The sequence below is a fragment of the Triticum aestivum genome, chromosome 7A (genome assembly GCF_018294505.1).
Source record: "Triticum aestivum cultivar Chinese Spring chromosome 7A, IWGSC CS RefSeq v2.1, whole genome shotgun sequence".
Classification (NCBI taxonomy): Eukaryota; Viridiplantae; Streptophyta; class Magnoliopsida; order Poales; family Poaceae; genus Triticum; species Triticum aestivum.
In genome coordinates, this window is record NC_057812.1 from 464,724,544 (window position 1) to 464,796,632 (window position 72,089).

The window sequence follows — 72,089 nt, forward strand, 5'->3', positions numbered from 1 at the left end:
ATGGAGCTCCTCCTTATCCTTGAGTGACATCTCATGAGCAACAATTCTTCCAATGACTTCCGTTGGCTTGAGATCTTTGTAATTGGGCATCATTTGGATCAATGTGCATACGGTATCATATTTTCCGACCAAAGCTCTCAGGATCTTCTTGGTGATGAATTTTTCGGTCATCTCTTCACTTCCTAAGCCGGCGATATCATTTGTGATAAGAGCAAGCCTAGATTACATTTCAGTGACACCTTCACCATCCTTCATTTTGAACTTGTCAAGCTGACTTTGAAGCACATCCAACTTGGATTCCTTGACGGAGTCAGTACCTTCGTGCATATCAATCAAAGTATCACAAATTTCCTTTGCATTCTCAAGATGGCTGATTTTGTTCAATTCTTCGGGGCACAGTCTGTTGAAGAGGATATCACAAGCTTGAGCGTTGTATTGTAGCATCTTCAACTCTTCCGCGGTAGCTTCACGGTTCGGTTCTCTCCCATCAAAGAATTCACCTTGCAAGCCAATACACACAATAGCCCATACGGCGGGGTTATGTCCAAGAATATGCATTTTCATCTTATGCTTCCAACTAGCAAAATTAGTACCATCAAAGTAAGGACCTCTACGGTGGTAGTTTCCCTTGCTAGACGCCATACTCTCCTAGGTTGTGAAACCAAGGCTATGACTTCCAAAAGATATGGAAATCAAAGCAAATGGAGATCAAAGCTCTGATACCACTTATAGGATCGAAAGTATGTCCAGAGGGGGGTGATTAGACTACTTGACCAAATAAAAACTTATGCTTTCCCCAATTTTAGTTCTTGGCAAATTTTAGCAACTTTGGACAAGTCAAGCAATCTTAACACAATTCAAGCAAGCATGCAAAGAGTATATGAGCAGCGGAAAGTAAAGCATGCAACTTGCAAGAATGTAAAGGGAAGGGTTTGGAGGATTCAAACGCAATAGGAGACACAGATGTTTTTGTCATGGTTCCGATAGGTGGTGCTATCGTACATCCACGTTGATGGAGACTTCAACCCACGAAGGGTAATGACTGCGCGAGTCCATGGAGGGCTCCACCCATGAAGGGTCCACGAAGAAGCAACCTTGTCTATCCCACCATGGTCGTCGCCCATGAAGGACTTGCCTCACTAGCGGTAGATCTTCATGAAGTAGGCGATCTCCTTGCCCTTACAAACTCCTTGGTTCAACTCCACAATCTTGTCGAAGGCTCCCAAGTGACACCTAGCCAATCTAGGAGACACCACTCTCCAAGAAGTAACAAATGGTGTGTTGATGATGATTTCCTTGCTCTTGTGCTTCAAATGATAGTCTCCCCAACACTCAACTCTCTCTCATAGGATATGGATTTGGTGGAAAGAATATTTGAGTGGAAAGCAACTTAGGGAAGGCTAGAGATCAAGATTCATATGGTAAGAATGGAATATCTTGGCCTCAACACAAGTGTAGGTGGTTCTTTCTTAGAAAAAGTAAGTTGGAAGTGTAGGTTTGTTCTGATGGCTCTCTCTCCAAGAATGAAGAGGTGGTGGAGGGGTATATATAGCCTCCACACAAAATCTAACCGTTACACACAACTTGCCAATCTCGGTGGGACCAAATTGATAAACTCGCTCAGACCGATTCAGCAAAGCTAGTGACCGTTAGGAGTTTCGGTGGGACTGACATGCAACTCGGTAGGACCAATATGGTTAGGGTTAGGGCATAACGTAATCTCGGTGAGACCAATTACACAAACTCGGTGAGACTGATTTTGGTAATAAGCTAACCAAAGAGTTGGTCAGGTAAACTCGGTGGGACCGATTCGCTCATTTCGGTGAGACCGAAATGCTACAAAAGGGAAACAGAGAGTTTACATTGCAATCTCTACAAAAGGGAAACAGAGAGTTTACATTGCAATCTCGATGGGACCGATCACTCATCTCGGTGGGACCAAAATGTTACGAAGGGAAACAGAGAGATTACAATCCCATATCAGTGAGACCGAGATCCCTATCGGTGAGACCGATTTGCCTAGGGTTTGTGGCAGTGGCTATGCCATTTGAACTCGGTGGTGCCGGATAGAAAGAATCGGTGGGGCCGAGTTTGACTTTTGGTTTAGGTCATATGTGGATGTGAGAAAGTAGTTGAGGGCTTTGGAGCATATCACTAAGCATTTTGAGCAAGAACCTCATTAAGCAACACCTCATCCCTCCTTAATAGAATTGGCTTTTCCTATAGACTCAATGTGATCTTGGATCACTAAAATAGAAAATGTAGAGTCTTGAGCTTTGAGCTGGAGCCAATCCTTTTGTCCTTTGCATTTTGAGGGGTCCACTTTTCTCATCCATTCCATGCCAACCGTTGAGCTTTCCTGAGATATTGATCTTGAAATAGCATTAGCTCAATGAGCTATATGTTGTTAGGAATTACCAAAACCATCTAGGGATAGTTGTACTTTTAGCCGTGGACCCAGCTACGGCCGTGGACCCAACTGTCAGCCTCTCCACGTATAGTACTCTTCCGATGGAAGTCGATCATTGACCACATTGACCACGCCGCACCGAGAGCACCAAGGCGGTGGACGACGGCGAGGCCTAGGAAGGGGACGACACGAAGCCGGGGAAGACGCGGCAGTGGATGCCCATGCAGAGAGGAGTACGAGGGTTCACTACTTTGGCTGCGGTGTGAGGCTGTCATTGCCGTAGAATAACAGGGGGTGTGGGTGAGTAGAGGGATGCCCTAGCCAGCGGTGGGAGTAGTAGGGGCGGTGAGGCCTCCACGGCATCACAACCGGCCACGGGAGGCAGGAGCACACGGCACGACCGGTGCTGGTTTGGGCGGCTGGAGCAAGAAGACTAGAGGTTGAAGAAGCACTACTGCCGTTGGATGAACATTGTTTGGTAACTGGAGCTAGAATCGTTCATATTGACTAAGTTGACAAAGTCCTCCGTCCCCGTCAACTTGGTAGGCCCACAAGTCAGCCACCCACGATGCTGGGTTCCAGCTAGCAGGGGGAGTATTCATTTTTTGTGCATAATAAGGAGGCACTTCCTTGCGTGCGAAGATAGCTGGTGGGTCCGACCTGTCAGCGGGGGGCATGTTTTTTTCGTGAATACAGAGGCCCTTCTGGTGGGTCCCAAATATTAGGTGGAGGAATCAAGGACTTGAGAAGGCGTACAGAACAAGCTAGTGTACCAGTAAAGAGACGTTGCTGAGTGTTAGAAACAAGAGAGACGTGCTCCTGCAGCTGGTTCGAATCCAAACCTATACTATGACTATATATGGTGCTATGCTACTCTGCAAGTAATGAAACTAACATATCCAACGTTTGCTTCCCCTTTTCTCTACTTACTCTGCCTAGCATCAGAAGCTCTGGCCATAGCAACCATGTCCGCTGGCTACTCGTCCACCTGCTCTTCAGCAGGCAACAACCAAATATGCGCCACCGTACCATCGCCTGTGTGTCTCATCACACCCCCGCCGGCACACGCACCACAGCCGGTTGCTCATCGCAACCCGCTGCCGTTGGTGTGGTGCCATTGCTGCAAATCACGCAGAGTCATCCGTCGCATCTCAACCACAATTCTCAACCCTGGCCGAGTCTTCTACAAATGCCCGAATCATGGGGTAATAATATGTTTAAGTGTTGTTCTCCTGCTTTCAGTTGCTAATTTTTTAATAGTTTGGGTGATGATCTTCCAATTTGATTCGTGCAGAAAAGGGAAGATTCATGTGATTTGTATTTCTAGGAAGTTGCTGATGTGGGGGAGTGCAACTATGCTGATTATTTGGTTAGCTGAGGAATCCCAATACCAGCAGGTTGGGGTGTTGGACAAGTAACTGAAGGAATGACAGAAGAGGAAGATGCAGAGCAGAAGGTTAAAGATGCAGTTCCTCTGATCATGGCCAAGCAACAGCTGCTGAACGGCCTTGACAGCAATGAGGAGATGAAAGAGCTTGTGAAGATAATGGGAAAAATCGATGTGCTCTGTAGGTTGATTGTCTCTTTATTTGCAGTGTATGTAGCACTCGTGATGTATTCAGTGGCTATGACATGAGCACTTTGCTGAAACTAGTAATGAATGAAACCCGTGTAGCAGGCTGGGCGTAGTGTTGTGAACATCTAATGATTTCTATTAACGAAAATCAAGGGGTATCCCATTTTTCTCATAAATAAATAAATAGCAGAGGCCCTTTTGGTAATAAATAAATAAATTAGCAGTGGCTCTGTCGGGTCAGCTTGTTCTCATTCAAAGACGTCGAGCAAATTGCAGTCCAACAACAAACTATGTCATGAAATTCAAGTTTCACAGCCAAATATGAGTGCAACTAAACAACAATGTCATCATGTTTTAGTCGTCATACAATCACCAAACACAAATCAGCATACATAATAAGTGATGTTCTCACAGGAAAATACTAAACAACATGTTCATCAGGTTTCAGTTGTCATAGCAAACACAAGTTCACATAGTAGATAAAAAACGTCTTCTGACAGGCAAATACGACAAAAGTAATGTAATCATCATCCGCAGCAGCAGCGTCAACATCTTCGCCATGTGTATCAGTCTGAATCGTAATTCCCCACAGTGTCATCTTCTTCTTCGTCCTCAACGTCCTCGAACGTTGGCTTCTTCTTGATCAACTCTTGTATGTCCACAGCATGACAGGCAATCTTTTCGCCGGCGTCATTGACGTGATGGTTCTCAAAGATATTAGGAACATCTGTGCTATCTTGTACATCAGGAGCAGTGTAAGCATCATCTTGTTGTGCAACTTCATTAAACGAATTCCTCTACTCAAACCTTTGCAATACTCTCCAGTCATCGCTACGGGAAAATGTGTCTTCCAAGAAAAATATCTGTGTTGTTTGATTTGCCAAAATAAAAGGCTCGTTGGTCTGGTACGCCACCTTGACATTGATGGATTTGAAATAATCATCAGCTTTGGGTTTTGCGATCCTGGAAAACAGGTTATACCAACGACAGCACAACAGAACCACACACCGATGATCCTCGAAACTAGAGATATACTGCAACTGAACAATGTCTGTTATGTTAACATACATTTCAGTTGTCTCTTTGTCATACATATCCATGCTCATGATGTCACTATTTTTTATCTTCCTGCCTTCGTCTCGTGCAAGGGTGTTGTAGCGCACATCTCCAACAACGCAAGATTCATAATGTCTTACCCGAGTATCAGGACCCATTGCTAGTGAGTAAAGGGCATCATCAACTGCCTGCCCATCCTCCCGCATCTTCTTAACCTATGGTTAGAAAATAGACAAGCTGATCATCTTATGTACTAAATATATTTAAAAACTGACAGTGCAATTCAAAAACTTACATGGCTCTTGAACCATTTCGCAAATCCTGCCATAACTAGTTTGTCAATGTTTCTTGGATTTTGCAACAGTAACTCCTTTTTGTAGATGCTGCACAACATAGTTATCGCGTCAAACATCTAAATATATAAGAATGTGCTGCAAGTTTAGTAGATTATGATGTATAAGCTGCAGTACTTAGCACTTACTTGATATAAGGTAGTATCTCAGGACAGTTATTCAACACATACCAAACCATTTTGTCCAAATCTTTAGGTTTGTCCTCTTGTCGACTCTTCCCTGTAACTCGAACAGAATAATCGAAAACATTGAGCCCGGGGTTGTCTGAAGGAAATATGCCGTAGAGGCAATAATAAAGTTATTATTTATTTCCTTATATCATGATAAATGTTTATTATTCATGCTAGAATTGTATTAACCGGAAACATAATACATGTGTGAATACATAGACAAACAGAGTGTCACTAGTATGCCTCTACTTGACTAGCTCGTTGATCAAAGATGGTTATGTTTCCTAACCATAGACATGAGTTGTCATTTGATTAACGGGATCACATCATTAGGAGAATGATGTGATTGACTTGACCCATTCCGTTAGCATATCACTTGATCGTTTAGTTTGTTGCTATTGCTTTCTTCATGACTTATACATGTTCCTATGACTATGAGATTATGCAACTCCCATTTACCAGAGTAACACTTTGTGTGCTACCAAACATCACAACGTAACTGGGTGATTATAAAGGTGATCTATCGGTGTCTCCGAAGGTACTTTTTGGGTTGGCGTATTTCGAGATTAGGATTTGTCACTTCGATTGTCGGAGAGGTATCTCTGGGCCCACTCGGTAATGCACATCACTATAAGCCTTGCAAGCATTGCAACTAATGAGTTAGTTGCGGGATGATGTATTATGGAACGAGTAAAGAGACTTGCCGGTAACGAGATTGAACTAGGTATTGAGATACCGACGATCGAATCTCGGGCAAGTAACATACCGATGACAAAGGGAACAACGTATGTTGTTCTGCGGTTTGACCGATAAAGATCTTCGTAGAATATGTGGGAGCCAATATGAGCATCCAGGATCCGCTATTGGTTATTGACCGGAGACGTGTCTCGGTCATGTCTACATTGTTCTCAAACCCGTAGGGTCCGCACGCTTAAGGTTTCGATGACAGTTATATTATGAGTTTATGAGTTTTGATGTACCGAAGGAGTTCAGAGTCCCGGATGAGATCGGGGACATGACAAGGAGTCTCGAAATTTTCGAGATGTAAAGATCGATATATTGGACGGCTATATTCGAACTTCGGAAAGGTTCCGAGTGATTCAGGTATTTTTCGGAGTACTGGAGAGTTACGGGAATTCGCCGGGGAGTACATGGGCCTTATTGGGCCATACGGGAATAGAGGAGAGAGGCCAAAAGGAAGGAGGCGCCCCCCCTCTGGTCCGAATTGGACAAGGGGTGCAGCCCCTTTTTCCTTGTTCCTCTCCCCCTCTTTCCTTCTCTCCTACTACAACAAGGAAGGAGGAGTCCTACTCCCGGTGGGAGTAGGACTCCCCCCTTGGCACGCCCTCCTCCTAGGCCGGCCGCCTCCCCCCTTGCTCCTTTATATACGGGGGTAGGGGGCACCCCATAGACACAACAATTGATCATTGATCTCTTAGCCGTGTGCGATGCCCCCCTCCACCATAGTCCTCGATAATATTGTAGTGGTGCTTAGGCGAAGCCCTACGACAGTAGAACATCAAGATCGTCACCACGCCATCATGCTAACGGAACTCTTCCCCGACATTCTGCTGGATCGGAGTCCGGGGATCGTCATCGAGCTGAACGTGTGCTAGAACTCGGAGGTGCCGTAGTTTCGGTGCTTGATCGGTCGGGCCGTGAAGACGTACGACTACATCCACCATGTTGTGCTAACGCTTCCGCTTTCGGTCTACGAGGGTACATGGACAACACTCTCCTCTCTCGTTGTTATGCATCACCATGATGTTGTGTGTGCGTAGGAATTTTTTTGAAATTACTACGCTCCCCAACAGTGGCATCCGAGCCTAGGTTTTATGCGTTGATGTTGTGCACGAGTAGAACACAAGTGAGTTGTGGGCAATATAAGTCATACTGCTTACCAGCATGTCATACTTTGGTTCGGCGGTATTGTTGGATGAAGCGGCCCGGACCGACATTACGCGTACGCTTACGCGAGACTGGTTCTACCGACGTGCTTTGCACACAGGTGGCTGGCGGGTGTCAGTTTCTCCAACTTTAGTTGAACCAAGTGTGGCTACGCCCGGTCCTTGCGAAGGTTAAAACAGCTCCAACTTGACAAACTATCGTTGTGGTTTTGATGCGTAGGTAAGAACGGTTCTTGCTAAGCCCGTAGCAGCCACGTAAAACTTGCAACAACAAAATAGAGGACATCTAACTTGTTTTTGCAGGGCATGTTGTGATGTGATATGGTCAAGACATGATGCTAAATTTTATTGTATGAGATGATCATGTTTTCTAACCGAGTTATCGGCAACTGGCAGGAGCCATATGGTTGTCGCTTTATTGTATGCAATGCAATTGCGTTGTAATGCTTTACTTTATCACTAAGCGGTAGCGATAGTCATGGAAGCATAAGATTGGCGAGACGACAACGATGCTACGATGGTGATCAAGGTGTCGTGCCGGTGACGATGGTGATCATGACGGTGCTTCGGAGATGGAGATCACAAGCACAAGATGATGATGGCCATATCATATCACTTATATTGATTGCATGTGATGTTTATCTTTTATGCATCTTATCTTGCTTTGATTGACGGTAGCATTATAAGATGATCTCTCACTAAATTTCAAGATAAAAGTGTTCTCCCGGAGTATGCACCGTTGCCAAAGTTCGTTGTGCCCAGACACCATGTGATGATCGGGTGTGATAAGCTCTACGTCCATCTACAACGAGTGCAAGCCAGTTTTGCACATGCAGAATACTCAGGTTAAACTTGACGAGCCTAGCATATGCAGATATGGCCTTGGAACACTGAGACCGAAAGGTCGAGCATGAATCATATAGTAGATATGATCAACATAATGATGTTCACCATTGAAAGCTACTCTATTTCACGTGATGATCGGTTATGGTTTAGTTGATTTGGATCACGTGATCACTTAGATGATTAGAGGGATGTCTATCTAAGTGGGAGTTCTTAAGTAATATGATTAATTGAACTTTAATTTATCATGAACTTAGTCCTGGTAGTATTAGCATATCTATGTTGTAGATCAATAGCTCGCATTTAGCTCCCCTGATTTATTTTTTGATATGTTCCTAGAGAAAACTAAGTCGAAAGATGTTAGTAGCAATGATGCGGATTGGATCCATGATCTGAGGTTTATCCTCATTGCTGCATAGAAGAATTATGTCCTTAATGCACCGCTAGGTGATAGACCTATTGCAGGAGCAAATGCAGACGTCATGAACGTTTGGCTAGCTCAATATGATGACTACTTAATAGTTTAGTGCACCATGCTTAACAGCTTAGAATCGGGACTTCAAAGACGTTTTGAACGTTATGGATCATATGGATGTTCCAGGAGTTGAAGTTAATATTTCAAGCAAATACCCGAGTTGAGAGATATGAAGTCTCCAACAAGTTCTATAGCTTAAAGATGGAGGAGAATAGCTCAAGCAGTGAGCATGTGTTTAGATTGTCTGGGTACTACAATCGCTTGAATCAAGTGGGAGTTAGTCTTCCAGATAAAATAGTGATTGATAGAATTCTCTAGTCACCATCACCAAGTTAGTAGAACTTCGTGATGAACTATAGTATGCAAGGGATGATGAAAATGATTCCCGAGCTTTTCATGATGATGAAAATCGATGAAGGTAGAAATCAAGAAAGAGCATCAAGTGTTGATGATTAACAAGACCACTAGTTTCAAGAAAAGGGCAAAGGGAAAGAAAGGGAACTTCAAGAAGAACATCAAGCAAGTTGCTGCTCAAGTGAAGAAGCCCAAGTCTGGTCCTAAGCCCGAGACTAAGTGCTTCTTCTGCAAAGGGACTGGTCACTGGAAGCGGAACTGCCCCAAGTATATGGAGGATAAGAAGGATGGCAAAGTGATCAAAGGTATATTTGATATATAGATTATTGATGTGTATTTTACTAGTGTTCATAGCAACCCCTCGGTATTTGATACTGGTTCAGTTGCTAAGAGTAGTAACTCGAAACGGGAGTTGCAGAATGAACAGAGACTAGTTAAGGGTGAAGTGATGATGTGTGTTGGAAGTGGTTCCAAGATTGATATGATCATCATCGCACACTCCCTATACTTTCGGGATTAGTGTTGAACCTAAGATAAATGTTATTTAGTATTTGTGTTGAGCATGAATATGATTGGATCATGTTTATTGCAATACGGTTATTCATGTAAACTAGAGAATAATTGTTGTTATGTTTACATGAATAAAACCTTCTATGGTCATACACCCAATGAAAATGGTTTGTTGGATCTCGATCGTAGTGATACACATATTCATAATATTGAAGCCAAAAGATGCAAAGTTAATAATGATAGTGCAACTTATTTGTGGCAATGTCGTTTAGGTCATATTGGTGTAAAGCGCATGAAGAAAATCCATGTTGATGGGTTTTTGGAATCACTTGATTATGAATCAGTTGATGCTTGCAAACCATGCCTCATGGGCAAGATGACTAAGACTCCGTTCTCCGGAACAATGGAGCGAGCAATTGACTTATTGGAAATAATACATACTGATGTATGCGGTCCGATGAGTGCTAAGGCTCACGGCAAGTATCGTTATTTTCTGACCTTCGCAGATGATTTGAGCAGATATGGGTATATCTACTTAATGAAACACAAGTCTGAAACATTTGAAAAGTTCAAAGAATTTCATAGTGAAGTAGAGAATCATCATAACAAGAAAATAAAAGTTTCTACGATATGATCGCAGAGGTAAAATATTTGAGTTAAGAGTTTGGCCTTCAGTTAAAACAATGTGAAATAGTTTCACTACTCACGCCACCTGGAACACCACAGTGTAATGGTGTGTCCGAACGTCGTAACCGTGCTTTATTAGATATGGTGCGATCTATGATGTCTCTTACCGATCTACCACTATCGTTTTGGGGTTATGCATTAGAGACAACTACATTCACGTTAAATAGGGCACCATCTAAATCCGTGGATATGACACCGTATGAACTGTGGTTTGGCGAGAAACCTAAGTTGTCGTTTCTTAAAGTTTGGGACTGCGATGCTTATGTGAAAAAATTTCAATGATAAGCTCGAACCCAAATAGGAGAAGTAAATCTTCATAGGATACCCAAAAGAAACTGTTGGGTACACCTTCTATCACAGATCAAAAGGCAAGTTATTCGTTGCTAAGAATGGATCCTTTCTAGAGAAGGAGTTTCTCTTGAAAGAAGTGAGTGGGAGGAAAGTAGAACTTGATGAGGTAACTGCACCTGCTCGCTTATTGGAAATTAGTTCATCACAGAAATATGTTCCTGTGACTACTACACCAATTAGTGAGGAAGCTAATGATGATGATCATGTAACTTCAGATCAAGTTGCTACCGAACCCCGTAGGTAAACCAGAGTGAGATCCGCACCAGAGTGGTACGGTAATCCTGTTCTGGAGGTCATGTTACTTGACCATGACGAGCCTACGAACTATGAGGAAGCGATGATGAGCCCAGATTCCGCGAAATGGCTTGAGGCCATGAAATCTGAGATGAGATCCATGTATGAGAACAAAGTATGGACTTTGATTGACTTGCCCATTGATCGGCGAGCCATTGAGATTACATGGATTTTCAAGAGGAAGGCGGACGCTGATAGTAATGTTACTATCTACAAAGCTAGAATTGTCGCAAAAAGGTTTTCGACAAGTTCAAGGTGTTGACTACGATGAGAGTTTCTCACTCGTATCTATGCTTAAGTCTGTCCGAATCATGTTAGCAATTGCCAAATTTTATGAAATCTGGCAAATGGATAAACAAAACTGCATTCTTCAATGGATTTATTAAAGAAGAGTTGTATATGATGCAACCAGAAGGTTTTTTCAAAATCCTAAAGGTACTAACAAAATATGCAAGCTCCAGCGATCCATCTATGGACTGGTGTAAGCATCTCGGAGTTGGAATATACGCTTTGATAAGTTGATCAAAGCATATAGTTTTATACAGACTTGCGGTGAAGCCTGTATTTACAAGAAAGTGAGTGGGAGCACTACAGTATTTCTGATAAGTATATGTATGACATATTGTTGATCGGAGATGATGTAGAATCATTCTGCAAAGCATAAAGGAATGTTTGAAAGGAGTTTTTCAAAGAAAGACCTTGGTGAAGATGCTTACATATTGAGCATCAAGATCTATAAAGATAGATCAAGACGCTTGATAAGTTTTTCAATGAGTACATACCTTGACAAGATTTTGAAGTAGATCAAAATGGAATAGTCAAAGAAGGGGTTCTTGCCTGTGTTACAAGGTGTGAAGTTGAGTAAGACTCAAAACCCGACCACGACAGAAGATAGGGATAGAATGAAAGTCATTCCCTATGCCTCAGCCATAGGTTCTATAAAGTATGCCATGCTGTGTACCAGACCTATTGTATACCCTGCCCTGTGTTTGGCAAAGGAGTACAATAGTGATCTAGGAGTAGATCACTGGACATTGGTCAAAATTATCCTTAGTGGGATAAGGATATGTTTCTCGATTATGGAAGTGACAAAAGGTTTGTCGTAAAGGGTTACGTCGATGCAAATTTTGACACTGATCTAGATGACTCTAAATCTCAATCTGGATACATATTGAAAGTGGGAGCAATTAGCTAGAGTAGCTCTGTGCAGAGCATTGTTGACATAGAAATTTGCAAAATACTTACGGATCTGAATGTGGCAGACCCATTGACTAAACTTCTCTCACAAGCAAAACATGATCACACCTCAGTACTCTTTGGGTGTTAATCACATAGCGATGTGAACTAGATTATTGACTCTAGTAAACCCTTTGGGTGTTGGTCACATGTCGATGTGAACTATGGGTGTTAATCACATGGTGATGTGAATTATTGGTACTAAATCACATGGCGATGTGAACTAGATTATTGACTCTAGTGCAAGTGGGAGACTGAAGGAAATATGCCCTAGAGGCAATAATAAAGTTATTATTTATTTCCTTATATCATGATAATTTTTTATTATTCATGCTAGAATTGTATTAACCGGAAACATAATACATGTGTGAATACATAGACAAACAGAGTGTCACTAGTATGCCTCTACTTGACTAGCTCGTTGATCAAAGATGGTTATGTTTCCTAACTATAGACATGAGTTGTCATTTGATTAACGGGATCACATCATTAGGAGAATGATGTGATTGACTTGACCCATTCCGTTAGCATAGCACTTGATCGTTTAGTTTGTTGCTGTTGCTTTCTTCATGACTTATACATGTTCCTATGACTATGAGATTATGCAACTCCCGTTTACCAGAGGAACACTCTGTGTGCTACCAAACGTCACAACTTAACTGGGTGACTATAAAGGTGCTCTACAGGTGTCTCCGAAGGTACTTGTTGGGTTGGCATATTTCGAGATTAGGATTTGTCACTTCGATTGTCGGAGAGGTATCTCTGGGCCCACTCGGTAATGCACATCACTATAAGCCTTGCAAGCATTGCAACTAATGAGTTAGTTGCGGGATGATGTATTACGAAACGAGTAAAGAGACTTGACGGTAACGAGATTGAACTAGGTATTGAGATACCGACGATCGAATCTCGGGCAAGTAACATACCGATGACAAAGGGAACAACATATGTTGTTATGCGGTTTGACCGATAAAGATCTCCGTAGAATATGTGGGAGCCAATATGAGCATCCAGGTTCCGCTATTGGTTATTGACCGGAGACATGTCTCGGTCATGTCTACATTGTTCTCGAACCCGTAGGGTCCGCACGCTTAAGGTTTAGATGACAGTTATATTATGAGTTTATGATTTTTGATGTACCGAAGGAGTTCGGAGTCCCGGATGAGATTGGGGACATGACGAGGAGTCTCGAAATGGTCGAGATGTAAAGATCGATATATTGGACGACTATATTCGGACTTTGGAATGGTTCCGAGTGATTCGGGTATTTTTCGGAGTACCGGAGAGTTACGGGAATTCGCCGGGGAGTACATGGGCCTTATTGGGCCATACGGGAATAGAGGAGAGAGGCCAAAAGGAAGGAGGCGCGCGCCCCCCTCTGGTCCGAATTGGACAAGAGGTGCAACCCCTTTTTCCTTGTTCCTCTCCCCCTCTTTCCTTCTCTCCTACTCCAACAAGGGAAGGAGGAGTCCTACTCCCGGTGGGAGTAGGACTCCCCCCTTGGCGCGTCCTCCTCCTAGGCCAGCCGCCTCCCCCCTTGCTCCTTTATATACGGGGGCAGGGGGGCACCCCATAGACACAACAATTGATCATTGATCTCTTAGCCGTGTGTGGTGCCCCCCTCCACCGTAGTCCTCGATAATATTGTAATGGTGCTTAGGCGAAGCCCTGCGACAGTAGAACATCAAGATCGTCACCACGCCGTCGTGCTGACGGAACTCTTCCCCGACATTCTGCTGGGTCGGAGTCCGGGGATCATCATCGAGCTGAACGTGTGCTAGAACTCGGAGGTGCCGTAGTTTCGGTGCTTGATCTGTCGGGTCGTGAAGACGTACAACTACATCAACCGCGTTGTGCTAACGCTTCCGCTTTCGGTCTACGAGGGTAAGTGGACAACACTCTCCTCTCTCGTTGCTATGCATCACCATGATCTTGCGTGTGCGTAGGAATTTTTTTGAAATTACTACGTTCCCCAACATTGTCTTTATCCACCTCTTTGCTAAGCTGATCAGCTATTTCAATGTATTTTGAGCAGAATGTCAACGCTTCTGTAGCAATGTAGGCCTCTGCAATGGAACCCTCGGGTCTAGCTCTGTTCCTAACATAGCCCTTGAAAGTGCCTAGCCGCCTTTGAATATGGTACATCCAGCCATACTGTACTAGACCTCTAAGTAGTGCCTCATTAGGTAGATGAACAGCCAAATGCACCGTCACATCAAAGAAGGATGGAGGATATATCTTCTCAAGGTCGCATAGGATAGTTGGTATCTTGTCTCTAAGACACTCCAAAGCATCTATCCTGATATTTCTACTGCCGAGTTCCCTGTAGAATTGTCCCAACTCTGCAACTGCTCTGTATAAGTCAGGGCGGCCCAATCCTCTAAGGATAACAAGTAAAACCCTTTGAAGTAGGATGTGGCAGTCATGAGTTTTCAACCCTTGTACCTTGTTTCCATCTGCACTGAATCTCCTTTCAGGGCTGGAAGCAAATCCATGTGGGAATATCACACGTGACAGGACCTCGCAGAATTCTTTCTTTTTACCTTGTCCAAGACGTACACAACTGGTGCCATATCCCGTGGTTTCCTTCATCTTGCACCTGCAAATCCTGTCTGATACCCAGGTGTGTCAAATCAATCCTAGATTTTAAGGTATCTTTCATCTTGCCTTCAATATTAAGAAGTGTGCCGATAATGTTGTCACTTATATTTTTCTCGATGTGCATCACATAAAGATTATGCAGTAGATCCAAATCTTTCCAATACTCCAAGTCCCACAAAGTGGACCTGCGGGTAAACAGTAATCTCTCTTCTGCCCTGCCATGCTTCCTTTTCCCGCTACCATTATCAGGAGGTTTCCTGGTGTAATATGCCTGACCTTCTCTAATTCCACTTGCAACTCATCGGCGGTGAGCTTTTTTGGCGCATCACGGTTTTCATTCTTTGCATTGAACACATCTCTTCGGTATTTTCTAGGATGCGGCTTGTCCTTGGCTAGGAAACGGCGGCGTCCAATGTAACAGATCTTGCTAAGTATTGCGTATGACAACGGATTCCTATCACAGCGTACACATGCATTGTAACCATGTGTCGTTCGCCTTGACATAGTGCCCAAAGTCGGATAATCATGGATGCACCAAATTATAACAGCACGCAGAAAAAATCAGCTGGTGGGCTGCTATATAGATCTCGAGTGAGAACACCCCTCCATAGCTATTGAAGTTCCTCCACAAGAGGCTCCATGAACAAATCAAAATCCTTTTCAGGACTTTTTGGACCTGGGATGAGCAAGGCCATCATGTAGTTTGATTCTTTGGTGCAGACATTTGGAGGCATGTTGTAAGGTATAACAAGCAGTGGCCACATGCTATATGTGGCGCTCTAGTGGCGTAATGGGTTAAATCCATCTGAAGCTAAGCCAAGTCTAATGTTTCTCGGGTCAGCAGCAAACTTTTCATGCTTCTGATTGAAGCTTTTCCACTCACTACCATGTGATGGATGGCTCATTAAATTCTGATCTCTGTACTCCTGGTTCCTAGAATGCCACATTACATCCTCTCTTGTTTCAGCATCATGAAACAACCTCTGCAATCTTGGTGTAATTGGAATATGTCTCAGAACATTATGATGAATCCTTTTCACAGCATCGCCATCTTCCCATCTTGATGGTTTGCATTTCAGGCATTCACTTAAGTTGGGATAATCCTTCCGGAACAGAACACAATTATTCTTACAAACATGGATCATATCATATCCAATTCCAACTGCACGAAGGAAATTCTTCATTTTACTTTAGGTGTGTGGCAGCTCAGACACATCTGGGAAAGCTTTGCGGAAAGCAGACAACATCAGATCGAATGATTTGTTGGTCATCCGCTCAGATGTCTTCACCTGAAGAAAGGTGACCATAGCTGAGAATACTAATAGCTTATTTCCTCGGGTGACAGCCACGTTGCATTGTTCCAACATGCGGGCCCACCATTTTTCTTCTGCAGGTGAAAGTTCATGGAATGCATGAGAATTTCGTAGCATTGTTTGAATGTTGGTCAAACTCACTGGCTCCGCCACCACCTCCTCCTCATCCCCTTCCACCTGAGCATCAGGCAGATCAAGATGGTGATGTGCTGCTTCCACGTAGTCAATAACATTGATGTTCACAGCTTCACCATGATGAACCCACCTAGTATATGTGACCGACATCCCATACAAGTGTAGATGATTTTGCACAATTGACTGGGGTCTTGTAACTAAATTCATACAACTTCTACACGGGTAGAGCACATCTGATTTTGGACCACCGTACTCAGCTCTGATAAAGTTCATGAAGTTTTCAACCCCCTCGACATATGAAGTGGAGAATCTTCGAGCAGAAGTTATCTAAGTCATGTCCATCTGTTAGACATACAAATTAGTTCTTCTACAAGATATTACAGGAAAAACATATATGCTTTTTATGAAGTACAGAAGAAAATGCCTAGGTCAATGTCTAAAGCTATGGAAAGATATTTGGACGAGCAGATCTAAGTAACGAAATATATGTAAAGCTAATTCAGCAAACAGATTTGAGTCCTAAATTATGGCAGGCTGTTTCAGTAGTCAATGAGGACAAGCACACAGCCATCAAACTATCGAAGGCCATCGCAGCAACAAAGATCGAGTATAAAACGGTGTAGAGCTATTTCATCTAACGGATTGGCTACTAGACCACGGCAATCTATGTCATAATAAATATATGGCAGGATATTTTAGCAACTAATCGGCCTTGGCATGCCATCTCAGCTAAGCAGATTGAGTGCAGAACAGGGCAAGGAAGCTTCTTAAGCAGAGCATATTGACTATAAACTACTTCGGCAAACAGTGAGACTAACAACGTCTATCAGCTAACATTCAGTGCTACACCGACATGCATGGGGCCTCAGTCTAGAATGCGCGTACCGTGGGAGAAGCTGACCGCCGTGCGTCTCCACACGAACGTCGCCAGCGGTGGCGGCACTGACCGCCGTGCGCCTCCACAAGAACGTCGCCAGTGGTGGCGGCGCGGCTAGAGGACGACAGTCTACAAGAGCGCACTATGGGAGCGAGAGGATCGCCGTGCGTCCCCTCGACGAACCACGACGCCGACGTATCGGCGTGGCGGGGAGGGCAGCTTTGGCGGAGCGAATGGAGTGGAGGGTGATACCACTCCGTCGTATCTACTTTTCCAAACACTTTTGCCCTTGTTTTGGACTCTAACTTGCATGATTTGAATGGAACTAACCCGAACTGACGTTTTTTCAGCAGAATTGCCATGGTGTTATTTTTGTGCAGAAATAAAAGTTCTCAGAATGACCTGAAAATCAATGGAGAATTATTTTGGAATATATAAAAAATACTGGAAGGAAGATCCACGTCAGGGGGGCCTCCACCTATCCATGAGGGTGGGGGGCGCGCCCTACCCCCTGGGCGCGCCCCCCTGCCTCGTGGGCCCCCTGATGCTCCACTGACCTCAACCTTGACTCCATATATTCACTTTTGGGGAGAAAAAAAACCAGGGAGAAGGATTCATCACGTTTTGCGATACGAAGCCACCGCCAAGCCCTAAACTCTCTCGAGAGGGCTGATCTGGAGTCCGTTCAGGGCTCCGGAGAGGGGAATCCATCACCATCGTCATCATCAACCTTCCTCCATCACCAATTTCATGATTCTCACCGCCGTGCGTGAGTAATTCCATCGTAGGCTTGCTGGACGGTGATGGGTTGGATGAGATTTATCATGTAATCAAGTTAGTTTTGTTAGGGTTTGATCCCTAGTATCCACTATGTTCTGAGATTGATGTTGCTATGACTTTGCTATGCTTAATGCTTGTCACTAGGGCCCGAGTGCCATGATTTCAGATCTGAACCTATTATGTTTTCATCAATATATGAGAGTTCTCGATCCTAGCTTGCAAGTCTATAGTCACCTATTATGTGTTATGATCCATTAACCCCGAAGTGACAATAATCGGGATACTTACCGGTGATGAACGTAGTTTGAGGAGTTCATGTATTCACTATGTGTTAATGCTTTGTTCCGGTACTCTATTAAAAGGAGGCCTTAATATCCCTTAGTTTCTGCTAGGACCCCGCTGCCACCGGAGGGTAGGACAAAAGATGTCATGCAAGTTCTTTTCCATAAGCACGTATGACTATATTCGGAATACATGCCTACATTACATTGATGAATTGGGCCTAGTTCTGTGTCACCCTAGGTTATGATCGTTACATGATGAACCGCATCCGGCATAATTCTCCATCACTGATCCATTGTCTACGAGCTTTCCATATATTGTTCTTCGCTTATTTACTTTTCCGTTGCTATTGTTACAATCACTACAAAACACCAAAAATATTACTTTTGCTACCGTTACCTTTTACCACCGTTACCACTACTATCATATTACTTTGCTACTAAACACTTTGCTGCAGAAATTAAGTTTCCAGGTGTGGTTGAATTGACAACTCAGCTGCTAATACTTGAGAATATTCTTTGGCTCCCCTTGTGTCGAATCAATAAATTTTGGTTGAATACTCTACCCTCGAAAATTGTTGCGACCCCCTATACTTGTGGGTTATCATAGGGGGACGGGGGAAGGGGGTTTGGGGAATATTATTGGCTAGTTGACCGAAGGGTGGTTGAATCTAGGATTTGGGGGGAATTTTTGGGTGGGGGGCGGAGGATTTTCGCGCGGTGGGTGGGGGGAGTTTGGCGCATGGTCGGTTTCTCCAAGTGCAGTCCCACGTGTCAGTGAAGAGGCAAGCCGAAGTGCGTTCCGTTTGCGTGAGCCGTGTGCAGGACCGAACGTGTGTGGGGTGCAATGCGACCGCGACAAGGGTGCTGTGAGTGTACCGCCTTTTTTCCTTTTAAACTAGGTGCTTTGCCCCCTCAAAAAAACTTGTTCCTTCATGCGATCCATCGATACTACTACTAGTAATCCGGTAATCTCGACTAAAACGGCCGGCCAGGTCTTTTCCAGCGCGATATGCTGGGAGGTTGGCTTAGTTGGGTTTTTTAGGACAAGTAATGTTACACCTATGTAGTCCTAGTTACGTAATTAACATAATGTGAAACGTGTGAGCTGTTGATTGTAGATTGGGGGGAGGGAGGGGCCCACCACCATGAAAATCAGGAGAGGAGAGAGAGAGGCAATTTACGTTAACCCTTTCGTAGGTTTCCATAGATGTAGAAATATGTGAAATTCGTGAGTGTGCATTTGCAGATAAGGCCTTCCCTCGTTCATCCTTTTCTCCCACAAGATCTTGATCTTCCGTGCAATGCACGGGCATCTTGTTAGTACTCCTACAATATACTATATTATCGTGAAAGTTCATATACACCGGCCGAGATTAATGCAAACACGGCAAATTTTCATTACATTTCGAACTTTTCTAGGACAGAAAAATAAAATAAACCCGACCCTAAACCTATTCTACGGCGGCGACCGACGTCCCCCATCTGCGATCTCCATGTACAGGGGCGGGGTTCAAGACCCGTGAAGTGAAGGTGCAGTCTCCGGCGAGGAAAAGTAGAACACGGGAGACGGACCGGCCAGTTGGCACACCATGCCCTGCCGCCTCCCATGCCCTACTCATCCTCGGAGGAGTCCCCGACCTCGGCGGTGCCGGACGTTGGACGGCGGCAAGTAGGACGCATGGCTGACGGTGCTCCCGTCATCGTCCGCCAATGTGGCCACTGCTTGTGCGGCGACTTGAGCGAGGGCGGCGACCTCGAGCTCCATCCCCGAAGACAAGCTCTCCCATAGAGCGTTCGCGCTTGCGGTCATGGCGGATGTGGTGCCAGGTAGGAGGACGATGCGCTATGGTGTGGAGGTTAGCTGGGCATTGCCACTTTAAGTAGCGCATTCCAGTGAGGCCAAGCGTCTTAGTGCGTCGTTAAGTCGCCAGAGTTGGTTCCTCGGGCACCGAGCCTCTTAACGACAGCATACGGACGGAGGACATGAATGCGGGCAGCTGGTGCCCGCTGGGAACGCACCGCGCGACGGCGCGAGGGACGAGGGTTTTTGGTGTGCCAGGGTAGCCAGCTGCGGTCGTGGCAACATTGGAGATGCCCTTTGCTCACATGCGATCGACGCATGTCATTGAAAAAGCAAGACGACCGTGTCTAGCCACGATGAGCGTGTCACTCACCGCGGTCGCCGTGTCCAGAGGCGGTGCTGGAGCTGCGCCACATTGTTGGCCCCCACGACCCACATGAACGGTTGCCGGTGGCGAGGAGGTTGTGGGCCAGCTCCTCCATTGGACTAGTTTGCGCTACGTCGTCCTAACAGGTTTGCCCCACATGTCGGTTTCCCTATTTTCCTGGCCATATTCGAGCGTCAGTGCTCCGCGTTGCGCATTAGGCCTTTCACTATGTAGGCCAAGCGAGACAACTTATTGTTTATTTGAGACGTTCAAGTACAATCATGTGGCGTTTGCTTATTTCTCATTCCTCTCCAACCCTCTTCTTCATCGATCATGTCGCCCTCCGGTCAAGTCCATCCTCCCGCATGCCTCGTTTGAACATTCCGCTGAGTATCATTCGCATGCGGTCCTAGACCATGCTTGTATTTCCAATGTTTATTTGTAATCTGTCCAATATGAATACAAACAAACGGTTCGTTTGAAGTTTCACTTTGCCTCCACTACGTGTCGCTTCGCGCCTTAGTTTTGACATCCCATTCGGTTCATGCCCCGACACATGTTGACGAGATCGATTGATGTTTAGAGATCAATTGTGTGTCGTGCAAGGAGATAAAGGTTTGGTCCATTTCTATGATAGAAGTGATCTGCAGGGGGGTCTGTGGGGATCAAAGGGGGTATATTGTACGTTCATAAGCGAAACGAACGTATTGTACCCACCCTAGTCCTCTTTCAATCGATCTCCGGACCCCGAGATGAAATCGAGAGAGAACGAGTGGGGGCATGTGTGATACCTAAGGCGGATTCAAAATTTTGAACCGGGGATCATAGCATCCGCAAATCATATATAAAGGGTATTCAATGTTTGTTTCATTTTTGAACGTACAATATACTCCCTCCTATCCTTTCTAGTTTACATACAAGTTTTATGTGTAGTCAAAGTATCTCTACTTTGATAAAAAAAAGTATCAACATTCAACACCGCCCAATCAATATTGTTAGATTCGTGCGTATTCCTAGATTTGTACTCGAGATGGTTTCCAATTTGTTTTCAACCACCTGAATGTGCTTATTCTCGCGCATGCTCTTCCTACTAGGATTTCGCCACATATAGCCAGTCCAATAGTAACTTTTTTAAGCTGCCTGTCCAATAGTACTAGTTGAGTACTGACATCTGTACTAGAGTATGAAGTGCTCATAGTTGTACTCCCTCCTTCCATTTATATAGGGCCTATGTGGAGGAGAGAGATATGAAAAAGTAAGGGGAGTGAGCTCTCATGCAAGAGCCTAGCTATATACGCATTCCTAGTTAAATACGTACAATAAATATGAAGAAAGAGATGGAGAGGAGATGGAAAAAAGTACTAATACAATAGCCAACCTTATAATTTTTTTGCGGGAAATAGCCAACCTTATAGCCCACACTACTGTATGAGTACATATAATAGATGATGGCTATAGATGACATGGCAGTTCCTTATAGCCATCGACTGGCTATATTATTAACCATGCTCTAATACGTTTTTCAAAACCGCATTTGACTATTGACAAGATTAATAGTACCTGAGATGTATAATGTGAAAATTATATCATTGGAAGCTCCTTTCACATATGTATCCCTACCTTACCCTTCCTTTCGGTCACTTACTGGCGGACCCCATGCTTGCTAGGCCCCGCATGTCAGTTATTCAATGGGTTCGGCCACGTCAGGGGATCCTCATCCGTAGTATACTCCCTCTGTACTTGTTTACTCTGCATAAAATGACGCGGGCGGGGGAGGCGAAGGGACATCGGTTTGCTCTCAACTGCGGTCCCACAAGCGAGCGAAAATGCAAGACGAAGCGTGTTCCATTCGGTGAGCGACGTGGAGGGTCCAGCGTGTCAGGCTGCAACGCGAACGCGACAAGAGCGATGTACAGTCAAAACCGATTGACCAGACGTCACTGGAATCACTATTCACACCAGAACCTTCGCTGCTCGGCCTACGCCAGCCACTGCCCTAAAACCACACCTAATCTCCAGCCCCTTCCCCCACCTTTCGATCCCCTAGCCCGCATCAAGCGTCCCCTAGTTCGCCGGAAAGCCATGGTGCAGCGCAAGATTACGTACTACAAGATGCTGACGCCGGAGCGCCGCGCAGAAATCGCGGCGGCGGTCGGTGCTAGAGACCTTCGTTTCCAAGCTCTCTTTGTGGTGGGCTAATCCCTGAGTTCTCTGGAGCCAAGCTACGAGGGGAAGGAAGCCGATCCAATGTTCATGGCGGAGGTCGCGACGCATAAGGCCCTGATGGGTATGAGACAATGGACGTCGACTTTGTGCTGGCGTCCGAGTCCCCCATGGTGCAGGCGGACCAGTGGTTCAACCTGGCGATACTAAAGGAGGACCGGGAGGCAGAGGCTTAGCTCAACGCGGAGCGCGCGCATGACGCTGCCATCGAGGCTCTCCTGCAGGCGGAACCGGATGTCGTGGATGTGAACCGGGCGGCGGAGGCTCAACTTGAGGCGGAGCGCGCGGATGCCACTGCCATCGAGGCCCTCCTGCAGGCGGAAACGGACGTCCTGGACTTGAACCGGGCGGCAGAGGCTCAACTCGACGCGGAGCGCGCGGATGCCGCTCTCATCGAGGCCCTCCTGCAGGCGGAACCGGACATCCTGGACTTGAACCGGGCGGCGGAGGCTCGACTCGACGCGGAGCGCGCGGATGCCGCTGCCATCGAGGCCCTCCTGCAGGCGGAACCGGACGTCCTCGACTTGAACCGAGCGGTGCTCTCGTGCGTGCAGAGCGCCCGCACGCTCCATGTGAACGAGTAGCTGGAGGCCGAGGACAACCATGGTGCGGAGACACACGTCGGTAGCTACGGCTGGTTCGCGCCGGCAGCCAAAGACAACGAGGCCGTCTCGTTCCGCAAGCAGTGATATTTTTCTTTATGTTGTTGTTTTTATGGATCTTTTGCTGTGTAAAAACATATATTTTTTATGCAAGTCGCCTAACTTGGGTCAGTCTACCATTTCAGGCGGTTGGATGCATATCCTACGTCTCCTAACCCTTCTTCCTCACCTCTTCTTCTTCCCTAACAGACCACCGCACGGGCCGTACGGATACTCCCCAACATGCGGTTGGATAAACATACTCTATGAACGAAAATTATGTGTCGGCGGTATGATGGCTGAGTTTGGTTTGTTCACATGCGATAGCACGTGTCAGTGAGGGTGCGTTCCCTTGGTTGGGTTTGCGACATGCAGGAGCGACTGTGCATGTGAGGGTGCAGTGCAACCGCGGCATGCAGGAGTGACCGTGTGAGGGTGCGGTGCGACCGCGACAGCCGTGCGCAAGTGTACCTCCTTTTCATTTTGAAAACTTTAGGCAAGCTTGACAAAAATGTGTGGTGAAGTATGGCAATGCAAGGCCTAGACCCAAACAGGATAAGTACGTAGTACTACGTACTAGGAGTACTAGTATTAAAAAAGAAAGGCGGGGTTTTCCTTCGCGGGGTTAATCAATACAAATCCTCATTTCACGTGTCAATTAATGCGTATTTTTTTCCAAAGCCCAAAGAGATAACCATCTCACTCCTCATCGCTTGATTAATGTAGCGCCATGCAAACCAACCTTCTCACTTCCACATGCATGCAGGGGATATTAATGTCCTTGGTTGCTAGTACGAGGCAAACCCCATCAATTTTGCCTCGATTAGTGTTAGTGGCCTTTGCAAATTGTAAATTTGATATAATGGCCTTGTGTACAAAAAAATGGAGGTAGTAACTATATTTGACTTCCTTCCCCATTGAGGTGACGTCGACAATATCTCGAACGTTGTGGTTTGGCGAAGTGCGTTCGACGGAGAACATCATTGAGGGAGACCACGGTAAGTCGTTCGCAAGTGCCGCCTGCAAGCCGAGACAACCGCCTTATTTGCATCCAGGAAGTCCATTGAACCAAAGGACACGTAAATGTACTATTACTACTCGTACACAATAGCGTTGTCCGTCCAGCTTAGTGCGGTGAGATGGTTTCTGGAAGAAGACGATGGAGAAGCGGAGTCAGGGAAGAGTGAAATGATGGTTGCTTCGTCCGTGCTTTGTGATTTGACGCCTCACTGCTTTGTGATTTGTGATAGAAGGGACAGGGGAGTAGACTTTGTCCTCTATACTGTACATGCGTCCAAGCACGGGAGAAAGAGGAGAGACGTTGCATTTTTCTATTCCTTCAATCAATCAATCAATCAATCAATCAGGGAGCTTCGGTTCCATCTTTTTGGCTTTGGCAACACTGTCCACAATGGTTCCCACGATGCCAAAAGCTATTTTCACATTTGGCTACACATTGTGGACGCCCTTAACCGTACCACTTGGTTTTGCTCCTGGGTGCTATCTATACAAATCTCAATTATATTGATCTAAAAAATTATAGAATCAAGATTAGTAAAAAGGAGGTGATTTTGCCACGCGGATGGCGGGGGAGGTTTCTTATTTTTAGAGGATGTTGTCCTGGCAGTTTGCTAACATGCGGTCGCACGTTTCAGAGCTTTACCAAGCCGATCCGCTTCCCACATGAGGCAGAACAACGGCAGAAGCAACACGTGGTTAACTTAAAGAAGATGAGGGTGAAGCGGATTCAACAACGAGTGAAATGATGGTTGCTTCGTCCCTCCAACTTCTTTTTGTAGCATTATTACTTCGTCCCTCCAACTTAACTGTGGGAAAGGGGTAGCTTTGTGATTTGACGCCTCATTTCTCATTACTACGCCGGCGCCATGACTGGGTGCTTCACCCCGGCTGCTCTGCACTGCATTCCGGTATGGTACGTGGACCTGGTAGCTTGATGCCCCACATGTCGGTGAAAGGGGCTAGAAGATTTATGAAAGCGAGCGCTCCACTCTTACGACGGAGCAGTACATGACATGATGGCCCAGTGAACTATCACTTGTACTGTATATAGTATTATAGTTTTGCTGTTTCGCATGATCCATCGATACAAACCCGATTAAACAGGAAAGGAAGGGATTTTTCCCGCGCGGTATATGATACTGGCCATACATTTCAAAGGCAATTTTAATGTATGCAAACTGAATAATTAAGTAACAATATGATATCTAGTAAAACTAAAAACACATACTATGATTTATTGTGTTAGAGTGTAGTAGTAGTGCTGTATTGCATAGTTGTTAGATGTAACATGCGTGAACGTGTAGAGATGTAGTTTTGGAGGGCCTAGAGAGAGAAAAGCGTAATATGTTCACCGAACTTCAGAATAAGCTGATTACGGTCACTATATACGTTTTGCGGTGATTATACGGTCACTTGCTCATGGTTCAGCATCGGATTGCACTCTGTTGACCGGCCAAATAGTCTGTGTGGCACCATGCTGACTAGTTAAATTGACCACGTTCCTTGTGGGTCCCACCTATCAGTTCGCATAGGGAAAAGGTCAGATAAACACAAATTTATGAAAGCGCGATAAGACTCCACCCCGTGCGCGGGAATCACCTAGTTGTGTATGTGTCTATCAGGGCCTGATGTGTGCGCATGCACGTGTAGGTTGAGCACTTGAGCATGAGAGTGTGTGTTGGTCGTGTGGTGTACTGGTGTATGCATGCGTGCGTGTGTGTGTGTGTGAGAGAGTGTTGCGTGCGTGTGTGGCTGCATGTGAACGTGTGAGTGTTGCGTGCGTGCGTGGGTGCATGTGTTCGTGTGAGTGTTGCGTGCATGCAGTTCGTGTGCATGCGTGCGTGTGTGTATAATCACCACACCAGGTCTTGTGTGTTAAAACAGATGGCTCAACATACTAATACAAGGCCACCTTGTTCGCTGTGCCCGCGGTCATGACTGCGAACCACCATCCAATATTTTTTTGTCGTTTGTTTTCATTCTTACTAGCAAGATGCTCGTGCGTTGCATGTAACATCAAGATACATTCGTATGACTAGTTTATCTTGTGAGAGAAAAGGATGAACGAGGGAAGGCCTTATTTGCAAATGTGGAGAGGTGTGTGGGTACTTTTTTGCAAAATTGTCATAGTTTCTTTCCTATCCGTCAGATATAAATCGGACGGCCTATATTGCAGGACGGCAGGCACACCATCATCACCAACTCTGTTTTTTATAAGAGTGTATTTTATCCCTACTCTTATAAAAAGCATACTCGGTGATGATCGTGTGCCTGCCATCCTGCAATATAGGCCGTCCGATCTATATCTGACGGATAGGAAGGAAACTATGGCAATTTTGCAAAAAGATACCCACACCCCTCTCCACACTTTCAAATAAGGCCTTCCCTTGTTCATCCTTTTCTCCCACAAGATAAACTACTCATACAAATGCAGCTTGATGTTTCGTGCAACGCATGGGGATCTTGCTAGTATTTTTATAAGAGTGTAGATGTAGAGTAGATACAAGTCGACAGGTGGGCCCGATGGTAGTGAGATAATGTGATGCAACACTAGAGGTGCCACATGGAGCGTTTAACTGGTCAACTAGTCGTGTCTTAAGCAAATGCATAGTTGTACGGTGAGCCCGTGACTGTATAATAACCACAAAACATAAATGGTGACCGTAATGAGTGGATTCTGAAGTCCAATGTATATATTGTGCTTTCGCTTCAAATACAATGATCGTCACTGTATATATCGCGAGAGAAAGATGAAACATGCGTGAATGTGCTGGGGGCTTACTTTTAGAGGACCTGGAGATAGTTTGTGTGCGTACATGAAAGGGGCGTAGAGGGGGGGGGGTATGCGATGGAGAGAGAGATGCTCTTCGTTTCTCTTTATTATGACTAACTTTATATATAGTATAAAAATAAACAAATTCACAGTGGGGAATAAATATCATTGTGGGCACCATGCAATGCAAGCGTTCATACTCCTCCATATAACTTTGTAATGTTGTATATATGTAGAAATTCTAAAATATTTTTTTGGCCACACTTTATTCAAAAGGAATGTTGTATGTGAAATAAATGTGAAGAGAGGGCTTTTTAGATCAATGGGGTATGTGATGTAACATGTGTGAATGTGTAGTTGATGCATTTGGCAGGGCCTAGAGAGGTATGTGTGTGTATTACGTATTCGAGAGAGGCATGGATAGAGGGGCCGACAGGGGGGCGTGGGAGAGATAGCACGAGAAATGAGAGTGGTCTAGAGAGAGAGAGACGAATATGACGTCACGGCGAGAGATTCCCTTGAGTGTGTATATGCAAGGGGGGAGTGGATAGAGGAACCAGGAGAATATTTTTTTGTGTGTGGTGTCTGTGTTGGTATGTGTGGGTGTGAGAAGAAAACGAGACGTGGGGCAGAGGGTGTGTCACCGCATGAGGTCCGGTGGGTCGAGGTGAGGCCCTTCGTTCAGTTCCGTCCTGCGCCACATTGGTCGGCCCGTGACGCATTTAGGGAGACCCATGGATGACTAGTCATACAAGACAAAGATAGCATAATTGTGAAGGACTCTATGTCCATTGACAAAGTTGGCTAGGATTTGTAACCCAAGGTTCTCGGACTAAGGTAACCCCTTTATCTCTGATATTACTATTCATCTAACCAAACTTTAAGGGGCATCCTATAGAATGCTCTGCTAGAATCATACTCGTCGATTAGGAAGAGAGGTATGAGACAATGCGTGAGATACAGGCCTAAAGAATGGGTCGATGGGGATTGTGCATGTGTTTGCTTGCGAGAGGAAGAGTGCTTGTGATAAAGGTTAGTGAAAACAGACGTAAATGGTTACAAGAGGGAGGGGGTTATATCGAGAGCATGTGTGTGAGAAAGACACCTCGGGGGAGAGTGTGTGAGCATGTATGAGAGACCACCGATGGAGAGTGAAACTACACATACAAGACTATTGTACACATTGATTAAAGATATAAATTGTATCCAAATATTAGGATGGGATCATGATATTTGCAATTCACGTAAGGAACGGACATTGATCCATCAGACATCTAGATTCCATCGAATTTGAGCATGTCTATGTTATTATTCGACACAATTGATCCACATAGTTAGTATTTTGAACTCCAGACAATGCATCACTTTAGCAATCGAATATAAACGTGAGTATAGTTCATGTTGTGTGTGTAAAGCACATTATACATACGAAAGTTACACAATGAACATTATAAATAGCTACCTATGAACTAGCATACATTTGAATTCAACTTAAGGTGGTTTAAAAAAATTGAATTCAACACGTAGTCCATTCAATTATTTGAATTTGATATCATGGCATTTGTAAATCCTACCTAAATTATGGGGGCACCAATCTTTGCTCTGATTTTGTACATAATAGCATATGTAGTCGTGTACAAAATAGATTCTAATTTAGCTCCTCCATTCCAAAATAATTGTAGTTATAGGATTTTCAAGTGTCAAAATTTCAAAAAGAAACGGATAATTTAATGAGGTTTTCAAACATACAAGGTCAAATTTAATGTTGTCTATTTAGGTCAATCCTCAAAGTTCAAGAGTACTCTAAACGTGAATGCTTGTGTTTCAAAATTTCGAACGAAGCGCCAAAAGAGCCTATACTCGCCCGAAACCGCGTGAGACCAATGTTTGGTAGTACAAGGAAATTACTTCTCTAATAACTCCGACCCGTGAAACCTACCGGCACGACGTCCAAAGGTCTAAACCGGGGTATGTTTGTAGCTTCATCTAGACGCCACGCAACCGCCTTCGAAAAACATTCATACACAATGGCCGCCTAAGCACACATGCGTGCGGCCGAAATTGCTCCCGCCCACTATTTGGGACACCTGGGATTACCATCCTACCCCTGACCCGCAGTAGGTCCGAAATTTAAGAGGGGGGCAAAGTTTGTACTTTCCCCAAATTACAAACAAGCGCGTCCCATCTTCTGTTCAAAAAAAGCCAACAACAAGCGCGTCCCAGACCGAAACATGGTTCTCCCCCCCCCCCCCCCCCCCCCCCCGCCCACCCGTCCGATTCTCCATTTGTACTCCGTGGGCGCAAAAAACTACCTCTCCACCAGCGGCGAAACCCCGGCGTCCTCCGTCCGCCACCCCATTCCACCCATCAACCGTCGCCCTCCTCCATCATGCCGGAGCGGATACCCCAACGTCTTCGTCCACCGCAACCTCAACCGCAACGCCCTCCACGACTAGTAGTTGAAGTCGAGACCGAGCCGTCCTTACCCGAGCCAGTTCAACCACGCCGTCCTGCGCCTCACCGCTGCTGCTCCAACTTTGCCACCCTCCACCGCACCGGAGCTGTTCCTGCTACGCCGTCCTTCGTCGCCTTGGATCTGCTTCCCCTCTGCCGGCATACGGCCACGGCAACATAGTCCACAATTTGGCCATGGGTTTGTCCAAGCCTGCACCCTCCTCCAGAACATCGGTTTCCCCGACAAAAAGAAGAAGATCGGCGCGGCATGTGGAGGCGACCACACCGGCAACCGAAAATGGTACTCCTCTTCCCTTATTTGTGCAAATCTTACGTGTCTGCTGCATGGTATTCATCCCACAGAAGACACTAGTTGACCGCTTCTTCTTGATACTAGATGTTCCTAGTAACTCGCGATGCATAAGGTTTCTCCTCATATACTATTTCACCTTAGCTAGAGGTCCGTCGCCCCCCTGAATTTCAATTCCTGGTCAGTTGATTCCCAATTAACGGAAGCATTCCCTGGCGTAATAGGCGCTAGTCCGCCTATTACGCCGGGGAAGCAGCACCTCGGTGTTTATCTTAGGGGCGTGTGGGGTCTAGAGCTACTGGCACCCGATCTGGAGGTCGGCCAGGATTAAAGGGATGGCCTGGGGGCGCTGCCAAGCACGGCGGTGGTGTGAGGTCGAGGGGAGGGCGGGGCGGCAGAGGCAGGGGTCTGGGCCGGTGGTCGCTGACGGTTCGAGAAAGATCGTCAACAGTGACCGGCGGGAGGTAGACGAAGGCCATCTGCCCGTTCCTTATAGGTCGGGCGGTTCATTAAAAAAAATCGACTGACCTATTTATTTTCAGTCGACTGTTATCTTGATATGACCACATGTGATGGTGTGTTGGAGGAGTACCTGCATTTCCTGTGCTCATATATTACAAAATCATATGGAGTAGAATCTGCTACTTTTACAATGCACTAGTTCTGCACACACTTCACCCATACTCTCACCATTATGTTTTTATGCAAGGGTATTTCAGACTTTGCTGCTATGAGAGAAGCAAAAAAGAAAAGAGAGAAGTTGCACCAGCATCGTACGCGGATAGGCCAGACACGTTTCAGCCTTATAATAGGTGCAGTGTCAGCAGATGGAGACGGTAAACGTAGCTCTGTAGTTGATGATCTCGCTCGCAATGAACCACCATCCCAGGTGCTTGCTTTAACTTCGCGGTGTCATATGTGGTGTCTAGCTTGTATTCGAAAGGCCAAAGTCGGTCTTTATTAAGATCAGGAATGATATTTTTTTACATGAACCACCATCCCGTGAGCACCAAAAGACAAATAGCTAGTCAGGGCACTGGCCGAGCCAGTGACAAGCCCAGCAAAGAGAGGCATCACCTGGAAGCCAACTAAAAAGCCGCGATGATGGCGAAGCAGCCCGCCTCCCACTAGGCTCTCAGGTCCTAGATGATCATGCTCACCACTCCAGCCGGATGTCTAGCTTGTATTGCTTCCAATTTGGTTAAATTGCATTTTCTTAGCTTACACATTATACCTTTGAATATGACATGCCTTTCTGTTTTTGGTACATACTAGTACATCTGTGTATTAACCATGTTACATCAAACTAATGTTCTTGTGTATCCCTCATCAATCACTTATGATGAGGCAGTCAGGCAAGTGGATTACTCCTCATTTAAAGAATGCAGCATTAGCCTCCCGACATGATTCTCAAGAAATAGCAAGGCTAGATGAAGATAGTGAACATAGCTCTGTAGTTGATTACCGCATTTCCCCTACACTAGCATCGCAGGTGCTTACTCTAACTTGGCAGCGTGATATGTAGTTGCATGTTGCATATGGTGTCTAGATTGTAATGCTTCCAATCTGGTTAAACTGCATGTGCAATTCTGCTTAGCTTATACATTATACCTGTTAATGTGACATCCCTTCTTGTATTTAGTACATAGTACATCTGTCTATTAAGCATTTCCTCACATAAAACTATTGTTTTTTTGTATCCAGCATAAATCAATATGACGAGACACCTTCAGTATATGCAGTGTGATATTAGTTGCATCTTTGATATGATTTATAGCATGCGCTGCTTCTAATTTGTTGAAATGCCATTTATGATGGGACACTTTTAACTTGGCAGAGTCATATTGGTTGCATCTTTCATGTGGTGTCTAGCTTGCATTGCTTCTTATTTGGTGAAATGGTTTCTGCTTAGTTTACACAAACAGTTGTGAATATGCCATGCCGTCCTGTTTTTCGTATTATTCCATCCTGGAATCATGTGTTTGCCTTACATCAAAGTAGTGATTGTCAGTATCATGCACGAATGAGTTCTGAAGAGTGAATTTTATTGCTTTTTCTTGTCGGTTTTACTTGACAATTCAAAATCAATAAAGCGGAAGGAAGTTAGCAAGGCAGCGGATGAAGGTGCTCCTTCCAAATGGAGGGCCTCTACAGATTCTACTCCTCCATCCCCCCAAGATGATTTCCAAGACAACACATGCATAGACACTCAACGTAGCTGTGTTGGTGATGAGCACGTCTCCCCTAGTGCACCATCACAGGTGCTCCCTCTAACTTGGCACTGTTATATGTGGTTGCATGTTATGTATGATGTCTAGCTTGTATTGCTTCTAATTTTGTTGAATTTCATCTGCTTACTTTACACATTATACTTGTGACTAAGACACGTGTTCCTGTTTCTAGAACATACAATATCTGTCTATCACACCATGTTCTTACATCAAAGTACATTTGTTCTGAAGAACTAAATTGTTATTCATTTTTCTTGTCGGCTTGACTTAACATGGCACAGAGAAAGAGGAAGCAAGACAGAACGACAGGGAAAGGGAAGCGGAACAATCCTGCAGATTCTGCTGGTACTGATGGTGCAATAGAAGGTCAAAGTCCAGCGGAAAATTGTACCGACAGGGTATCCCGTGCTACACGAGCTGCAGAACAAGCCAAACAGAAACAAATAGCTGCCACCAAACAAGCAGAGACAACCCTAGTTGTTGCAACACCTTCCACAGTACCACCAGCTGCACGATTTACTCGTTGGTCAACTCAGCTAGCAGCACGTTCCCAAGCTCCCTTGCCACCTGACACTACTTCCGAAGCACTCTTGACACAAGATGAGTTGGCAAGATCAGATGAACTTTGTGAGCTTCAACAGCAAGAAGGTAGTTGCTGGAGTCAAGTTACAGTTGCATGCTTCTTTATATGTAGTCTCACAGTTTGATGTACACTAACACTTCCTATGTTTGTTGTTGGACTAGCACCTAGGCGCAAGAGGAAACAAACATCAGGGATAATGCTCGATAGGTTAACTAAATCTAGAGGAGGAAGAATGGAGATCCATTTTGAGGCAGGTTTAAAAAGGCCACGTGATGCTACAGAGTCAGCCAAGTTAGTATCAGAGGCAGCGGTTGCTGTTAGGTGTCATGTACGTATCCTCCCAACATGGATTCAGTACAGGAATGACAAAGACGAAACCCAGTTCAACACCTTCCTCGACCATTTATCTGTAAGTATGGTTATGTATGGAAACTAGTAATATCGTCTTGCTCTGTCCAATACTTTCTAGGTTGCTGATAATGAGACTCCCATAATTTTCAACAGATGAGGTTCAAGTTGGATAGCCAAGATGATGCAACCAGACAAGCTTGCACCCATGTTTTCAAGTCTGCTCTGCGACAGTATCGGTATAACTTGAGGAAAACTCACTTTGAAGGCAAGGCTAACAGTGAACTTGCCCAAGCATCTCCAGTGGAAAATATATCTGATGAAGACTGGAGAGGCCTCGTTAAACACTGGTCCGATCCGAAGTATCAGGTACATTATATATATGTGATCAGATCACATGTTGAAGTCCTATTTACGCATGTGCCACACAAATCTATCTTCTTGTAGGTGAACTGTTCAAAGAACAAGGCCAACCGTACGAAAGTGAAATTCCAACAGACGACAGGATCTCGTAGCTATATTGCACACTGCGAGGCTCTTGTAATTAGCTGTTGTTTCACTCTTTTCGATGTACCATATTATCAGATCTATATTGACTTGTTCCAAATGCAGAGGAAAGCCCGCAAGGACCAAAAAGTACCTGAACCAAATGTTGTGGAAATCTTCAAGGACTGTCACACCAGCAAGAAGAAGGGCATGACTACACCAGTCAAAGCCGTTGTTGTAAGTCCTTAATCCTCATGCCTTTTAACTACTACTTACTCTGACTTGTGCCTTGAACTGCATGGTTTGCAGCCAATGTCTATTACTCTTTTCAATTTTATACACAATTGTCTTAGCGTATCATTGCACCTTACAAGGTTTAAAAGAGAGGAGTGATGTTCCTTTGATCTTGACCTGTAATCTAGTTCCGTGCTGGACTTGCCCACACAACGTTACAATTGCCTGTTTGTCTGTTCTCAGTTGTTTTGTGATATGAATGATGTCATACTATGCTTACCGTATTATAAACTTCGTCTCTTTATCCTTAGCCCTCAATACAATGTGAAGAAATAGACAATACATTAGCGATGGTACATGGTCATATGTTTGGAACCTGGTTTTATTATGTACTTTGCAATAAAATACAACTATTATTTTACATGGGTTCACCAGAATAAGTTCTGTATATAGACCAAAGCTATTTTGTTTGGTTTTGCTGCCTCCTTAATATCTTCTGTTCTGGTACTACTAATGTAAAACCACAACTTTTCAGCGAGCTATGGAAAAAATGGTGGAACCGCCACCTTCTGAAGGTGGCGAGGCAACTATAACCGCAATGTCAGCTCTTGCTGCAGTGGGTCAGTACCTGTCCACTAACAGTGCCAAAAGCACGTTCCTGCGTAATACTGGCTTGGTTGTTAAGGCAATCTCGTCCAAACTGCCTCATGATCATGATATGCATGCTCAAAACAATGTTGTATCTGCGCTCCAGACACAAGTCCATTCCCTAACAGAGACCCTTTGTGAAACAAGGAGAGACATTGTTCGATGTTGTCAAGATATGCATGGTTTTGAAACCAGACTATCAGACATTTGCTATGTTGTTCAGGAGCCTAGGAGAACTGAAGGCGGAGGTTATGGTGCTCCATCGGACAATGCAGCATGAAAACATAACAGTCAGGTCAAATGAACTGAGCTTCTGAACTTCTGGTGGTGCATTTATCTGCTAGACTGTTAAGTTTTATGCCAACCTTCCTTTTGTTTTATAGTTGTAATTTGTTTTGGTGCAATACAAAATTTGTTCTTAACGTGCAGCCACTAGCTGAAGAAAACAGCAAGCCATTTCTGTATAGTGTAGGGTGTTCCCTATATTTGCACTGGTGGCGAACTTTGATGCCCACCGGCTGTATTTAACATGGGCCTCCTACGGGCCGTAGAAACAGTGGGCCTTTGAAGGGCCGTAGAAACAATGGGCCTTCTACATGGCGTAGAAACAACGGGCCTTATACGGGCCGTAGACACAATGGGCCTTCTATGGGCCGTATCATCAATGGGCCTTCTACAAGTCATATGATCGGTTGGCCAAACATGGGCCAATAACAGACCACATTATGACCGTAAATGGGCTAGAGTTGAAATCGTTCATGGGCCGACCATAACGGGCCATCATTAATCGGACGTATTTTGATGACGCTATGAAAACGGCCCAACGTATTAACGGGCCACAAATGGGCCGACTGTAACCACAGGCTGAATTTGGCCCACAAGCAGAAAATGACAGTAACGGGCTGTAAGTAAATGAATGTGGAAATGAGCCCAAGAATAAATGGGCCCCGAGAAGGCCGAAAGATAACATAGGCTAGAAACGGCCCAACGGAATAATGGGTCGTTAATGGGCATAAAGTGATACACTATTCATTACGGGCCAGTTTCACCACGTGCTATTAATGGGTATAAAGTGATACACTGTTCATTACGGCCCAGTTTTACCACAGGACATTAATGGGCCGAGAGTAATAAGGGCCTCATATGGGCCGAAAGACATCATGGGCCATACATGGGCCAGAAGTTAAAACGGGCTGGAATTATATTGGACGGCCCAGATGATGGTACTGGGCCTAATTCGGATAGGCCGTAAACGGGCCCTGGGTTGGCGGGCTGTAAATGGGCTATATGCGAACAGGCCGTTAACAGGCTTGCCGTGGGCCGGCCCTCCACCTTTTGACCAAGTCAAACGGGCCGGCCTTTTCACAGGAATGGGCCTCTGTTGGGCCGTGCCATGTGTCGACGTATCATAGGCGCTTTGGGTCCAATGAGTGGATGACATCTGTCCCAACGGTGAGCCGACACATGTTTCCTCCAGCCAATGATGATTTTACACATGGAAAATCCCCATTGGTCAGGGCTGTTAATGGGTTATCGGATCCAAAACCGAACCCGATAGCTTAACGATGTTCCGTTACGGTGGATGCCACGTGTCGGTCAGCCTTGACAAAAGCACTTCTGTGACGCGCGATTTATCGTCATGGAAGTGGACACTTCCGTGATGATAATTTTGGTAATGTCATGGAACACTTCTACGACAACACATGTATGACTATCTTGATTCTGTCATAAATTTGTCATGGATGTACATGCATGACAGAAAACGTGACCTACTGTGACAAACACGTATCCTCACAGAGTGTATTTTTTTGTAGTGACTTTTACTTGCCCGTTCGGAACCTTTGCTTATAGATGTATGCCTTTTGGATTATGCAATGCACATACTACCTTTCAAAGATGTATGACTGCTATATTCTCTGATTTTTGTGAAAAGATTGTTGAGGTTTTCATGGATGATTTCTCCATTTACGGAACTCCTTTTGATGATTTCTTAAGCAACCTTGATCGAGTTTTGCAGAGATGTGAAGAAACTTATCTTGTCTTGAACTGGGAGAAGTGCCACTTTATGGTTATTGAAGGTATTGTCTTGGGGCATGAAATTTCTGAAAGATGTATTGAAGTTGATAAAGCTAAAGTAGATACTATTGAAAAGATGTGGTGTCCTAAATATATCAAAGGTATAAGAAGTTTCCTTTGTCATGTTGGTTTCTATAGGAGGTTTATTAAAGACTTCTCTAAAATTTCTAGGCCTCTCACTAATCTCTTACAAAAAGATGTTCCTTTTGTTTTTGATGATGATTGTGTAGAAGCATTTGAAATACTTAAGACAGCCTTGATTTCTGCACCAATTGTTCAGCCACCTGATTGGAATTTACCCTTTGAAATTATGTGTGATGCTAGTGATTATGTTGTTGGTGTTGTTCTAGGACAAAGAGTTGATAAGAAATTAAATGTTATTCAGTATGCTAGTAAAACTCTAGACAGTGCCCAGAGAAATTATGCTACCACTGAAAAAGAATTTTTAGCAGTTGTATTTGCATGTGATAAGTTCAGACCTTATATTGTTGATTCCAAAGTAACTGTTCACACTGATCATGCTGCTATTAAATATCTTATGGAAAGGAAAGATGCTAAACCTAGACTTATTAGATGGGTTCTCTAGCTAAAAGAATTTAATTTGCATATTATTGATAAAAAGGGTGCTGAGAACCGCGTTGCAGACAACTTGTCTAGGTTAGAAAATGTTCTTGATGACCCACTGTCTATTGATGTTAGCTTTCCTGATGAAAAAATAGTTGTCATAAATGCTTCTCATAATACTCCACGGTATGCTGATTATGCTAATTACATTGTTGCTAAATTTATACCACCTAGTTTCACATACCAGCAAAATAAAAAGGTTTTCTATGATTTAAGACATTACTTCTAAGATGATCCACACCTGTATAAAGAAGTAGTAGATGGTGTTATTAGATATTGTGTACCTGAGCATGAACATGAACAGATCCTACGCAAGTGCCACTCTGAGGCTTACGGAGGACACGACGCTGGAGATAGAACTACACATAAGGTATTGCAATCCGGTTTCTATTGGCCCACTCTCTTTAAGGATGCACGTAAGTTTGTCTTATCTTGTGGTGAATGCCAGAGAATTGGTAATATTAGTAGACGTCAGGAAATGCCAATGAACTATTCACTTGTTATTGAACCATTTGATGTTTGGGGCTTTGATTATATGGAACTTTTTCCTTCCTCTAATGGGTATACACATATTTTAGTTGATGTTGATTACATTACTAAGTGGGTAGAAGCTATTTGATACGTCTCCAACGTATCTATAATTTTTTATTGTTCCATGATATTATATTATCTGTTTTGGATGTTTAATGGGCTTTAATATACCTTTTTATATTATTTTTGGGACTAACATACTAACCAAAGGCCCAGTGCAAATTGTTGTTTTTTGCCTATTTCAATGTTTCATAGAAAAGGAATATTAAACGAAATCCAAACGGAATGAAACCTTTGGGAGAGTTATTTTTGGAACAAACACAATCTAGGAGACTTGGAGTGGACGCCAAGGAAGAAACAAGGCGGCCACAAGTGGCAGGGCGTGCCCCCCACCCTCGTGGGCCCCTCGTGGCTCCGCCGACCTACTTCTTTCGCCTATATATACTCATATACCCCGAAAACATCCGAAAGCACCACGAAACCCTATTTCCACCACCGCAACCTTCTGTACCCATGAGATCCCATCTTGGGGCCTTTTCCGATGCTCCACAGGAGGGAGAATCGATCATGGAGGGCCTGTACATCAACACCATAGCCTCTCCGATGATGTGTGAGTAGTTTACCACAGACCTTCGAGTCCATAGTTATTAGCTAGATGGCTTCTTCTCTCTGTTTGGATCTCAATACAAAGTTATCCTCGATTCTCTTGGAGATCTATTCGATGTAATTCTTTTTGCGGTGTGTTTTTTGAGATCCGATGAATTGTGGGTTTATGATCAAGATTATCTATGAACAATATTTGATTCTTCACTGAATTATTTTATGCATGATTTAATATCTTTGCAAGTCTCTTTGAATTATCAGTTTGGTTTGGCCTACTAGATTGATCTTTCTTGCAATGGGAGAAGTGCTTAGCTCTGCGTTCAGTCTTGCGGTGTCCTTTCCCAGTGACAGTAGGGGAAGCAAGGCACGTATTGTATTGTTGCCATCGAGGATAAAAAGATGGGGTTTATATCATATTGCTTGTGTTTATCCCTCTACATCATGTCATCTTGCCTAATGTGTTACTCTGTTCTTATGAACTTAATACTCTAGATGCATGCTGGATAGCGGTCGATGTGTGGAGTAATAGTAGTAGATGCAGAATCGTTTTGGTCTACTTGTCGCGGACGTGATGCCTATATACATGATCATGCCTAGATATTCTCATAACTATGCGCTTTTCTATCAATTGCTTGACAGCAATTTGTTCACCCACCATAGAATTTTCTATCTTGAGAGAAGCCACTAGTGAAACCTATGGCCCCCGGGTCTATCTTCCATCATATTATTTTCCTATCTACTTGCTATTTCTATCGTTGTCTATTTTGCAATCTTTATTTTCCAATATATATAATAAAAATACCAAAAAATATTTATCTTATTATCTCTATCAGATCTCACTTTCATAAGTGACCGTGAAGGGATTGACAACCCCTTTATCGCGTTGGTTGCGAGGTTCTTGTTTCTTTGTGCAGGTACTAGGGACTTGCGTGTTACCTCCTACTGGATTGATAACTTGGTTCTCAAAAAGTAAGGGAAATACTTACGCTACTTTGCTTCATCACCCTTTCCTCTTCAAGGGAAAACCAACGCATGCTCAAGAGGTAGCAAGAAGGATTTCTGGCGCCGTTGCCGGGGAGGACGCACCAAGTCAAGTCAAGATTTGATCTCCCATCAACAAGCCATTTCTGGCACCGTTGCCGGGGAGATCTACGCACAAGTCAAGACATACCAAGTACCCATCACAAACTCTTATCCCTCGCATTATATTATTTGCCATTTTCCTCTCGTTTTCCTCTCCCCCACTTCACCTTTGCCTTTTCTTCGCCCTTCTTCCGTTCAATCTTGTGTTACCATGTGCCTTCTTCTTGCTTGCATCTTCGCTTGCTAAGAGTTTATGGATCCCCATCCACTTTCTAATCTTTTAAAAGGGTCCAATTATGATGAACCAATTCCTAGTGAGTTGAGTGCACAAGATTATCTTTATGGAGTTTTGCTTGAAATCCATGAATCTGAAAATTGTGATGAAATACTTTACGGAGTAATTCACGATAGATCTTTGAATGAAAAGCATGATTACAATGATATTATTATAAATCCTATTAATGTCAATTGTGTTATGGATATGCAAAACCGTAAGCTTGGGGATGGTAGTTTTGCTATGACTACTATTTGTAACAATGATCATGATTGGGGTGATTCTTCTTTTGATCTTGAGAATTTATTTAAGCCCCGTGATGAATATGAGATTGACAATAGTGTTTGCAATATTATCGAAAGTGAGTTTGGAATAGTGTCAACTTTAGATCCCACATATTTGGAGAATGTTCAATCTTATGAAATTTTTGATAAAAGTGGGTTTGGAGAGGTCATGCTTTAGTTAATGTTAATCCCACTATTTTGGAAGAGTGTCAACATTGCATGCATGTGGATCGTGTTGAAATTTTTTTATGTGATAGCTATATTATTGAATTTTATTATGATCCTACATGTAATTATTATGAGAGAGGGATATATGGTGGTAGAAATTTTCATGTTACTAAATTACCTCTCTTCATGTTGAGATTGCTATCGTCTCTTTCTTCTTCCTTGCATTTGCTAGTTTTTGCTTGCCTTGATAATTTGTTTTCTTATAAAATACCTATGCATAGGAAGTATGTTATACTTAAGTGTGTTTGTCACATGATTTATGATGCTCTCTTTGTGCTTCAATTCTTGTCTTTCATGTGAGCATAATCGAAATCTCAATGCCTGGCTAGGGGCGTTAAACGATAGCGCTTGTTGGGAGGCAACCCAATTTTATTGTTGTTTCTTGTTTTTTTATCCTGTTTAGTAATAAATAATTCATCTAGCTTATGTTTAGATGTGGTTTATGTTTTTAATTAGTGTTTGTTCCAAGTAGAACCTATGGGAAGACTTGGGGGAAGTCTTCGCGATCTTCCTGTAAAAAAACAGAAACTTTAGCGCTCACGAGATTAGCTTTAATTTTCTACTGGAGAGTGCGATTAGGTTGATTATTTTTGAAGATGATTAATAAACAAATTCCTCACGTCCACAAATTTATTTCAGAATTTTTGGGGTTACACAAGTATTCGAAACCTACAGATTACTACAGACTGTTCTGTTTTTGACAGATTCTGTTTTTCGTGTGTTGTTTGCTTATTTTGATGAATCTATGGCTAGTATCGGGGGGTATGAAGAATAGAGAAGTTGGTAAAGTAGGTTTAACACCAATATAAATAAAGAATTAGTTCATTACATTACCTTGAAGTGGTGTTTTGTTTTCTTATACTAACGGAGCTCAAGAGATTTTCTGTTGAGTTCTGTGTTGTGAAGTTTTCAAGTTTTGGGTAAAGATTTGATGGATTTTGGAACAAGGAGTGGCAAGAGCCTAAGCTTGGGGATGCCCAAGGCACCCCAAGGTAAAATTCAAGGACAACCAAAAGCCTAAGCTTGGGGATGCCCTGGAAGGCATCCCCTCTTTCGTCTTCGTCCATCGGTAACTTTACTTGAGGCTATATTTTTACTCACCACATGATATGTGTTTCGCTTGGAGTGTCTTGTAGAGTCTTTGATTTTTAGTTTACCACAATCATCCTTTTTGTACACACCTTTTAGAGAGACACACATGAATCAGAATTTATTAGAATACTCTATGTGCTTCACTTATATCTTTTGAGCTAGATAATTTTGCTCTAGTGCTTCACTTATACCTTTTTAAGAGCACGGTGGTGGTTTTATTTTATAGAAATTATTGAACTCTCATGCTTCACTTGTATTATTTTGATATTCTTTTAGAACAGCGTGGTAATTTTCTTTGGCTATAAAATTAGTCCTAATATGATATGCATCCAAGATGGGTATAATAAAAACTTTCATAAAAAGTGCATTGAATACTATGAGAAGTTTGATACTTGATGATTGTTTTGAGATATGAAGATGGTGATATTAGAGTCATGCTAGTTGAGTAATTGTGAATTTGATAAATACTTGTTCTGAAGTTTGTGATTCCCGTAGCATGCACGTATGGTGAACCGTTATGTGATGAAGTCGGAGCATGATTTATTTATTGATTGTCTTCCTTATGAGTGGCGGTCGGGGACGAGCGATGGTCTTTTCTTACCAATCTATCCCCCTAGGAGCATGCGTGTAGTACTTTGTTTCGATAACTAATAGATTTTTGCAATAAGTATGTGAGTTCTTTATGACTAATGTTGAGTCCATGGATTATACGCACTCTCGCCCTTCCACCATTGCTAGCCTCTCTAGTACCGCGCAACTTTCACCGGTACCATACACCCACCATATATCTTCCTCAAAACAGCCACCATACCTACCTATTATGGCATTTCCATAGCCATTCCAAGATATATTTCCATGCAACTTACCACCATTCCGTTTTTTATGACACGTTACATCATTGTCATATTGCTTTGCATGATCATGTAGTTGACATCGTATTTGTGGCAACGCAACCTTTATAATTCTTTCATACATGTCACTCTTGATTCATTGCATATCCTGGTACACCGCTAGGCGCATTCACATAGAGTCATATTTTGTTCTAGTATCGAGTTGTAATTTTTGAGTTGTAAGTAAATAAAAGTGTGATGATCATCATTATTACAGCATTGTCCCAAGTGAGGAAAGGATGATGGAGACTATGATTCCCCCACAAGTCGGGATGAGACTTTGGATGAAAAGAAAAAAAGAGGCCAAAAAAGAGGAAAGGGCCCAAATAAAAAAAATAAAAAATTGAGAGAAAAAGAGAGAAGGGACAATGTTACTATCCTTTTACCACACTTGTGCTTCAAAGTAGCACCATGATCTTGATGATAGAGAGTCTCCTATGTTGTCACTTTCATATACTAGTGGGAATTTTACATTATAGAACTTGGCTTGTATATTCCAATGATGGGCTTCCTCAAAATGCCCTAGGTCTTCGTGAGCAAGCGAGTTGGATGCACACCCACTTAGTTTCTTTTGTTGAGCTTTCATACACTTATAGCTCTAGTGCATCCGTTGCATGGCAATCCCTACTCACTCACATTGATATCTATTGATGGGCATCTCCATAGCCCGTTGATACGCCTAGTTGATGTGAGATTATCTTCTCCTTTTTTGTCTTCTCCATAACCACCATTCTATTCCACATATAGTGCTATGTCCATGGCTCACGCTCATATATTGCGTGAAGATTGAAAATTTTTGAGAACATCAAAAGTATGAAACAATTGCTTGGCTTGTCATTGGGGTTTTGATGATTTAGATACTTTGTGTGATGAAGATAGAGCATAGCCAAACTATATGATTTTGTAGGAATAACTTTCTTTGGCCATGTTATTTTGAGAAGACATGATTGCTTTGTTAGTATGCTTGAAGTATTATTATTTTTATGTCAATATTAAACTTTTGTCTTGAATCTTTCGGATCTGAACTTTCATGCCACAATAAAGAAAATTACATTAAGAATTATGCTAGGTAGCATTCTACATCAAAAATTCTGTTTTTATCATTTACCTACTCGAGGACGAGCAGGAATTATGCTTGGGGATGCTTGATACGTCTCCAACGTATCTATAATTTTTTATTGTTCCATGCTATTATATTATCTGTTTTGGATGTTTAATGGGCTTTAATATACATATTTATATTATTTTTGGGACTAACCTACTAACCAAAGGCCCAATGCAAATTTCTGTTTTTTGCCTATTTCAGTGTTTCACAGAAAAGGAATATCAAACGGAATCCAAACGGAATGAAACCTTCGGGAGAGTTATTTTTGGAACAAACACAATACATGAGACTTGGAGTGGACGTCAAGGAAGAAACGAGGCGGCCACGAGGTAGGAGGGCGCACCCTAGGAGGGTAGGCACGCCACCACCCTCGTGGGCCCCTTGTGGCTCCGCCGACCTACTTCTTTCGCCTATATATACTCATATACCCCAAAAACATTCAAGAGGACCACGAAACCCTATTTCCACTATCGCAACCTTCTGTACCAGTGAGATCCCATCTTGGGGCCTTTTCCGGTGCTTCGCCGGAGGGGGAATTGATCACGGAGGGCTTCTACATCAACACCATAGCCTCTCTAATGATGTGTGAGTAGTTTACCATAGACCTTCTGGTCCATAGTTATTAGCTAGATGGCTTCTTCTCTCTCTTTGGATCTCAATACAAAGTTCTCCTCGATTCTCTTGGAGATCTATTTGATGTAATTCTTTTTGCGGTGTGTTTGTCGAGATCTGATGAATTGTGGGTTTATGATCAAGATTATCTATGAACAATATTTGATTATTCTCTGAATTCTTTTATGCATGATTTAATATCTTTGCAAGTCTCTTCGAATTATCAGTTTGGTTTGGCCTACTAGATTGATCTTTCTTGCAATGGGGGAAGTGCTTAGCTTTGGGTTCTATCTTGTGGTGTCCTTTCCCAGTGATAGCAGGGGCAGCAAGGCACGTATTGTATTGTTGCCATCGAGGATAAAAAGATGGGGTTTATATCATATTGCTTGAGTTTATCCCTCTACATCATGTCATCTTGCCTAATGCGTTACTCTGTTCTTATGAACTTAATACTCTAGATGCATGATGGATAGCGGTCGATGGTTGGATTAATAGTAGTAGATGCAGAATCGTTTCGGTCTACTTGTCGCGGACGTGATGCCTATATACATGATCATGCCTAGATATTCTCATAACTATGCGCTTTTCTATCAATTCCTCGAAAGTAATTTGTTCACCCACCGTAGAATTTGCTATCTTGAGAGAAGCCACTAGTGAAACCTATGGCCCCCGGGTCTATCTTCCATCATATTATTTTCCTATCTACTTGCTATTTATATCATTGTTTATTTTACAATCTTTATTTTCGAATCTATACAATAAAAATACCAAAAATATTTATCTTATTATCTCTATCAGATCTCACTTTCGCAGGTGACCGTGAAGGGATTGACAACCCCTTTATCGCGTTGGTTGCGAGGTTCTTGTTTGTTTGTGCAGGTACTAGGGACTTGCGTGTTACCTCCTACTGGATTGATACATTGGTTCTCAAAAACTGAGGGAAATACTTACGCTACTTTGCTGCATCACCCTTTCCTCTTCAAGGGAAAACCAACGCATGCTCAAGAGGTAGCAAGAAGGATTTCTGGCGCCGTTGCCGGGGAGGTTGCACCAAGTGAAGTCAGGATTTGATCTCCCGTCAACAATCCATTTCTAGCGCCGTTGCCGGGGAGATCTACTGCCAAGTCAAGACATACCAAGTACCCATCACAAACTCTTATCCCTCGCATTACATTATTTGCCATTTGCCTCTCGTTTTCCTCTCCCCCACTTCACCTTTGCCTTTTCTTTGCCTTTCTTCCTTTAAATCTTGTGTTACCATGTGCCTTCTTCTTGCTTGCATCTTCGCTTGCTAAGAGTTTATGGATCCCCATCCACTTGCTAATATTTTTAAAGGGTCCAATTATGATGAAACAATTCCTAGTGAGTTGAGTGCACTAGATTATTGCTACCTCTTGAGCTTGCGTTGGATTTCCCCGAAGAGGAAGAGATGATGCAGCAGAGTAGCGTAAGTATTTCCCTCAGTTTTTGAGAACCAAGGTATCAATCCAGTAGGAGGCCACGCTCAAGTCCCTCGTACCTGCACAAAACGACAACTACTCGCAACCAACGCGATTAGGGGTTGTCAATCCCTTCACGGTCACTTACAAGAGTGAGATCTGATAGATATAATATTTTTGGTATTTTTGGTATAGACATGCAAAGTAAAAAGTAAAGGCAAAGTAAAAAAGCAAAGCAAGATTAAAGTGATGGAGATTGATATGATGAGAATAGACCCGGGGGCCATAGGTTTCACTAGTGGCTTCTCTCAAGAGCATAAGTATTCTACGGTGGGTGAACAAATTACTATTGAGCAATTGACAGAATTGAGCATAGTTATGAGAATATCTTGGCATGATCATGTATATAGGCATCACGTCCGTGACAAGTAGACCAAAACGATTCTGCATCTACTACTATTACTCCACTCATCGATCGCTATCCAGCATGCATCTAGAGTATTAACTTAAAAACAGAGTAACGCCTTAAGCAAGATGACATGATGTAGAGAGATAAATTCATGCAATATGAAATAAACCCCATCTTGTTATCCTTGATGGCAACAATACAATATGTGCCTTGCTGCCCCTTCTGTCACTGGGAAAGGACGCCGCAAGATCGAACCCAAAGCTAAGCACTTCTCCCATGGCAAGAATTACCAATCTAGTTGGCCAAACCAAATGGATAATTCGAAGAGACTTGCAAAGATAACCAATCATACATAAAAGAATTCAAAGAAGATTCAAATATTATTCATAGATAGACTTGATCATAAACCCACAATTCATCGGTCTCAACAAACACACCGCAAAAAGAAGATTACATCGAATAGATCTCCACAAGAGAGGGGGAGAACTTTGTATTGAGATCCAAAAAGAGAGAAGAAGCCATCTAGCTACTAACTATGGACCCGAAGGTCTGAGGTAAACAACTCACACTTCATCGGAGGGGCTATGATGATGTAGAAGCCCTCCGTGATGACGGCCCTCTCCGACGGAGCTCCGGAACAGGCCCCAAGATGGGATCTCGTGGATACAGAAAATTGTAGCGGTGGAATTAGGTTTTTGGCTCCTGTCCTGATCGTTTGGGGGTACGTAGGTATATATAGGAGGAAGGAGTACGTCGGTGGAGCACCGAGGGGCCCACGAGGTAGAGGGGCGCGCCCTAGGGGGGCGCCCCCACCCTCATGACCGCCTTTTTGACTCCTTGGAGGAGGGTCCAAGTCTCCTGGATCACGTTCGGTGAGAAAATCACGTTCCCAAAGGTTTTATTCCGTTTGGACTCTGTTTGATATTCTGTTTCTCCGAAATACTGAAATAGGCAAAAAACAGCAATTCTGGGCTGGGCCTCCGATTAATAGGTTAGTCCCAAAAATAATATAAAAGTGGAAAAAAAGCCTAATATAGTCCAAAACAGTAGATAATATAGCATGGAGCAATCAAAAATTATAGATACGCTGGAGACGTATCAGGCATCCCCAAGCTTAATTCCTGCTCGTCCTCGAGTAGGTAAATGATAAAAAGAGAATTTTTGATGCGGAGTGCTACTTGGCATAATTTCAATGCAAATCTTCTTTATTGTGGTATGAATATTCTGATTAGGAAGATTCAAGACAAAAGTTCATATTGACATAAAGAATAATAATACTTCAAGCAAACCAAGAAAGCAATTGTGTTTTCTTAAAGTAACATGGCCAAAGAAAGTTCATCCCTACAAAATCATATAGTTTAGTCATACTCCATTTTCGTCACACAAGAATGCTCTCATCATGCACAACCCTGATGACAAGCCAAGCAATTGTTTCATACCTTAATAATTTCAAACTCATAAACTTTCACGCAATACATGAGCGTGAGCCATGGATATAGCACTATGGGTGGAATAGAATATAATGGTGGGGGTTATGTGGAGAAGACAAAAAAAGGAGAAAGTCTCACATCAACGAGGCTAATCAATGGGCTATGGAGATGCCCATCAATTGATGTTAATGCAAGGAGTAGGGATTGCCATGCAACAGATGCACTAGAGCTATAAATGTATGAAAGCTCAACGAAAGAAATTAAGTGGGTGTGCATCCAACTTGCTTGCTCACGAAGACCTAGGGCACTTGAGGAGGCCCATTGTTGGAATATACAAGCCAAGTTCTATAATGAAAATTCCCACTAGTATATGAAAGTGATAACTCAAGATAACCTCTATATGAAGAACATGGTGCTACTTTGAAGCACAAGTGTGGAAAAAGGAATCATAGCATTGCCCCTTTTTATTATTTTCTTTTTTTTGGGCCTTCTTTTTTTGGCCTTTTTTGGGGACAATGCTCTATTAAATGATGATCATAACACTTTTATTTATTTACAACTCAATGATTACAACTCGATACTAGAACAAAGTATGACTCTATATGGATGCCTCCGGCGGTGTACCGGGATATGCAATGAATCAAGAGTGACAAGTATGAAAAAATTATGAACGGTGGCTTTGCCACAAATACTATGTCAACTACATGATCATGCTAAGCAATATGACAATGATGGATGTGTCATGATAAACTGGATGGTGGAAAGTTGCATGGCAATATATCTCGGAATGGCTATGGAAATGCCATAATAGGTAGGTACGGTGGCTGTCTTGAGGAAGATATAAGGAGGTTTATGTGTGAAAGAGTGTATCATATCACGGGGTTTGGATGCACCGGCGAAGTTTGCACCAACTCTCGATGTGAGAAAGGGCAATGCACGGTACCTTAGAGGCTAGCAATGATGGAAGGGTGAGAGTGCGTATAATCCATGGACTCAACATAAGTCATAAAGAACTCATATACTTATTGCAAAAATCTACAAGCCATCAAAAACCAAAGTATTACGCGCATGCTCCTAGGGGGATAGATTGGTAGGAAAAGACCATCTCTCGTCCCCGACCGCCACTCATAAGGAGGACAATCAAATAACACCTCATGTTTCAAATTTGTTGCATAACGTTTACCATACGTGCGTGCTACGGGACTTGCAAACTTTAACTCAAGCACTTCTCAAATTCACAATTACTCTACTAGCATGAATTTGATATTACTACCTCCATATCTCAAAACAATTATCAAGCATCCAACTTTTCTTAGTATTCAACACACTCAAAAGAAAGTTTCACAAATCTTGAATACCAAGCATGTTATTATTAAGCAAATTACCATGCTATTAAGACTCTCAAAATAATTTAAGTGAAGCATGAGAGATCAATAGTTTCTCTGAAACAAATCCACCACCGTGCTCAAAAAAATCTAAGTGAAGCACATAGAGCAAAATTACTTAGCTCAAGAAGATCTAAGTGAAGCACATAGAGCAAAACTACATAGCTCAAAAGATATAAGTGAAGAACATAGAGTATTCTATCAAATTTTAATTCATGTATGGCTCTCTCAAAAGGTGTGTACAGCAAGGATGATTGTGGCATATTAAAACACAAAGACACAAATAATACAAGACGCTCCAAGCAAAACACATATCATGTTGGTGAATAAAAATATAGCTCCAAGTAAATTACCGATGGAAGTGGACGAAAGAGGGGATGCCTTCCGGGGCATCCCCAAGCTTTGACTTTTTGGTGTCCTTGGATTATCTTGGGGGTGCCATGGGCATCCCCAAGCTTAGGCTCTTGCCACTCCTTGTTCCATAATCCATCAAAAGAATTCACCCAAAACTTGAAAACTTCACAACACAAAACTTAAAGTAGAAAACTCGTGAGCTCCGTTAGCGAAAGAAAATAAAAGACCACTTCAAGGTACTGTAATGAACTCATTCTTTATTTATATTGGTGTTAAACCTACTGTATTCCAACTTCTCTATGGATTATAAACTATTTTACTAGCCATAGATTCATCAAAATAAGCAAACAACACACGAAAAACAGAATCTGTCAAAAACAGAACAGTCTGTAGTAATCTGTAGCTAGCGCAATATATGGAACCCCAAAAATTCTAAAATAAATTGCTGGAAGTGAGGAATTTATCTATTAATCATCTGAAGAAAGAATTAACTAAATAGAAATTTCCAAATAAAAATGAAAGCAGTTCTCGTGAGCGCTATAGTTTCTGTTTTTTACAGCAAGTTCAACAAGACTTTCCCCAAGTCTTCCCAACAGTTCTACTTGGCACAATGTGACGCCCCGGATTCAATTGTACACTAATCATACACGCAAATGTGTACGATCAAGATCAAGGACTCACGGGAGGATATCACAACACAACTCTAGACACAAATTAAAATAATACAAGCTTTATATTACAAGCCAGGGGCCTCGAAGGCTCGAATACATAAGCTCGAAAACACAAGAGTCAATGGAAGCAACAACATCTGAGTACAGACATGAGTTAAACAAGATTGCCTTAAGAAGGCTAGCACCAAAGCAGCAACGATCGAAAAGGCAAGGCCTCCTGCCTGGGAGCCTCCTAACTACTCCAAGTCATCAGCGGTCGTCACGTAGTAGTAGGCATCCTCCGGGTAGTAGTAGTCATCAGTGGCGTCGTCTGGCTCCTGGGATCCGTCATATGGTCGCAACAATCGGGTATGGGGGAAAAATAAGTAGCAAAGCAACCGTGAGTACTCATCCAAAGTACTTGCAAGACTTACATCAGATCTAAACTAAGTATGCATCTGTATCAAAGGAATGGGTTGTATCTGTGGACTAAACTGCAGAATGCCAGAAGGGAAGGGGAAAGCCTAGCCTATCGAAGACTAGCATTTTCTCTAAACCACCATCTTGCAGCAACAGGAGGGAGTAGAGTAGCATAAAGTAAAGTAGTAGTAGTGTTATCAACCTCGGCCAGAGATCCTTTCTCAACTCCCTGCGAGAAAGCAATCCTAGAGCCATACTATCCAGTTATCATCACAATCCAATTCTCATCAGCATCCAGTTCTCATCACAAGTATCCAGTTCTAGTTGTATCGATCGGGATACAACTCCAAGTGTCTGTTACCGTAGGATAGGCTATCGATAGATGTTTTCTTCCCTGCAGGGGTGCACCAACTTACCCACCACGCTCGATTAACTCCGGCCGGACACACTTTCTTGGGTCATGCCCAGCCTCGGCCAAACAATATGCCGCAACCCGACCTAGGCTTAATAGAGAGGCCAGCACTCCGGACTAAACCTATGCCCCCAGGGGTCATGGGCCATCTCCCCGGGAACTCCTGCACGTTGCGTACGCGGCCGGTGAGCAGACCTAGCTACCTCCTTCAACAAGGTAGGTGCTTTCCAGTCCAACCCGGCGTGCGCCGCTCAGTCGCTGACGTCTATTAAGCTTCGGCTAATGTATACGACGCAGAACGCCCATACTATGCCCACGTGATGGTTAGTGCTATCAGGCCAGAGGCCCCTCGAATCAAATATCCAAATAGTAGTGGATTAGGAACGCGCGGTAACGAGAAGAGACTCACGATCGACGTGACCCCGTCGCCCCGTCTCGAGTACATGCGGCAAGGGCTAAGAATGCTCGGCCACGCCTCGTAAGTATCTCGCGGGCACCTTCCAGGTCAACCCGACTCCACATCACTCGCTATTAAGCTCGCGCGGGTACCCCTCAGGGTCGATCCGTCTTTAGTAACATGGCTCAGTGTAAGGTCATAGTAACCATAGTAACTATGTGTCTAACACCAAGGGGAAAACCCAAGGAATCACCCCCGGAGAATTCCACTCGATGTTATCATCAAGGTGAATGTAAGAGGATCCACCCTTGAGGTTCACACTTGAGGGGTTGCACAATAGAGCCGTAACGGAAGTGGTTAAGGAGGAAATCACCCTCGATGACCTCGACCATATAGCTACACTACAGAGATCTCATCAGAAGTGATGTAAGAGGTTCCACCCTCGGCACTCGATGGTAACTCTGCAGAGTCGTACAACTAGGGGGTGATGTGCGGTGTTGGGGCCTGGACGTCGATCACGTTGATCGAGTCATTGAACATAAAGCGGGGCAACTGGGACAAGGTGGGGGTCACTGATCGATCACTAACCAACCTATACTAAGCAGTTTAGGATAAGAAGGTAAGGTATAAAAGCAGGTAACAACAACAGGCTATGCATCAGAGTAGGATCATACAGAAAGCAGTAGCAGTTCTAATGCAAGCATAAGAGGGAAAGAAATGGGCGATATCGGAATGCTCAAGGAGGGTTTGTTTGCCTGGTTGCTCTGGCAAGGAGGGGGGTCGTCGTCGACGTAGTCGATCATAAGGGCAGCATCGGTCTCGGGGTCTACCGGAGAGAAGAGGGGGAAGAAACAGTAAATATAAAGCAAACATAGCACCACAAAGCATAACATGGCAGTAAGATGTGCCGGGTGTGACCTAACGCGGTAGGAGGTGATACTGGCGAAGGGGGGAAACATCCGGGAAAGTATCCCCGATGTTTCGCGTTTTCGGACGGATGAACCGGAGGGGGGAAAGTTGCGTGTTCGCTATGCTAGGGATGCGTGGCGAACGAACGGACTGCGTATCCGGATTCGTCTCGTCGTTCTGAGCAACTTTCATGTACAAAGTTTTCCCATCCGAGCTACGGTTTATTTTATATTAAATTTAAAATATTTAAATCATTTTTAGGATTTATTTAATTAATTTAATCAACATTATCCCGAACAGTTCACGCTGACATCAGCATGACATCAGCAGTCAACAGAGGAGTTGACTGGTCAACTGACGTGTGGGTCCCGTTTGTCATTGACTGTTTAAACTAATTAGGGTTTAATTAAACTAACTAGTTAATTAGATTAATTAAACAGGATTAATTGATTGGTTAATTAATTAATTAATTTTAACTATTGTTTACTTTAAAATATTTTTATTAAAAAAACATTTTGGGCGTGGGCCCCGTTCGGTCAGTGGCCCAAGGCCAATGCGGGCGTGCGGGTGCCAGCGGTGCGGTTACGGGCGCAGGCGGTGCGTGCGCCCGCGCATTAGCCCGAGGCCACCAGGGGGCACCAGCCGCAGCGGTGGCCGGAGCAGTGGTCTGGGGCGGCGGCCGGAGGAGTCGCCGGAGCCGTGCTAGGGCGGCGGCGCGCTAGCAAGCGGCGGGGAGCAGAGGCGGGAGGCGGTCGGACGAAGCAGGGCAGAGGTGGCCGGCGGTGAGCGTAGGAGAAGCAGCAGCCAGTGGCGGAGCTAGCAGCGCAGCAAGGGAGCGTGCTAGCGGGCGGCAGCGGGGGCGCACGGCGCAGGGGGCAACCGGGGCATGCACGAGCGCGGGGGCAGCAGCGGCCTGCAGGGGCGAGCGGAAGGCGGCGGCGCAATGGGCAGGGCGGCGCAGCAGTGAGTGGGTCGAGCACGCTGGTGCAGCCGGACGGGCGCCGTGTGCGCGCGAGCAAGGGAGACCGGCGGGCGAGCGGGCGCGGCCACACGAGTCGGGGACGTGGCCGGGCTAGGGGGCAGGGCCCTGGTTGCGAGCGGCAGCGCAGCGGGACGTCGAGCGAAAAAAGGGGGGTTCATGCGCGAGCGCGGGCCAAGCAGGGCGCGAGCGAGGAAGGCCCGAGACACGCGCGATGAACAGCGGCGAGGGGAAGTCAGCCGTGCGGCGGACAGGCGTGGTAACCAGGGGAGAGGAAAGGGGTTGCGGCTCACATTCGTTGCCGGGAAGAGGGGGCGGCATGGCTTGATGGGGCCGGCGGGGAAGAGTTGGGGACGGTGGCGGGGTCGACGACGGGGACGAGGTCATGGCGGTGAGGTCTCCGGGCGGCTATGGCACGGCGCACGGCGACAGCGCCGATGTCCAGGGGCGGTGGGGCGTTCGTGTCGCGAGGGGGGTCGTTCCCCCGATCCAGATCTGGATCGGGGAGGAGGAGGCGATCGCGGTGGTGGCGGGGGGGAGGGGAACGGTGATCGTGTGGAGGGGGGGTTAGGGTTTCGGTGCCCCTGGAGGGGGTTATTGGCCTGGGGCTGGGTCGGCCTGGTGGCCTAGTTGCCAGTTGGGCCAGTCGGCCCAGTGGGGGGGGGGTTGCCCTTTTTTAATTCCTCTTTTTAAAATAACAGAGATAGAAAATGACTATTTAGGGTAACCAAAAGAGGTGAGAAAAAATGTGGGACTTAGCCTATTAAATAGTTTGCATTTTTAGGCAGTGCCACAAATAGTTTGGAGGCTAGAGGAATCCATTTCCATTTTTCACAAATAAGATAGCACTTTAAAATGCTGAAATTGCATTGTAATAATTGCTATAGTCCATCTTAGCGCTTAGGTGATGTTGTTCTCCTTAACAATTAAATGTTATGGAATTTTGGCTAAATGTTGGACTATTTTGCAGCAACTTTTGTGCAACTTCAAAATCCACTTGCAAATTGAATTTGATTCCAAAGTGGAATTTAAATTGAGATTAGAATCAAAGGTGATTAAGCACTGTTTGGAAACATGATTAGCTTAATCACAGAGGGTTACTGTAGCATGACACTGGGGGTGTTACACACAAACACTAATTAGACACAAAAACAGAACCAAAATAGAGGCTAAATAAATTATTTATTACTAAATAGGTGCAAAAAGCAAGGAATAAAAATAAAATTGGGTTGCCTCCCAACAAGCGCTATCGTTTAACGCCCCTAGCTAGGCATAAAAGCGAGGATAGATCTAGGTCTTGCCATCTTTGGTAGGCAATTCTTCGATGAGGCATCTATTTCCCTTAGGAATTTCTTTCTTTCTAGGGATTATCAAACTTTTAGGCACAAGATTGAAAAATTCATTTGTAGCAATTGGTTCCTTAATGATAGCAAAAAGATTGGGATGGATACTTATGGATTTAAGATCTGCAGTTTCCTCACTAGATGATTCACCCTTATTTTTAGGAACATACATAAGCTTGGCAATTTTAGTAGGAGGACTTGGAGTATTCTTTACAGAAGAAAAAGTGGTTCCCAAGTTTGTAATGATACCCTCAAGTTTATCAATTCTAGTAGAATCTAAGTTTATCTTCTCATTAACTATGGGTTCCTTTTCCTTAATATTTTTCAAATTCATTCCTACCTTAGATCCATATTGAGTAATTTGATTGTGGATCTTTTTATCTAGATCTTCAATTAATTCAATAGTAGCAACTTAATTTTCAATAATTTCAAGTCTTTGCATAACATGCTCCAAAGTTAACATGGTTCCGTTAACCAAAAGAGGTGGTGTGCCAAATAAATCTACCATAGCATTATAAGAATCAAAAGTATGGCTGCCCAAGAAGTTCCCTCCAGTAATGGTATCGAGGATATATCTATACCAAGGATTAACACCTACATAAAAATTACGGAGAAGAACTGAAGTAGATTGCTTCCTGGTAGATCTATTTTGAGCATTGCAAATTCTATACCAATCATCTTTTAGATTTTCTCCCTCCCTTTGTTTAAAATTTAGAACTTCACTCTCGGGAGAAAACGGAGAAGATATGAGACTAGCCATGATGACAAGCAAGCGAGAAAAAGGCAAACGGAGAAGGAGAAGGAGAAGGAGATTGGGAAAGAGAGGGCGAATAAAAGGGCAAGGGTGAAGTGGGGGAGAGGAAAGTGAGAGGCAAATGGCAAATAATGCAATGCGAGAGATAGGGATTGTGATGGGACTTGGTATGTTGACTTTTTGCGTAGACTCCCCGACAACGGCGCCAGAAATCCTTCTTGCTACCTCTTGAGCTTGCATTGGATTTCCCCGAAGAGGAAGGGATGATGCAGCAGAGTAGCGTAAGTATTTCCCTCAGTTTTTGAGAACCAAGGTATCAATCCAGTAGGAGGCCATGCTCAAGTCCCTCGTACCTGCACAAAACAATAGCTACTCGCAACCAACGCGATTAGGGGTTGTCAATCCCTTCACGGTCACTTACGAGACTAAGATATGATAGATATAATATTTTTGGTATTTTTGGTATAGAGATGCAAAGTAAAAAGTAAAGGCAAAGTAAAAAAGCAAAGAAAGATTAAAGTGATGGAGATTGATATGATGAGAATAGACCCGGGGGCCATAGGTTTCACTAGTGGCTTCTCTCAAGAGCGCAAGTATTCTACGGTGGGTGAACAAATTACTGTTGAGCAATTGACAGAATTGAGCATAGTTATGAGAATATCTAGGCATGATCATGCATATAGGCATCACGTCCGTGACAAGTAGACCGAAACGATTCTGCATCTATACTATTACTCCAATCATCGACCGCTATCCAGCATGCATCTAGAGTATTAAGTTAAAAACAGAGTAACGCCTTAAGCAAGATGACATGATGTAGAGAGATAAATTCATGCAATATGAAATAAACCCCATCTTGTTATGCTCGATGGCAATGATACAATACGTGCCTTGCCGCCCCTTCTGTCATTGGGAAAGGACACTGCAAGATCGAACCCAAAGCTAAGCACTTCTCCCATGGCAAGAACTACCAATCTAGTTGTCCAAACCAAACGGATAATTCGAAGAGACTTGCAAAGATAACCAATCATACATAAAAGAATTCAGAGAAGATTCAAATATCGGTCTCAACAAACACACCGCAAAAAGAAGATTACATCGAATAGATCTCCACAAGAGAGGGGGAGAACTTTGTATTGAGATCCAAAAAGAGAGAAGAAGCCATCTAGCTACTAACTATGGACCCGAAGGTCTGAGGTAAACTACTCACACTTCATCGAAGGGGCTATGATGATGTAGAAGCCCTCCGTGATAACGGCCCTCTCCGGCGGAGCTCCGGAACAGGCCCCAAGATGAGATCTCATGGATACAGAAAGTTGCGGTGGTGGAATTAGGTTTTTGTCTCCTGTCCTGGTCGTTTGGTGGTACATAGGTATATATAGGAGGAAGGAGTACGTCGGTGGAGCACCGAGGGGCCCACGAGGCAGGGGGCGCACCCTAGGGGGGGCGCCCCCCACCCTCGTGACCGCCTCTTTGACTCCTTGGAGTAGGGTCCAAGTCTCCTAGATCACGTTCGGTGAGAAAAGCACATTCCCAAAGGTTTTATTCGGTTTGGACTCCGTTTGATATTTTGTTTCTCCGAAATACTGAAATAGGCAAAAAAACAGCAATTTTGGGCTGGGCCTCCGGTTAATAGGTTAGTCCCAAAAATAATATAAAAGTGGAAAATAAAGCCCAATATAGTCCAAAATAGTAGATAATACAGCATGGAGCAATCAAAAATTATAGATACGTAGGAGATGTATCAATTATCTTTATGGAGTTTTGCTTGAAATCCATGAATCTGAAAATTGTGATGAAATACTTTATGAAGTAATTCACGATAGATCTTTGAATGAAAAGCATGATTGCAATGATATTATTATAAATCCTATTAATGTCAATTGTGTTAATGATATGCAAAACCCTAAGCTTGGGGATGCTAGTTTTTCTATGACTACTATTTGTTGCAATGATCATGATTGGGGTGATTCTTCTTTTGATCTTGAGAATTTATTTAAGCCCCATGATGAATATGAGATTGATAATAGTGTTTGCAATATTATTGAAAGTGGGTTTTGAAGTGTGTCAACTTTAGATCCCACATATTTGTAGAATGTTCAATCTTATGAAATTTTTGATAAAAGTTGGTTTGGAGAGGTCATGACTTTAGTTAATGTTAATCCCACTATTTTGGAAGAGTGTCAACTTTGCTTGCATGTGGATCGTGTTGAATTTTTTTATGTGATAGCTATATTGTTGAATTTGATTACGATCCTACATGTAATTATTATGAGAGAGGGAAATATGGTGGTAGAAATTTTCATGTTACTAAATTACCTCTCTTCATGTTGAGATTGCTATCGTCTCTTTCTTCTTCCTTGCACTTGCTAGTTTTTGCTTGCCTTGATAATTTGTTTTCTTATAAAATACCTATGCATAGGAAGTATGTTAGACTTAAGTGTGTTTGTCACATGATTTATGATGCTCTCTTTGTGCTTCAATTCTTGTCTTTCATGTGAGCGTAATCGAAATCTCAATGCCTGGCTACGGGCGTTAAACGATAGCGCTTGTTGGGAGGCAACCCAATTTTATTTTTGTTTCTTGTTTTTAGTTACTATTTAGTAATAAATAGTTCATATAGATTATGTTTAGATGTGGTTTTATGTTTTTAATTAGTGTTTGTGCCAAGTAGAACCTTTGGGAAGACTTGGGGGAAGTCTTTGTGATCTTGCTGTAAAAAAACAGAAACTTTAGCGCTCACGAGATTAGCTGTCATTTTTTACTGGAGAATAAGATTAGGTTGATTCTTATTGCATATGATTAATAGACAAATTCCTCAAGTCCACCAATTTATTTCAGAATTTGTGGGGTTACATAAGTATTCGAGACCTACAGATTACTACAACTGTTCTGTTTTTGACAGATTGTGTTTTTCCTGTGTTGTTTACTTATTTTGATGAATCTATGGCTAGTATCGTGGGGTATGAACCATAGAGAAGTTGTAATACATAAGGTTTAACACCAATATAAATAAATAATGAGTTCATTACAGTACCTTGAAGTGGTGGTTTGTTTTCTTATACTAATGGAGTTCATGAGATTTTCTGTTGAGTTTTGTGTTGTGAAGTTTTTCAAGTTTTGGTTAAAGATTTGATGGATTTTGGAAAAAAGGAGTGGCAAGATCCTAAGCTTGGGGATGCCCAAGGCACCCCAAGGTAAAATTGAAGGGCAACCAAAATCCTAAGCTTGGGGATGCCCCGGAAGGCATCCCCTCTTTCGTCTTCTTCCATCGGTAACTTTACTTGAGGCTATATTTTTATTCACCACATGATGTGTGTTTTGCTTGGAGAGTGTTGTATGATTTGAGTCTTTGATTTTTAGTTTACCACAATCATCCTTGCTGTACACACCTTTTGGAGAGACACACGTGAATCGGAATTTATTAGAATACTCTATGTGCTTCACTTATATCTTTTGAGCTAGATAATTTTGCTCTAGTGCTTCACTTATACCTTTTTAAGAGCACGGTGGTGGTTTTATTTTATAGAAATTATTGATCTCGCATGCTTCACTTATATTATTTTGAGAGTCTTTTAGAACATCATGGTAATTTGCTTTGGCTATAAAATTAGTCCTAATACGATAGGCATCCAAGATGGGTATAATAAAAACTTTCATAAAAAGTGCATTGAATACTATGAGAAGTTTGATACTTGATAATTGTTTTGAGATATGAAGATGGTGATATTAGAGTCATGCTAGTTGAGTATTTGTGAATTTGAGAAATATTTGTTCTAAAGTTTGTGATTCCCGTAGCATGCATGTATGGTGAATCGTTATGTGATTAAGTCGGAGCATGATTTATTTATTGATTGTCTTACTTATGAGTGGCGGTCGGGGACGAGCGATGGTCTTTTCCTACCAATCGATCCCCCTAGGAGCATGCGCGTAGTACTTTGTTTCGATAACTAATAGATTTTTTCAATAAGTATGTGAGTTCTTTATGACTAATGTTGAGTCCATGGATTATACGCACTCTCACCCTTCCACCATTGCTAGCCTCTCTAGTACTGCGCAACTTTCGCCGGTACCATACACCCACCATATACCTTCCTCAAAACAGCCACCATACCTACCTATGATGGCATTTTCATAGCCATTCCGAGATATATTGCCATGCAACTTACCACCGTTCCGTTTGTTATGACACGTTACATCATTGTCATATTGCTTTGCATGATCATGTAGTTGACATCGTATTTGTGGCAAAGCCACCTTTATAATTCTTTCATACATGTCACTCTCGATTCATTGCATATCCCGGTACACCGCCGGAGGCATTCACATAGAGTCATATTTTGTTCTAGTATCAAGTTGTAATTTTTGAGTTGTAAGTAAATAAAAGTGTGATGGTCATCATTATTAGAGTATTGTCCCAAGTGAGGAAAGGATGATGGAGACTATGATTCCCCCACAAGTCGGGATGAGACTCCGGACGAAAAAAAGAGGCCAAAAAAAGAGAGGAAAGGTCCCAAATAAAAAATAAAAAAATGAGAGAAAAAGAGAGAAGGGACAATGTTACTATCCTTTTACCACACTTGTGCTTCAAAGTAGCACCATGATCTTGATGATAGAGAGTCTCCTATGTTGTCACTTTCATATACTAGTGGGAATTTTACATTATAGAACTTGGCTTGTATATTCCAATGATGGGCTTCCTCAAAATGCCCTAGGTCTTCGTGAGCAAGTGAGTTGGATGCACACCCACTTAGTTTCTTTTGTTGAGCTTTCATACACCTATAGCTCTAGTGTATCAGTTGCATGGAAATCCCTACTCACTCACATTGATATCTATTGATGGGCATCTCCATAGCCCGTTGATACGCCTAGTTGATGTGAGACTATCTTCTCCTTTTTTGTCTTCTCCACAACCACCATTCTATTCCACATATAGTGCTATGTCCATGGCTCACGCTCATATATTGCATGAAGATTGAAAAAGTTTGAGAACATCAAAAGTATGAAACAATTGCTTGGCTTGTCATCGGGGTTGTGCATGATTTAAATACTTTGTGTGATGAAGATAGAGCATAGCCAGACTATATGATTTTGTAGGGATAACTTTCTTTGGCCATGTTATTTTGAGAAGACATTATTGCTTTGTTAGTATGCTTGAAGTATTATTATTTTTATGTCAATATTAAACTTTTATCTTGAATCTTTCGGATCTGAACATTCATGCCACAATATAGAAAATTACATTAATAATTATGCTAGGTAGCATTCCACATCAAAAATTCTGTTTTTATCATTTACCTACTCGAGGACGAGCATGAATTAAGCTTGGGGATGCTTGATACGTCTCCAACGTATCTATAATTTTTGATTGTTCCATTCTACTATATTATCTATTTTGGATGTTTAATGGGCTTTCATATACCATTTTATATTATTTTGGGGACTAACCTACTAACCAAAGGCCGAGTGCAAATTGCTATTTTTTGCCTATTTTAGTGTTTCACAGAAAAGGAATATCAAACGGAATGAAACATTCGGGAGAGTTATTTTTGGAATAAATGCAATCCAAGATACTTGGAGTGGACGTCAAGGAAGAAACGAGGCGGCCACGAGGTAGGAGGGCGTGCCCAGGGGGTAGCCCCCCCCACCCTCGTGGGCCCCTCGTGGCTCCTCCGTCCTACTTCTTTCGCCTATGTATACTTATATACCCCGAAAACATCTGAGAGGACCATGAAACCCTATTTCCATCGCTACAAACTTCTGTACCCGTGAGATCCCATCTTGGGGCCTTTTCCGGCGCTCTGCCGGAGGGGGAATCGATCATGGAGGGCTTCTACATCAACACCATAGCCTCTCCGATGATGTGTGAGTAGTTTACCATAGACCTTTGGGTCCATAGTTATTAGCTAGATGGCTTCTTCTCTCTCTTTGGATCTCAATACAAAGTTCTCCTCGATTCTCTTGGAGATCTATTCGAAGTAATTCTTTTTGTGGTGTGTTTGTCGAGATCTGATGAATTGTGGGTTTATGATCAACATTATCTATGAACAATATTTGATTCTTCTCTGAATTCTTTTATGCATGATTTAATATCTTTGCAAGTCTCTTTGAATTATCAGTTTGGTTTGGCCTACTAGATTGATCTTTCTTGCAATGGGAGAAGTGCTTAGCTTTAGGTTCAATCTTGCGGTGTCCTTTCCAAGTGACAGCATGGGCAACAAGGCACGTATTGTATTGTTGCCATCGAGGATAAAAAGATGGGGTTTATATCATATTGCTTGAGTTTATCCCTCTACATCATGTCATCTTGCCTAATGTGTTACTCTGTTTTTATGAACTTAATACTCTAGATGCATGTTGGATAGCGGTCGATGTGTGGAATAATAGTAGTAGATGAAGAATCGTTTCGGTCTACTTGTCGCAGACGTGATGCCTATATACATGATCATGCCTAGATATTCTCATAACTATGCACTTTTCTATCAATTGCTCGACAGTAATTTGTTCACCCACCGTAGAATTTGCTATCTTGAGAGAAGCCACTAGTGAAACCTATGGCCCCGGGGTCTATCTTCCATCATATTATATTCCTATCTACTTGCTATTTCTATCATTGTTTATTTTGCAATCTTTATTTTCCAATCTATACAATAAAATACCAAAAATATTTATCTTATTATCTATATCAGATCTCACTTTTGTAAGTGACCGTGAAGGGATTGACAACCCCTTTATCGCGTCGGTTGCGAGGTTCTTTTTTGTTTGTGCAAGTACTAGGGACTTGCGTGTTACCTCCTACTGGATTGATACCTTGGTTCTCAAAAACTGAGGGAAATACTTACGCTACTTTGCTGCATCACCCTTTCCTCTTCAAGGGAAAACCAACGCATGCTCAAGAGGTAGCATTATTCCAACTAGTAGTGCTGATCATAACACTTCTATTAAGATGCTTAAGGAAGTTATTTTTCCGAGGTTTGGAGTCCCTAGATATTTAATGACTGATGGTGGTTCATATTTTATTCATGGTGCTTTCCGTAAAATGCTTGCTAAGTATGATGTCAACCATGGAATTGCATCTCCATATCATCCTCAGTCTTGTGGTCAATTATAATTAAGCAATAGAGAGCTTAAATTAATTTTTCAAAATAATGTTAATTGATCTAGAAAGAATTGGTCCAAGAAACTTGATGATGCATTATGGGCTTATAGAACTGCTTATAAGAATCCTATGGGTATGTCTCCGTATAAAATGGTTTATGGAAAAGCATGTCACCTACCTATTGAAATTAGAACATAAGGCATATTGGTCTATTAAAGAGCTCAACTATGATTTCAATCTTGCTGATGAGAAGAGGTTATTTGACATTAGCTCACTTGATGAATGGAGAACCCAAGCCTATGAGAATGCCAAGTTGTTTAAAGAAAAAGTTAAAAGATGGCATGACAAAAGGATACAAAAGTGTGAGTTTAATATAGGTGATCATGTTTTGCTATACAACTCATGTTTAAGATTTTTTGCAGGAAAGCTTCTCACTAAATGCGAAGCTCCTTACATTATCGAGGAGGTCTATCGTTCCGGTGCCATAAAAATCAACAACACCGAAGGCACAAATCCGAAGGTGGTAAACGGTCAAATAATCAAACATTACATCTCAGGTACTCCCATAAATGTTGAGACCAATATAATTAATACCGTAACACCAGAGGAGTACATAAGGGATACTTTCCAGAACGTTTTAGACTTCGAAAAGGAATAGGTATATGGTACAGTAAATAAACCGACTCCAAAACGTTTCCAATGATAATTTTTCTCCATTTTGGAATATTTTAAAAAAATAGGAAAATTAAAAGTAGTCCGGAAGAGACACGAGGCCACCACAAGGGTGGAGGGCGCGCCCTACCCCTCTGGGTGCGCCCCTGTCCTTGTTGCCACCTCGTGTGCCCTTTGAACTCCGTTTTCTTGCACGATACTTCTTATGGTCGGTAAAAAATCATTATATAACCCCCCCCCCCCGAAGGTTTTGACCACCGTACCGCGACAATATCTCTTGCTCTCTTTTTGAGTTATTTTTCTGACAGATCTAGATCACCATGACGTCTCCAAGCGCCCCCAAGGACAAGTTTTTGAGAAGGTCATCAACCCCTACCTTGCGGAGGTGTTGCGACACCCTCAAGCCATTGAGTTGCGTGAGGGGGTGCTGCACATCCACGATGTTGAGGGGACGAAGAAGACTGAAAGTGTGGAGACAAGACTTGAAGCAATGGGGCAGCAAGTTTTCAAGTGTCAAGGGATGGTGGAACGTGGACTCAACGGCAATCACATGATGATCACGGAGTTCACCAACAATCACAAGCTGGATGCCAATAGCATTAAGGAGGCCATCTTCAATTTTCATGAGAAAATCGAGCATCTCCAAGCCCAGATCTATGACCTGCAAAACCAAAACTGTGAGTATGAATATAGGTTTAAGAGGATGAGTTCGGCTGTAGATTTGAGGATCTCGGATACTCGATCATCTTTCTATGATGGTGAACCTATGCCTTGAAAGATGGATGACAAGCCTACTTCATCGACAACTCCTTCATCACCACCTCCGAAGAAAGAGATCTAAATACATGGGTATGGGCACTCCTGTTGGCAACTGCCAAGCTTGGGGGAGGTGCCCCGATATCGTATCACCATCACACCTTTATCTATATCAGTTTTCTTAGTTCAATCCTTTTGGTCATATCTTGATCTAGTAGAATAAAGTTTTTGGTATGATCTAGCCTTGAGTTTTGCTTTATGTTCCCTCTATGTAATCGAGTCCTTGAGATATGTAATAGAGAGTAGTTTTGAGTTGAGGGCTTTACTTCCTTTCTATGATCTTGAGGAAATTAAATAAAAGAAAGAATAAAAAGAAATAAAAAAGATCATATATTGATCTTGTGGAGAGTAATGACTTCACATATAAAGAGTATGATGAATAAAAGTTGTTGAGAGTTGACAAACATAGTTTTGGTCATTGTTGCAATTAATAGGAAGTAATAAAGAAAGGGAGGCTTCGCATATAAATATACTATCTTGGACATCTTTTGTAATTGTGAGCACTCATTAAACTATGACATGCTAAAAAGTTGATGTTGGACAAGGAAGGCAACATAATAGGTTATGTTTGAAGGAAATATGCCCTAGAGGCAATAATAAAGTTTTTATTTATATTTCCTTATATCATGATAAATATTTCTTATTCATGCTAGAGTTGTATTAACCGGAAACTTGATACATGTGTGGATACATAGACAAAACAAAGTGTGCCTAGTATGCATCTACTTGACTAGCTCGTTAATCAAAGATGGTTCAGTTTCCTAACCATAGACATGTGTTGTCATTTGATGAACGGGATCACATCATTAGAGAATGATGTGATGGCCAAGACCCATTCGTTATCTTAGCATATATAATGATCGTTAATTTTTATTGCTATTGCTTTCTTCATGACTTATACATATTCTTGTAACTATGAGATTATGCAACTCCCGATTACCGGAGGAACACTTAGTGTGCCATCAAACATCACAACGTAATTGTGTGATTATAAAGATGCTCTATAGGTGTCTCCAAAGGTGTTTGTTGGGTTGGCATAGATCGAGATTAGGATTTGTCACTCCGAGTATCAGAGAGGTATCTCTAGGCCCTCTCGGTAATGCACATCATGATAAGCCTTGCAAGCAATGTGACTAATGAGTTAGTTACGGGATGATGCATTAGGGAATGAGTAAAGATACTTGCCGGTAACAGGATTGAACTAGGTATGAGGATACCGACGATCGAATCTTAGGCAAGTAACATACCGATGACAAAGGGAATAATATATGTTGTTATTGCGATTTGACCGATAAAGATGTTCGTATAATATGTAGGAACCAATATGAGCATCCATGTTCCACTGTTGGCTATTGACCGGAGATGTGTCTCGGTCATGTCAACATAGTTCTTGAACCCGTAGGGTGCGCACGCTTAACGTTCGATGACGATTTGTATTATGAGTTATGTGTTTTGGTGACCGAAGTTTGTTAGGAGTCCCGGATGAGATCACAGACATGACGAGGAGTCTCGAAATGGTCGAGAGGTAAAGATTGATATCTCGGACAATAATATTCGGACACCGGAATGGTTTCGGAATGGTTCGGGTATTTTTCGGAGTACCAGGAGGTTACGGGAACCCCCCCCCCCCGGGGGGGGGGGGGAATATTGGGCCTACATGGGCCATAGGGGATAGGGGAGGCAGTCCACAAGGGGTGGCCGCGCCCTCCTCCCATAGGGAGTCCGAATTGGACTAGGGGAGGGGGCGTCCCCCCCTTTCCTTCTCCTCTTCCCTCTTCCCTTCCCCCTTTCCCCCTCCATGAGAAGGAAAAGAAGGTTGGGGGCGAATCCTACTAGGACTCCCCTCTCCTTGGCACGCCGCTGGTGGCCGGCCTCCTCCCCTCCTCCTTTATATACATGAGCAGGGCATTCCTTGGAGACACACCAATTGTTCCAAGCCGTGTCGGCATCTCTCTCCATGGTTTACTCCTTTGGTCATATTCACATAGTGCTTAGGCGAAGCCCTGTGCGGATCACATCACCATCACCGTCACCACGCCGTCGTGCTGACGAAACTCTCGCTCGACCCTCTGCTGAATCAAGAGTTCGAGGGACGTCATCGAGCTGAAAGTGTGCTGAACTCGGAGGTGTCGTACATCGGTACTTGATCGTTGGATCGCCAAGACGTTCGACTACATCAAGCGCGTTAACCTAATGCTTCCTCTTTCTGTCTACGAGGGTACATGGACACACTTTCCTCCTCTTGTTGCTATGCATCTCCTAGATAGATCTTGCGTGAGCGTGGGTATTTTTTTGAAATTGCATGCTACATTCCCCAACAGTGGCATCCGAGCCAGGTCTATGCGTAGATGATATGCATGAGTAGAACACAAAGAGTTGTGGGCGATAATAGTCATACTGCTTACCACCAACGTCTTATTTTGATTCGGCGGTATTGTTGGATGAAGCGGCATGGACCAACCTTAGATGACCACGTTCATGAGACCGGTTCCAACGATAGACATGCAACTTGTTTTGCATAAAGGTGGCTGGCGGGTGTCTGTTTCTCCAACTTTAGTTGAATTGAATTTGACTACGGCCGGTCCTTGTTGATGGTTAAAACAACACACTTGATGAAAAATCGTTGTGGTTTTGATGCATAGGTAAGAACGGTTCTTGCTAGAATCCCATAGAATCCACGTAAAACTTGCAACAACAAAGTAGAGGACGTCTAACTTGTTTTTGCAGGGCATGTTGTGATGTGGTATGGTCAAGACATGATGTGATATAAGTTATTGTATGAGATTATCATGTTTTGTAAAAGTTATCGGCAACTGGGAGGAGCCTTATGGTTGTTGCTTTATTGTATGAAATGCAATCGCCATGTAATTGCTTTACTTTATCACTATGCAGTAGCGATAGTTGTAGAAGCAATAGTTGGCGAGAGGACAACAACGCTACGAAGGAGATCAAGGTGTCAAGTCGGTGACGATGAAGATCATGACGGTGCTATGGAGATGGAGATCAAAGGCACAAGATGATGATGGCCATATCATGTCACATATTTTGATTGCATGTGATGTTTATCTTTTATGCATCTTATTTTTCTTTGTACAACGGTAGCATTATAAGATGACCCCTCACTAAATTTCAAGGTATAAGTGTTCTCCCTGAGTATGCGCCATTGCTACAGTTCATCGTGATGAGACACCACGTGATGATCGGGTGTGATAACCTCTACGTTCACATACAACGGGTGTAAGACAGTTTTGCACGTGCAGAATACTCAGGTTAAACTTGACGAGCCTATCATATACAGATATGGCCTCGGAACTCTGAGACCGAAAGGTCGGACGTGAATCATATAGTAGATATGATCAACATAGAGATATTCACCATTGAAAACTACTCCATCTCACATGATGATCGGACATAGTTTAGTTGATATGGATCACATGATCATTTAGATGACTAGAGGGATGTCTATCTAAGTGGGAGTTCTTTAGTAATATGATTAATTGAACTTAAATTTATCATGAACTTAGTCCTGATAGTTTTTGCATATCTATGTTGTTGTAGATTAATGGCCCGCGCTATCGTTCCCTTGAATTTTAGTGCGTTCCTAGAGAAAGCTAAGTTGAAAGATGATGGTAGCAACTACACGGACTTGGTCCGTAACTTGAGGATTATCCACATTGCTGCATAGAAGAATTACGTCCTGGAAGCACCGCTAGGTACAAGGCCTACTACAGGACCAACTCAGGATGTTATGAACGCCTGGCAAGCTAAAGCTGATGACTCCTCGATAGTTCAGTGTGTCATGCTTTCGACTTAGAATCAGGACTTCAAAGATGCTTTGAACGTCATGCGGCATATGAGATGTTCCCAGATTTAAAGTTAATATTTCAAGCAAATGCCCAAGTTGCGAGATATGAAGTCTCCAACAAGTTCTATAGCTGCAAGATGGAGGAGAACAGTTCTATCAGTGAACACATACTCATAATGTCTATATACCATAACCACCTGACTCAGCTGGGAGTTAATTTTCCAGATGATAGTGTTATTGACAGAGTTCTTCAATCACTGGCACCAAGCTATAAAGGCTTTGTGATGAACTATAATATGCAAGGGATGGAAAAGACAATTTCCGAGATCTTCGCAATGCTCAAGGCTGCGGGGGTAGAAATCAAGAAGGAGCATCAAGTGTTGATGGTTAAAAAGACCACTAGCTTTAAGAAAAAGGGCAAAGGGAAGAAGGGGAACTTCAAGAAGAATAGCAAGCAAGTTGCTGCTCCCAGGAAGAAGCCCAAGTCTGGACCTAAGCCTGAACCTGAGTGCTTCTACTTCAAAGGGACTGGTCACTGGAAGTGGAACTGCCCCAAGTATTTGGCGGATAAGAAGGATGGCAAAGTGAAAGGTATATTTGATATACATGTTATTGATGTGTAACTTATTAATGCTCGTAGTAGCACCTGGGTATTTGATACTGGCTCTGTTGCTCATATTTGCAACTCAAAACAGGGGCTACAGATTAATCGAATATTGGCTAAGGACGAGGTGACGATGCGCGTCAGAAATGGTTCCAAGGTCGACGTGATCACCATCGGCACGCTACCTCTACATCTACCTTCAGGATTAGTTTTAGACCTGAATAATTGTTATTTGGTGTCAGTGTTGAGCATGAACATTATATCTGGATCTTGTTTGATGCGAGACGGTTATTCATTTAAATCAGAGAATAATGGTTGTCCTATTTATGTGAGTAATATCTTTTATGGTCGTCTCTCTAAAATTGCAGTCATGGTAAGATCTTGGTTTATTCAAACTGCAAGGACTCCCAAGCACATGTATTAACTAGAATATAGATAATAGAAGTCTAATCCACAAATCTTTTTCTGCTCCTTTTCTACCCAATTAGTTTACGTTTGTTCTAATTAAAAAAAAGAACAGAACACGTTTTTTATTTTTTCCGGCCAATCGCTCTTTTGACTTTGGAATACAGCCACCTTTCCCTAGTACGAGAGGACCGGGAAGGACGCACCTCCGGTGTACCAGTTATCATGCCTATGGTAAACGCTGGGTAGCCAAGTGTGATGCTTTCGGCTACTAGACTTTAGCCATCTAGGGTGCGGCACTCAACCGCTTCGCCTAGCAGCACAACGCTTGTATTGCTCTCCCACAACCCCATTTTCACAGTTTAGGCCACTCCCATTTCGCACCCTTGATGAGTGGTCTATTTTTATTGAATCTCGATCATAGTGATACACATATTCATAAAATTGAAGCCAAAAGATGCAAAGTTAATAATGATAGTGCAACTTATTTGTGGCACTGCCGTTTAGGTCATATTGGTGTAAAGCGCATGAAGAAACTCCATGCAGATAGGATTTTGGAATCACTTGATTATGAATCACTTGATGCTTGCAAACCATGCCTCATGGGCAAGATGACTAAAACTCGGTTCTCCGGAACAATGGAGCGAGCCACTGACTTATTGGAAATAATACATACTGATGTATGCAGTCCGATGAGTGTTGAGGCTCGCGGCGGGTCTCGTTATTTTCTAACCTTCACAGATGATTTGAGCAGATATGGGTATATCTACTTAATGAAACATAAGTCTGAAACATTTGAAAAGTTCAAAGAATTTCAGAGTGAAGTGGAAAATCATCGTAACAAGAAAATAAAATTTCTACGATCTGATCGTGGAGGCGAATATTTGAGTTACGAGTTTGGTCTTCATTTGAAACAATGTGGAATCGTTTCGCAACTCACGCCACCTGGAACACCATAGCGTAATGGTGTGTCCGAACGTCGTAACCGTACTTTATTAGATATGGTGCGATCTATGGTGTCTCTTACCGATTTACCACTATCGTTTTGGGGTTATGCTTTAGAGACGGATGCATTCACGTTAAATAGGGCACCATCTAAATCTGTTGAGACGACACCATATGAACTATGGTTTGGCAAGAAATCTAAGCTGTCGTTTCTTAAAGTTTGGGGTTGCGATGCTTATGTGAAAAAGCTTCAACCTGATAAGCTCGAACCCAAATCAGAGAAATGCGTCTTCATAGGATACCCAAAGGAAATTGTTGGGTACACCTTCTATCATAGATCCGAAGGCAAGATATTCGTTGCTAAGAATGGGTCCTTTCTAGAGAAGGAGTTTCTCTCGAAAGAAGTGAGTGGGAGGAAAGTAGAACTTGATGAGGTAGTTGTACCTTCTCTCGAATTGGAAAGTAGTTCATCACAGAAATCTGTTCCAGTGATGCCTACACCAGTTAGTGAGGAAGTTAATGATGATGATCATGAAACTTCATATCAAGTTACTACCAAACCTCGTAGGTCAACCAGAGTACATTCCGCACCAGAGTGGTACGGTAATCCTATTCTGGAAGTCATGTTACTAGACCATGACGAACCTACGAACTATGAGGGAGCGATGATGAGCCCAGATTCCATGAAATGGGTTGAGGCCATGAAATTTGAGATGGGATCCATGTATGAGAACAAAGTGTGGACTTTGGTTGACTTGCCCGATGATTGGCAAGCCATAGAGAATAAATGGATCTTCAAGAAGAAGACTGACGCTGACGGTAATGTTACTGTCTACAAAGCTCAACTTGTTGCGAAAGGTTTTCAACAAGTTCAAGGAGTTGACTATGATGAGGCCTTCTCACCCGTAGCGATGCTTAAGCCTGTCTGAATCATGTTAGCAATTGCCGCATTTTATGATTATGAAATTTGGCAAATGGATGTCAAAACTGCATTCCTTAATGGATTTCTTAAAGAAGAGTTGTATATGATGCAACCAGAAGGTTTTGTCGATCCTAAAGGTGCTAACAAAGTGTGAAAGCTCCAGCGATCCATTTATGGACTGGTGCAAGCCTCTCGGAGTTGGAATATATGCTTTGATAGTGTGATCAAAGCATATGGTTTTGTACATACTTTTGGAGAAGCCTGTATTTACAAGAAAGTGAGTGGGAGCTCTGTAGCATTTCTAATATTATATGTGGATGACATATTGTTGATTGGAAGTAATACAGAATTTCTGGATAGCATAAAAGGATACTTGAATAAGAATTTTTCAATGAAAGACCTAGATGAAGTTGCTCACATATTGGGCATGAAGATCTATAGAGATAGATCAAGACGCTTAATTGGACTTTCACAAAGCACATACCTTGATAAAGTTTTGAAGAAGTTCAAAATGGATCAGTCAAAGAAAGGATTCTTGTCTGTGTTACAAGGTGTGAAGTTGAGTCATACTCAATGTCCGACCACTGCAGAAAATAGAGAGAAAATGAAAGTCATTCCCTATGCCTCGACCATAGGTTCTATCATGTATGCAATGCTGTGTATCAGACCTGATGTGTGCCTTGCTATAAGTTTAGCGGGGAGGTACCAAAGTAATCCATGAGTGGATCACTGGGCATCGGTCAAGAACATCCTGAAATACTTGAAAAGGACTAAGGATATGTTTCTCGTTTATGGAGGTGAAAAGGAGCTTGTCGTAAATGGTTACGTTGATGCTAGCTTTGACACTGATACGAATGACTCTAAGTCGCAAACCAAATACATATTTATATTGAATGGTGGAGCTATCAGTTGGTGCAGTTCCAAGCAGAGCATCATGGCGGGATCTACGTGTGAAGTGGAGTACATAGCTGCTTCAGAAGCATCAAATGAAGGAGTTCATATCCGATCTAGGTGTAATACCTAGTGCATTGGGTCAAATGAAAATCTTTTGTGACAATACTGGAGCAAGTGCCTTAGCAAAGGAATCCAGATTTCACAAGAGAACCAAACACATCAAGAGACGCTTCAATTCCATCTGCGATCAAGTTAAGGAGGGAGACATAGAGATTTGCAAAATACATACGGATTTGAATGTTGCAGACCCGTTGACTAAGCCTCTTCCACGAGCAAAACATGATCAGCACCAAGACTCCATGGGTGTTAGAATCATTACAATGTAATCTAGATTATTGACTCTAGTGCAAGTGGGAGACTGAAGGAAATATGCCCTAGGGGCAATAATAAAGTTGTTATTTATATTTCCTTATATCATGATAAATGTTTATTATTCATGCTAGAATTGTATTAACCGGAAACTTGATACATGTGTGGATACATAGACAAAAGAAAGTGTCCCAAGTATGCCTCTACTTGACTAGCTCATTAATCAAAGATGGTTAAGTTTCCTAACCATAGACATGTGTTGTCATTTGATGAACGAGATCACATCATTAGAGAATGATGTGATGGACAAGACCCATCCGTTAGCTTGGCATAATGATCGTTAAGTTTTATTGCTATTTCTTTCTTCATGACTTATACATATTCCTCTGACTATGAGATTATGCAACTCCCGAATACCGGAGGAACATTTTGTGTGCTATCAAACTCACAACATAACTGGGTGATTATAAAGATGCTATACAGGTGTCTCCGAAGGTGTTTGTTGGGTTGGAATAGATCGAGATTATGATTTGTCACTCCGAGTATCGGAGAGGTATCTCTGGGCCCTCTCGGTAATGCACATCACAATAAGCCTTGCAAGCAATGTGACTAATGAGTTAGTTACGGGATGATGCATTGCGGAACGAGTAAAGAGACTTGTCGGTAACGAGATTGAACTAGGTATGAGGATACCGACGATCGAATCTCGGGCAAGTAACATACCGATGAAAAAGGGAATAACGTATGTTGTTATTGCGGTTTGACCGATAAAGATATTCGTAGAATATGTAGGAACCAATATGAGCATCCAGGTTCCACTGTTGGTTATTAACCGGAGATGTGTCTCGGTCATGTCTACATAGTTCGTGAACCCGTAGGGTCCGCACGCTTAATGTGCAATGACGATTTGTATTATGAGTTATGTGTTTTGGTGACCGAAGTTT